The 72,089-nt window shown below is 39.8% G+C and overlaps 1 pseudogene; it reads right to left on the bottom strand.

The window, feature by feature from the left end:
* Window positions 1-30,315: 30,315 nt before the first annotated feature.
* Window positions 30,316-58,244, bottom strand: LOC119559040 (annotated as a pseudogene).
* Window positions 58,245-72,089: the final 13,845 nt, after the last annotated feature.

Here is a 72,089-nt window from a genome sequence, read left to right as displayed (position 1 = left end):
GTTTCTGTCGACACTGGGGTAAGCGAACCAACTGCGCCTAGGGATAAAGCTGATTCAGGTGGAGTCACTGTTTCTCGAAGTCTGGTACCTATAGGTACAGTAGGTACCGATTCTGGCTCTCAGCTTAGTGTGGTTCAATCTGCTGCTGGGGGACGTAAGAAACTGTCAGTTGTTCCTCATAGGAACATGTTTTGGAATTTATACGTGAAAAATTCCCATCCGAGAATATTTCAGTTGAACAATTTCGATTTTCATACGCTCGTAGTATATCCTCTTTTAAAATATTTGAACCGCCTGATGTGTTTAAGGTACTACTTTCTGAAAGCTTTTGGCTTAATGATGATTTAGTAATAAAAGAATTTGTTCCCAATAAACCGAGAACAAATAACAGACCTTCCACTGCGCCAAAAAACTAAAAAGTTTATTTTTGGCTTATCAAAATGTTAGGGGACTAAATATGAAGCTACCCAAGCTTTATGCTCACTCCTCTGCATTTACTGCAGATATTTTGGCTTTTACGGAAACTTGGCTGAATCCAGAGATATCTGACTCTGAAGTTCTGTTAAATAACTTTAATGCCTATAGGACCGATCGCTCCTCACGTAGGGGAGGCGGTGTGCTGATTGCCGTTACCACTAGCCTAACATCTGAAAAAATTTACTATGATACCCATAACGAAATTGAATTTGTTAGTGTGAAAGTTTCCTTGCAATCCTTATCTATTTTTGTTACATTTTCCTATATTCCACCTGGCTCTGATTTAATAATTTATAAGCACCATCTGTCTGCGATAAAATCTGTTCTATCCCTTCTTTCTAACAGAGACCTTTTGATTGTTTTGGGTGACTTTAATCTCTCTCATACCTCTTGGTCTTCTCCTACTGACTCACTTGTCGCTATACCCTTATCCGTCCATGATTTTGTAGATGGTCTTTTAGAATTATCGTTACAGCAAGTAAGCTTTATACGGAATTCATTAAATAGACAACTAGATCTTGTGTTTGTTTCAGACCCGTCTGAAGTCACGGTATCTAGAATTGACGCTCTTGTTGTACCTGAAGACCGATATCATCCAACAATGGAATTGACAATCTGCCTCCCATGCGTTGATACCCTCTCTCCTTTAGTTCCTCAAACTAATATGAGATGTTTTCGAAAATGTGACTATAAAAAACTTAACGATATGATTTCGCAATATAATTGGACAGACTTGTACAATTGTATGGATATTGAAAGTGCCACTGAACTATTCTATATAGTGTTAAATACTTTTTTAATGAATGCATTACTGATAGGCTTCCTTCAAAGCTAAACAGTCGTCGGCATTGCCTTCATCGGTACGTTTTAACTTAATGGAGGCATCGATGGATTCTGAAATTGCTGATTTATTTGCCGAGTTTTTCCAAACTACTTATAGTTCGGCTGCTTGGTCAAATTCTAACTACCCTAATCCCTTAAATAGGGCAAATTGTATTTTTACCCCTTTACGGAAAGTTCTCTCTTAAGAGACTTAGCAACAACAACGCCAGCTTATTCTCCCGGTCCAGATGGACTCCCCGGGTGTGTGCTTAAGTTTTGTGCGTCAACCATATGTAAACCAATTCTTAAACTTTTTAATTTGTCTATTTCATCATCAGTTTTTCCTACTATCTGGAAGGACTCTTTTATCATTCCATCATTATAGAGGTATTTCCAAATTGTCGGCAATTCCTAAAGCATTTGAACGTATTATTACTTCTCATTTGCAACATTTATGTTCCTCGCTAATATCACCGTGTCAGCATGGTCACCACCAACCTTCTTGAATTGTCATCTATTGTAATAAATGGATTTAAGAAAAAAATGCAGACTGACGTTATATATACAGATTTTAGTAGGGCCTTTGGCTCTGTCAACCACTCTCTTCTATTATTCAAATTAAATCAGCTTGGGTTTCCGTGTAAGCTATTAACTTGGATTTCAAGTTATTTGAATGGTAGGACTCAGAGGGTTATATTCAAGAACGCTGTTTCAAAATTGATCTACGTGACATCTGGAGTGCCTCAGGTAGTCATTTGGGTCCTTTGCTGTTTACTTTGTTTATTAACGATCTTCCCTCTGCCATAAAACATTCTCGTGTACTAATGTATGCTGATGATGTTAAGCTTTGTTTATCATATAACGATATAGCGTCAGGTTTCAACTTACAGTCAGATATTGATTGTTTTCAGGGATGGTGTGAGTATAAACTTTTAAATTTGAACTGCCTTAAATGCAACCTTATGACTTTTTATAGGGGTACTCCTACTTTTGTTAGTTACTCTCTTCAAAATACGTCACTCGACCGTATATATTCCGTTAATGACTTAGGCGTTCTTCTGGACCCAAAACTTAAATTTAACTGCCACATAATGTCCACTGTCAACAAGGCCATGAGTGTTCTTGGGTTTATAAAGCGTTGGTCAAAAGAATTTGATGACCCTTATACAACCAAATTATTATTTACCTCCGTTGTCCGTCCTATTTTGGAATATTGTTCTTCGGTTTGGAGTCCACAATATCAAGTGCACATTGACCGTATTGAGTCGGTACAAAAAAGATTTGTTCTTTTTGCCCTTCGTAGTTTGAACTGGGATCAAAACGTAAGGCTACCTTCCTATCAGAGTAGATTACTATTGCTTAATTTACCTACACTTGTAAATCGTAGAACAATGCTTGGTACTATTTTTATGCAAAATCTTATTAGAGGTGATATTGATTCTGTAGAACTTGTAAACCGCCTAACTTTCAATGTCCCTACTAGACTAACACGAAATTGTTATCCCCTAAATTTGCCACGATGTACATCAAATTTTTGTCTGCACTAGCCCTTTCGCGTTCTATGTAATAAGTATAACAATCTTTACCATTTAATTTGCACATCAACTTCTATCCCGGTATTAAAAACTAATATTTTAACTCATTTGCTTCATTCTTAGTTGCTTCTTTTGTTTTCATTTGTGTCCCGTCTTTATTTGTTTTTTGTATCTTCCTTGCGAACTCGCATTTTTGCCCTAATTGATAGAAGGGCCCTGCGCGTAACAAGCACGTGCTTGGTGTCGTTGGGCCACTTGTTTGTACTGCTCGTAGTGCATCAACGTCCATCATATATACTCGTAAATGTTTTTTGTTAGGATGTTGGGTTCCTCCCGTCCTGGATTTTTAATTTTATGTCGGTTTTATACTTAATTGCGTAATCGTGACCCGGTTACCTCGACTTAAAATAGAAAAAGAAGACGGGAAAGAAAAGCCAACAGGAGCCAAACCAGCCGATATTCTTAACTGGCGGCTATCACCACGATTGACGAACGGCTAGGCGGTGACGGGATAATAGGAGTTTTGGAGAAAGCGCAAGACAAGTTAGGTCGGAAGCCCACCGGCGGAGTCAGATCCATCTCCCCAGGTCCAGAGCAGTAAGGAGAAGAAAATAAAAATATAAGAATTTAAAATGTGTTTGAAATTGAGGAAGATTTGTTTGTTGTTATTTATTTTTATTTTTTTTTTGTTGTTGCTTATTATTTTATTTACTATTGAATTATTTATTATTGTTATTTATTTATCATATTATTAGTTATAAAGTATTTATTTAAAAGTTCTTGAAAGTCATGTCCGAGGGTAAGGACGTCAGGGATAGGCACGGCCACCAGCTCAGGTCGATGGGTCCTCCTGGCAACGACAAGGACGATGTCTGGTCCACGGATGTAGAGGTGCTGCTGGGTTGCCGCTGATATCGCTGGCTTTGGGTTTACCCAGAACGCCGGTAGGCGGTAGTGCGGTGGTTCGGATTAGGGATCAACCGGCGGACCTGGTGCACCATCGGTCGCCCAGGGTACTTGATTTTACAGCAATCGTGGAGGCGCAGGATCAACTTCTGGTTCCGGAACAGAAGAGTCCACAAAAGATGAACATGGAACGGGATTCAGCGGCGGAGTCGGCGATGAACGCAGCTCTGGCACAAGCGGCCCAAACATATCGTGCATCGCAGGAGTTGGGAGTTAGCCAGGCGTTGAGGGAGGAGATTAAGAACGGCTTCATGGACATGATGAAGTTGCTGAACGATGTCCTTGGGCCAGCCAAGAGCAAACCGCAGCCGCTCCAGGAGGGCGCGAGTCGCCAAGTATCAATGGTGCCCACTCCGTCGTGTCCAGAAGGCGGCGCAAATGGCCCAGCGGAAATTCAGCAGCGGCAGGAGAGAGGTGTGTCTCGGATCCCTCCGAACTTATTTAACGTGACGTGTTCCGCACTGAAGGGATTACTGCCACGGCATTCTAATATACCCACAAGTGAGGAAATAATGCACGGGTCTAGATTAAGCACCAAACAACGCCCTGGACTAGCATCTATAGCTATGTACATAGCAACCACCCCAGTACACACAAAAAAAATTGATCATAGAAACTAAACTATTCGTACAATAAAACTAAACTATTGAGTGTCAAAAATATCTTGATAAGATGCGTATTAACCTTATGACACCGAAAGTATTAAACTGAAACTTTCGAAGTTATCAAAGTTAAACTAACGAGTATACAATTTATACTCACTCAGTGTACTGAAATTTTTGCTGATAGTATACTTTTTATACTATTTAGTATAAAAGCTATGCTATGTAGTCTCCGTTTTATACTATTTCGTATACATATTATACTACTCTAGAGAGCCGTAGTATACTTTTTAAGCTATTTATCGAAATCGTTAGTATACATTTTATACTATTTCGTGTAAGACTTATACGATTTCCCCTTTGCCTGTAGTATAAAATTTATTTTGTTTTTTGTGGTATCCCAATAATCCCAAATCCAATAAAATCAGGTTGTATGTTGTTTTTCTTTTATTACTATTTCATATATTATGTCATAAATATTCATATTTTGCGCAACACACATAACATGTTTTTAGCTCTGTCGTGTTTTTTTATATTCCTTTACCTAACACGTATATACAGACTAAAATAAGTACAAGCAACAACAGGGGGCCGTGATTGCGCGGTATCACCGCAAGGTGGCTTAGCGCAATGGTAGCCACCTAGGCTGTAGCTTCTCTCCTCTTATTCTCGATGCGACGCAGCGTTCGCAGTACACTCGCTGCGTAGGCTGCCGTCGCTGGCCGAACTCTTGCCCCGGTGGTCTTCATCAGCATTTGGCGATCAGACCCGAAGCGTCGACATTAAAATAGGACATTCTGATCGTCCTTAACAATCCATCTGCCGCACTCTGGACAACCGTTCTCCGTGTCGTGTCTGAAGCGCTTAAGGAAGCTTCGGAAGCAACCATGTGCACTCAGCGCCTGCGTGAGGTAGAAATCTACCTGGCCGTGCTTCCTATTTACCCTTGCGTCCAGCGTCCCTTGCTGGAGTTGTCCAAGGCTGCCTGCCAGTTGTCGACGCTCTGCATCCTGGCACTCCTCTTCACCTCGGTTTTGGTTCTGTGGCCCGCCTGTTTGCCTGCTAGAGCCGCTTGTATGTCCTTGGCCTTCCGCACCAGTTCACATAGGGGAACTTGGCCTGTAATGACGAGCGCTTCGTCGTCCGAGATCGTCCGAAAGGCACTCGCTGTTCTGACAGCACAAAGGCGGTACGTCGAGTTCGTTAGCTCCTTCGCGGTATGCATCTGTACGCGTGCGCAGAGCACTTGCATCTGAAAATACACAATACACACAAAATTTACCAACAGGGACAAAATAATATCGATTTTTTTTAATTTTAGAAGAAATATTTTACTTACATGTTGACTCGGCACAAATTTCACAAAAATGCGGGACCAAACTCACCGATATAAATCGTCACAATAATCATTAACGCGTCAAAAAACTCAAAATCCAGTAGCATTTTCTGTGTTCGTATACTCACTATTGTCCTGGTTTCACACCAAAATATATGTTCGAATAATCGCTATTGTCCTAGTTTCACACCATGAAAAACTATTTAATGTCCAGTATACTATTTATGCTACTGAGTCTCACTCATATAATAATTAGTATAAGCTTAATACTATAAAGTGTTGGCATGAAACTATTTTACAATAACTTGAAACTACATTTTCTTTATACTACATCAAGTTTATGTTGAAACCAAAAGTATAAATAATAAACTAAATAGTCAAATATGACTAGTTTAAAAATAACATTACAGGTTTACGCTTTATACTCTTTGGTAGAGCACTTACACTACAAAGTATACAGTTGAAACTAATTAGTGTTGAGTTAATACTTACATTTGTATACTAACTTCAGTATACTTTTAACACAACGCTTATTAAGTGTATACTTTTGGTTTTTTTTTTTTTTGGGTGTAGCAATTCAAATACTTACTTGTCGGGCAAGCACTTTCCTTGCGTAGGGGCGAGATCTATCTATAATCTCTACTTTTCTGTGGCTTACAGCACCCGAGTTGGGTAACGCAACATCCACGTCGAGCCCGGAGACTCTACCCGCGAATTAGGTGTCCACCACAGCCACCACGATACTCCCAACAGGGGGCCCGACCTCAATGAGCAGTCTTGGAGCTGCTCAACCCGTGGTACCGAAATTACAGGCTCGGTAGGCCTCACCCCCTCAGCTCCGACAAGCTCGGATGGGGCAACCATTGCCATATTAGTCGCCTCCTACGACAAGCAATGACAGGCTGTGGCAGTATTCTTCGCCGCTACCACACGGCAAAGCGGCAGGAGACAGGAGGAGGCTACCGAAGGCCGCCGGAATTTCCAGCCAGGCAGCGTCATCGACCGCAGGTGATCGACTCTCCAGGGATCGACAGCAGCCTGAGCCAGGTACCGGAGTATCATCCGGCAGGTAGGAGTGATCGCCAGGCACGGCCGTGGCGCATAGAGGACCGAAGGACGGCGGATTTTCGGGACGAGCCGCGGTTGTACGCCAACGCGGGAGCCGGCAACGGGAACTGCTGCATCCGAGTGGACCGCTAGAACCTCTCCTTCGGCGGCGAGGACGATGGCCAGAGCGGCAGTTGGTGAAGGTGGTGAAAAAGTTCTTGAGGGACGGCATCGCTAGGTACGTTTACGCGATGGACGTACTCACGGTGGACGAACTTCGGGAGGAGTGCGTCGAAGTAGAGAGGAGTTTCGGTCGTCGAGGGCGTGCTGCTTACTTGCAGCAAGTTACAAGTTACGGGTGAGCGAGGCGCACGTACAGGACGAAGCCGACGAGCAGCGAAACCTGGAAGTGTATGAGCTCCGTGGACCCGTCCGAAACCCACTTAGGCCAGGTTGCTGGAATTGCGGGGCTGCGGAGCACGGATTCTAGGATTGCGAGGCTACGGAGTGGAGGAGATTATTTTTCCGGTGCGCAGACCGGCCGTAATTTTACCGAAATGTCCAGATTGCGCGGATAACGGTCGGCTGGGCAGTCCGAAGGCGGGAGGGACTCGCCCAGGTTGGAATCTCGCGAAGTAGTTCAGAAGGAAGAAGATGAAGATGAAGAATGTATATAGCCCATCTAATAGACATAAGTATTTGTTAAGATACCTACCGGAGTATGAAAGGCTTCGCTGGTATATGGAGGCACGTAACCGGACTTTTGAGGAACATCAGCTGAGCGGCATGCGTCTAGTCTCACGGAGAGTCCAGAAGGCAAGGGAGCACTTCAGGATGAGGAGATCCAGACGACGAGAGGTGGTGGCGGCCGTTAAACGCATAGATTCCGCCGATCCTAGACCCTTCGCCGACGTGGAGACCTTGGGCAATCAGCTCACCGGCTTGTTGGACACAGGCGCCAGCGTAAGTGTGCTGGGCAAAGGCTGTCGAGAGCTCTTGGAAACGCTGGGAGTTACCGTCCAACCGTATTTTTCGGTAGTCCGGACGGCTTCTGGCGAGGATCGATCCATCATCGGACGCTTGGAGCTGCCTGAGAAGTACAAAGGCGTAAGTAAGCCGGTCACGTTCTACCTTTGCCTATACCTGTAACAAACTGCGTACTTCGGAGTCGTCTTCTGGCGAGCCTTCGGGCTAGTTCCAGCCGTCGTGGGGAAGCCGGTGACGAGAGGCAAAGCAGAAGGTGGTCGAAAATGAAATCGACAAGATTTTGGAGCTGGGTGTCATCGAGGAGAAAGCCCGTTGAGCAATCGCACAACAGTGGTGTCGAAGCCAGGGAAAGACAGGTTCTGCCTGGATGCCCGGAAGTTGAACGCCTTGACTATTAAGGATGCATACCCTCTGCCCAGTATTGAAGGAATCCTCTCCAGGATAGATCAGACGCATTACATCTTCAGCGTAAACCTAAAGTTTGCGTTTTGGCAGATTGAACTGGATGAGAGAAGCAATGAGTATACTGCGTTCACGGTTCCAGGCAGGCCGTTGTACCAGTTTCGAATGATGACATTCGGGCTGTGCAACGCGGCACAACGCTTGGTCCGGCTCATGGATCGGGTGATACCAGCGGAGCGGAGATCCAACGTCTTCGTCTACTTGGACAACCTGCTAGTCCTCGCTCCAGATTTTCAGACGCACTTGAAATACTTGCGTCGAGTAGCCCACAGTCTGAAAGCAGCCGGATTGACTATAGGGTTAAAGAAGTCGAAGTTTTGCTTCAAATCTTTGACTTACCTAGGGTTTATAGTCGGAGGTGGATTGCTGCGGATGGATCCCGGACGTGTTTCGGCAATCCAGAAGATGCCTTACCCGAAATCCATGAAGGAAGTACGTGCCTTCCTTGGCACAGAGGGATGGTATCGACGGTTCGTCAAGAACTTCGCTACGCTAGCCGCACCACTCTCCGAGTCCTTAAAGAAGGCTGGAAACACAAAGTTTTCCTTAAGTCCCAGGGCCACCCAGGCAGTGGATGACCTGAAGTTGGCCTTGACGAGCGCGCCGGACCTGGTTCATGCGGATTTCAAGAAGCATTTCTGCATCCAGTGCAACGCATCCCACGTTGGCGTCGGCGCGGTATTATTTCAGCGGAACCAGGACGGAGAAGAGCAGCCCATCGCGTTCTTCTCGGCCAAGATGAACAAACACCAGGTTAATTACTCGGTCACGGAAAAGGAGTGTCTGGCGGCCATCCTAGCCATTCGGAAATTCAGACCGTATGTGGAAGGGATGCCCTTCACATGCATTACTGTTCACGCCAGCCTAAAGTGGTTGATGACAATAAGGGATCTGTCCGGAAGACTCGCAACGTGGTCTCTCCAGCTGCAGGGCTACGATTTCAGCATTGAACATCGCAAAGGCAGCGAGAACGTAGTCGCCGACACTCTATCCCGCATCATCGAGGAAGTCCAAATAGATCCAACGGAGTTACTGGTATTATACGGAGTTAGTGCAAGACGTGGAGTCCAACAGGGAGCACCTACCGGACCTCAAGGTGGATGGCGGACTCATCTTCAAGCGCATGAGTAAACCGAAGATGGACGAGGAATTGGAAGGATCCGAATGGAAGCTGTGGATTCCGCGAAACCTGATGCACTGCTTGATAGAGCGTGCTCATTCGGACCCCGAGGCTGGCCATGGCGGGATGACGAAGACCTTGGAGACACTGCGACGTCAGTTCTATTGGCCAGGGATGACTATGCAGGTGCGGGAATACGTCCGGGGTTGCGAGGTGTGCAAGGAGTCCAAAGCGCCAAACTTCCGGATGCAGGTCGGAATCGGAAGAAGGGTAGAGACGGAGAGACCATTCCAGAAACTGTACATCGATATTCTGGGCAAGTATCCGAGGTCCAGGAGTGGACACGCCTGGATATTCATCGTGGTGGACCACTTTTACAAGTACACCTTCTTAAGGGCGATGAAAGAGGCGACGGCGTCGAGCGTAGTAAATTTCCTGGTAAACGAGGTATTTTACAAGTTCGGGGTGCCTGAGACGATACAGTCGGACAACGGCAAACAGTTCACATATTAATCAACGGTTCCAGCTACAAGCTAGCCAGACGACTCAGTCGACCATGAAACGGCCGGAATGTAGACCAAGGACAAGCTTCGGGTAATCCACGCCAAGGTGCAGAAGCAAGTGGAGGGTGCATACCAGACGAGCCGGCAGCGATACGATAGGCGAGCCCGTACGCTGCTCGCCAAGCCAGGTGAAGAAGTCTTCCGCCGCAACTTCGTGCTGAGTGATTTCAGCAAATCCTTTAACGCCAAGTTTGCTCGCAAGTTCCTAAAAGCCAGGGTGGTCAAATCCGTCGGCAGCAATGCATACTTGCTGGAGGACCTCCAAGACCGCAGTCTGGGAGTGTATCACGCCAAAAACATCCGGTTGTGATCTGAAAGAAGGACAAAACAAAGTATACGAGCATCGCGATCACATCTGCTATATTTCCCGTCATGCGTGGGTATCAGTGCCGTGTTGAATCCCATCGTATCTCCAAAGCTACCAATTATATCGTCGTTCTGCTGAAACTCCGGGCAGCGCCTCTCGAAATCTTTGGTTGATGTTGCAATTGGAGTCGATAATGGGAGGGACTTTATCGATAGGTTAGGTCGATAGGGCGATAGTTGCAGCAGCGGGATAAATCTGGCGGGCGATCTGGCCATTTGACGATTATTCTGGGATTACCTTAAATGGACCCATGTATCCAATGACCCAATTTTGGGAGAGGCCATGTAAGATGGCGAGGAAAGGAACGATGATCAGCAGATATCATTATAGTCGCAGCCATATTGTCCAGCCAGGTAGATGCAGCTGGAAGTGCTAGGATAAATTTTTTTGTGCTTAAAATTAAATAATAGTGAGTGATTAGGAAGTTACATGGTTCAGTTCATTATTTATTAATAACCATTTATAAAGGCAGACGGGGTCCCAACAGAAAGGGCCACGGGATATTTACTTGGGAGTTCTACTGATATCTGCGCGACTTCGTACCATACGTACCAGCCCCGACTTGGCTGCCAGCAACCGGTGTCCGTTCGACCCACAGACGACCAGCCATAAACGTCTTTCGGAGTCGACGCCGACGACATCAAGAATTTCCCGGCAAGTCCGTTCCGGTCTACCACGTCCGCCTCATCTCGGGAACTTCCAGCCGTCGCATCGCGGCGTTGAGGAGTACCGCCATTTTGTCGGGCGGCCGAACTTCCGACTGCAGTGCGCAGTGCGCCAGTTTTCTTTCTTTGAGACCCGAATCGCTGCTGGCCTCCGGCGAGAAGTCTTCAGCCCGGGTTATCATCCCCTCCAGGCCCATCGTAATAGTGGCTGAAATTTAGGAAAATTTAATATACATTCTTACCTTGATTATTGATAGTGATATCTACTTCCCTGTTTGTGAATTTATCGTTTGCTTAGAATCAAAAAGGTCGCGAGCATTAGTAGATGGTATAGTGTCCCTTCTTTTCCCCTGGAGCTCCTTAGGATTAGGTGACTATACACACGCGCATCGCGTATGTCTTTTTTGAGGGCCGTGTTTCCATGCGAGCTCTACCAATACATGACTGGTGGAGCATAATTTTCCGCGGCGCCTGTACCCTTTTTCCAGCAAAACAATCCTCTGCTTTGACCGCGTAAATATTTAAGACGGCGGCCGAGTATTCGGTCTTAAAGGCTGAGGAAGGATAGATCAGTTAAGAGGAGCATGAATATAAATGATTGTACTTACCATATTCATTAAACATTTGTAAAACCCACATTGTGTGAGTAAGTTTTCCCAGTGGGGGAGATGGAACCGTCGTAGTCGCGAGGAGGGGGCTCCTGCCGACAGAGAATGGATGCATCGTCTTGAGGGCATCCATAGTTGGGTGGGAGCGCTTGGCTAGGTTATGGATAGGCACCAAATTTCATCAATTTTTCCGTCAATGCTTGTAGATATTTATCTTTGTTTACGTTTTTGTCCTTAGTGATGACCGATAGATTAGTAATGTGAAACAGCGGAGTTGTCGATATTTAAGTTGCGAGCTGTGTCATTAGGGGTTTCCTGCCCCTGAGATAAGACTGAGCTAGCGGCACTGCCACCGAAAATAAGCAGTTCGTAACACCCTTGTGAGTTTTGATTTATAGTGCAAACATGTCACCGACGGTGCATATAAAGCAGAATAGCCAAAACAGAAATACGCGAGAGCCGCAGCACATCAATAATATAATTAGCTCTGCTCTCATCCCGCTCTCAATTTTTGGCTATAGCTACGGCTACGCAAAGCACAGAACATCATTTTCTGCTGTTGCAGAAGCACATCCTTTTTCGTTGTTCTGCTATGGCTCTGCCAACTCTCGTCAAAGTGAGAGCGGTAGCAATAGCATAGCAATAGTTTTAAGAGTTTCTCTGCTATGGATGAGTAAATGCATACCCTGATTTTAACATCATATAGTACGCACAATCCAAAATACTGAGAATAATCATTGGGGCACCTTGGAATGTTCGAAACGAAAACACCCACTGGGATTATGGCATCCTACTTATAAAAAACATCAAATGTATAAACAAACTGTGTCCTATCTCACCAAGCTTACTCTCCTCCCAAATTATCTGGCAATGGATTTTGCTACACTTATTGTTAGTCTTCATAAAGAGATCCGAAAAATAAAGCAATAATTACAAAAATTAAGTGTGCCCAATGGCAAGGTATAATAACACATTTTTTAATGCATATATATATCTGTAATCTATCGATAATGTATTCTGCGCTCTTTTCGCATACGTACATAAAACGTGTTTAGTGCTAAAAAAAAAACAAACACCAAAAATGTAAACATTTCCAACGCGAGCACGTCGTGTAAGGATTCGTCTAACAATCACCGTGGTCCTCTGCTTATTTGGTTACAATGCATTTTACTATATATTTGTTCACTTTTTATCTTTATTTAATGGGTAGTGTGTGTTCGGGACTAGCTTTAAGGTGGTTCACCTATGTGAATATCTTCAAGAAAAAGGTACAAGGTGACCTCCCCAAAAGGTGTGCAATATGCTCCACGATTAAGTCGTCTTAAAAAAAAACGAAAACGAAAACTTTTTTAATTTTTTGCTAACGTGTTAAGGTGTGAGAAACAACTAAAAACAAGGAAGAACGATGAAGTCGTGGGCCCCGGCTATCATACACCAGTTACTCTTCCACCTGTAACACACTTTTCGGCGAATCTAATACACCCTTTTACTCTACGAGCAGCGGGCACAAAAATTAAAATAAGAAAATTCGCGAAAAAGGCCCGTTTTTAGGCTGCATCCAATCCACTCTTAATCATTCACTTTAATTGTAGTACTGGATTTATTGTTTTAAGTGCATTTTAGGTGTGGATATCGAAAAACCGCAATTTTTTGTTCCCTTTTTTTGTTTTTGGTTTCAATATGCGTTTTACAGCCATTAAGTTGTTTGATCAACGCTTAAAAAATAGTATAAAAAAATGTTTTTAATATGTCTTAAAAGTAAAGGTTTTTTCTGGAAATCTTTTTTAATTCTTCACGAATCGAGTTTTATAGGACTTAAACCTTGGACCGCCTAAAGGCGGCTTTGGGAAAGTAGGCCAAAAAATATTCAGTACAAAAATGTTGTTGCTTTCACGTTTTATTATAAAATAAAAATAGAAATCATCATAAAACAAAAGAAATAACCATCAAAATTAACGTAAGTTCGATTGGCTAAGCTCCATAATATTTTTGTAAAAAAAAGTTTGTGAAGAAAACTGTAGGAACAGTCTTTTTGCTGTGAAAGGCACATGTTAGTGTTGCATATACGGCATACAATTTGTGTTTCGGAAGTGCAACCAGGAAGTTGTTTTATTTCCTATGTAGCTCTTTGAATTTCCATTTTGTCTTGGGCGCCCTGGTCCATTTGGCAGAGAAGGAGTTTGTAGCTTGCAAACCACGTATGCGACTTCTGATCGGAAGTTTGGGAGTTGGTGTTTTGCTAAATCAAGCATATGTGTAAATGGTTGACTTGTTTACTTGTTGCTTTTTATTGGAATCTTATAACGACCAATAAGTTTCCAAAGAAAATATTCCCCGGAATTCGAGATATACAAGAAGCGGAAAAGAATTATAATAAATGTCGAAATAGATAATGTGGTTTTTAAAATTCGGAAAATTGCGTTATAGTCGAACAACTAGATTTGCCGCCGGACCAAAATTAGGTGAAACTTGTCTCCTGCGCCGCAATATATCTCAAAAATAAATCAAAAGCCAGAGGAGTCACACAAATTGAAAAATCTTCACTCCCCGTTTGTGTGGCTTATCTGGTAATTATTGTCGAAGAAAGGTTTTCATCATCGTAGCACACACACACGCATAAACGTTGGCTCATCGGAACTGGCTGAAACTTCTCATTGAAGTATAAAGCATCGTGGTCAGCAAAGTAATGCCAATTGCTTCGCAGATTTCTAAATCGATTTTTTGACATCGTGTTTTGAACTGTTTCAAACGCATACTCACCACAAAATGAACGAAATTTAAGGTTGGTGGATATATAAAAGTATTGACGTCTTTTTGGATAGCATACAATTTTGTTTGCTGGGTAATATGATCAATAATAGTATCATTTAAATAGTACTCAAAACACTTGATTGGAGTATCAAACTTTTTAAAAATTCCGAGGTCAGGCTCAGTGATGGAAATCGCATTTATTAATGAGAAAGTTCTTTTGGCGCCCAACATAATTTTGAAAAATGTCGATTTTGGATCTTTAGCCCAAAAAGATCCTACATGTTCGGCATTTGTGCTTTCTTCAGCAAGACCAATCGTATAGTCAGCAGGCGTTTTGCGTTGGAATACTTTAGGTGAATTCGATGCAATCGAAGTTGAGGGTGACATCAGGTTCGTCAACGGATGTTATACAAATCTCTGTAGCCAGCATAAAACCCTTGCAGAGGGTATAATGATTTCAGTCAGAAGTTTGCAACGCAGTGAAGGAGACGTTTCCGACCCCATAAAGTATATATATTCTTGATCAGCATCACTAAACGAGTCGATCTAGCCATGTCCGTCTGTCCGTCCGTTTCTACGCAAACTAGTCTCTCAGTTTTAAAGCTATCGGGCTGAAACTTTCCCAAAAGCCTTATATCTTTTGCAGGTAGTATAGAAGTCGGAACCAGCCGGATCGGATCACTATATCTTATAGCTCCCATGGGAATGTTTTTTAACATATAACCTCCTAAGTTTATATGTTAAAGCCATATGTTACCAAAGAAATAATTTAACAATTTTTTAATTTCGATTATTCCTATGGGAGCTACAAGATATTGTTGTCCGATCCAGCTTGTTCCGACTTATATACTATCTACAAAAGAAAGAAGACTTTAGGGAAAGTTTAAGCCCAATAGCTTTAAAACTGAGAGACTACTTTGCGTAGAAACGGACGGACAGACGGACAGACGGACATGGCTAGATCGACTCGTCTAGTGATGCTGATCAAGAAAATATATACTTTATGGGGTCGGAATCGTCTCCTTCAATGCGTTGCAAACTTCTGACTGAAATCATTATACCCCCTGCAAGGGTATAAAAAGTAGAGAATTAATTTTTCATTGGCATTAATTTTTTAAAAGTAGTTTATTATTTAGGATTTATTTTCTGATCTCAAAATGATACTTTCTTGAGAACCATTTGTTACCCAAAAGAAAATTTATCTGAAAATGTACTTTGAACCTTAAACTTTAACTGTAAACAATCAATATTCGGACACACAAAAGTTAGGCTATTACAGATAAAAACCCGGAGAGAAAGCTATATTCCAGTGTCTGGACTATCAGACACCCCTTACTCAGGATATAAATTGAAAATTTATAAATAATAATTTACGGTAAGATGACCGCATTAAAATTGGAAGACAATTTGAAAATTTGCATAAAATCGCACTTTTACCCGACTCACAAATTCCTCCTTCATTTAATAACCTGTCGCCTTCATTTAATACTGAGCCGATTCTACCGTTACAATTTGGTTCTGTAGGAACACCATCTACCGTACCAAAATCCCTATCAGTTGTAACGAACTTATTTTGTATGTCTGCTCGCTACGAGATGCGTGCGGCTAGCTCAGAAGATTGTGTGTTCGTCCCACCAAATTTATATGACGTGACTTCCCCGTAGATCAGTGAGAAAACAAAGGGTTCAAATGGTACAGTGGGATTTATTCTCGTGGTATTGGTACAGCGGGTGTGTGGCTGGGCTGTCTTCTGTATCTCCTTGCTCTGGTTCCGCCGGCTGCTGGTGCTCCTCCTTCTGGCTTGTCGACGCGTTGACTCGGCTTCCGCTTGGCTCCTGGGTCTCGGGACGCTCGTAGTGGTCGCCTCTGCTCGCTCGCCGACGCGCTGCCTCGGGGTCGCTTGTTGCGCCTTAGACTCGCAGATAGTTCGGTCTTGTGGGCTTAGGGAAGCGTCACCGTTCTCAGACTAGGGTGAACAAGCCTTGCTCTCCAGGCCGACGCCTTTCGAGGCAATACCTGTCCCTTGCTCTGTCCCGGACGGTCCCGCTAGGTTCTTGCTCAGATCGCGCTGACAGTCCAGGCTGTCGCCAGGAAGCTGCCTAGCAGTTCACTTTGCTTTACGCCTAGCGCAGACGAACGTTCCACCCGGCTTCACCCTAATGCTTATCGTCCGTGACGCGCCTGCGCTCCCCAATGAGCTCCGCGCGGCGATGGTAACGTGGCTGCCGGAAATGTCTGCTGGCGTCGCTGCCGATGTCCTCTGCGTCGTCTCCTGACCAGTAGCTTGTCGTTCTGGCACTCGGGGAGTTGGGCGGTTGCTGTTCAGGAACTTCGCCGGTAATCGCAGGGCTCTCCAGGCGAACGCCTCTTGAAACCGCCAATCAATATACCGCTCATCCGTCACGCCAGGTCCTGCTTGGTCGGGCAAGGTACGCTGGATCTCCGGCAACTTTCCTCCCCAAACTGACGGTTCTTCGTCGTAGGACTCTTCCGCTTATCTTTGACAGACCCGCCGGGCGACTCGCCAGGGTGTGGTCGTGACAAAGTTGGAAAACGAACGCCTTGACTTAGCCGTGTGATGCCTTCCGGAACTTAGCCACTTGTGTCTCAACTCGGAGATTCCTGATGTCCCAATCCCGAACGTCTCGACGTGGCAATCTTGCTCCTTGTGTGCTTCCCACGGCGCTGCTTCCGACGACTCGCTTGGTTGTAGCTCCCTCGTAGATTACTTGCTTGACTGATTGTTCACTTGGTACTTTGACTGATCTTGAAGGTCTGACTCCTTGTGATCGACTGATCCAGCTGCCAGCGCTCTGCGGCCTTATATAGGGCTTCCGGGAACCGTTACTCCCCTTTTGCGCACGGCACGCTGGATCTCTCCACTCCGGGTCCAAAGTCCGTGCCTCCTGGTTGACCCACTTGTCCTTCACGTACCGCTTCCAATCGATGCTTCGCCCACTGCTGCCGTCCCGCTGACTCCCGTGATGCTTGTGGCACGCCTGTGTGCCACTCCACTGCCGAGATGTGGCACTTCTTCTCCCGTTCCAAAGTTCACGGGAGAGTCCAAAGTCCGGTGCAGTTCCGTTATCCGCTTTTGCACACGGCACTCTTGCTCTGCCCGCCAAGTCTCCATTCTCTCATTCTCCGCTCCTTGGTCTCCAATCTCTCTCGCTCTCCTTCATTGGTCTCCAAACTCTCTCGATCTCCATCCTTGGTCTCCAAACTCTCTCGCTCTCCATCCAAGTCTCCAAACTCTCTTCGCCGCGCCGTTACTACGCGAATTCGCCGCGTATCTGGTAAGCGGCCGGCCCTCCGCTACTGCTTCTATTTGTGGGGAGTTATTCAACTCCTCACATTCCCCCCTTACTTCGGGAAACATTGTAAACTGGTTCCTACTCTCCGGCGTTTCCTTGGTTATCCTAGCCTTCGAGTCCTTGTGATTCCTGCGGCGCTCCCTCGTTGCTCCCTCGATGCTCGCACGACGCTCTTAACTCCGTTGAGTTTCTACAGCGCTGGTCATCCTCCTCGTAGCAACTTGAATCTCCCGCGCCGATATTTTCCCTGACTCCACTGGGACATCGATACTCGTGTGCTATCGATCCCCAGCTAGCTGCTCATTGCTGCGTTCTACTCCTTTTATTCGCTTCCTCCGGCTGGTCACACCATTCGTGCGTGATCGGTGTGCGTTATCGAATCGACGGTGAGGCGTTGCCACCTGCTCGTTGCGATATTTCCACCTTTGGCCGATATTACCATTTTTGTGTACCCATCGATCGCACTATCGTCTAATGCCAATCGATCGCCAATCGAGGCGCCCCCTTCCCTGGCTCGTGGTGATTTTGCAACTTTTGATCTGCCCGCACAGCTTCTGGCTGATCTGTCTTTTCCATTTTATTTTCTCAGCTCCTTCCAGCCTACGCCGTTCGTTGCCCTCAACCTCCAGTACAATGGCCCCAGCGGCCTTGAATAACGTTTGGCCTTCGTTTGTAGCAGAGCTTTTCTGCCCGTGGTGAGTTGCACTTTTGGTTGAACCGGCATTTACTTTCCTTTCCTTTCAGGGTTTGTTCGTGTTTTTTTCCTGTTAACTGTTGGTGCGATGCGTGTTTCTGTCTTTTGTTACAAGCTGGCTACGGTGTAGATCTGATTCTGCACCGTCCTCCCCCTTTCCTCGGGTAACAACTAGACGGGTTCGTCCGACGCCTTCCGTAAAGAATCTCCGGATGCTACGGTGTGCCTGGACTGCGCGCCTTGTGTTGCTTGTCTCCCTCCGTGCATACTCTCTTCTACGTGGCGTAAACCGTTGACTCTGGCTCGCGCCCGTCGCTGAAACCTGTTGCCTTGCCTGTCTGTTGCCGTTTTGTAAGTGTCCCTTCCGCCTGGCGTAATCGCGGATGACTCTGGCAACTGCCCGAAGCTGAATCCTGTTGCCTTGCGGTTGGGATCACCAACCATCCTTATCCACGTCTTTGTAACCTATCCTTATGGTTGACCTTTCTGCGTGGCGTGTGGATGACTCTCGGTTAGGCCTGACGCATAATCCTGTGGCCTCGTGGTCTGGATCAACGTGAAATCCTTATCCATGTCCTTGTGCTATCCTGATTGTCCTTTCCGTGTGGCGTATGGATGACTCTCGCTTCGGCCTGACGCCTAGTCTTGTCGCCTCGTACCTGTTGTTAGACATCTGACGTTTCTGCTGTCTGCTCGTTTTGTTGTTGCTTGAGCTCTCCAACGTGAACCGTCCTTTCTTTCTTCGACTGTGTGTGGCGAATTTTGCAGATCACTGGAGAGACGAAATCTACAACCTGGTAAGGGCCATCGTACCTTCGGACTAGTTTTGCAGCGAATCCTTCAGCCGCTTTGGACAGGTGATGCTCCTTGGCCCACACTATGTCGCCCACCGCTGGTGACCATTGCCTCCTTCTCAGATTGTAGTGTCTGGCTTGGTCCTGGGACGCCTTTTCCATATTTCGCCGTACGATCTCGAATACCTCCCTCAGTTTGTTGGCATTTTCCTCAGGGGTCTCCGTAGTTCGTCCAGTGCCTAGGGTTTCCTTATCATATAGGCTGCTGGGTAGACGTGGTTCCCTGCCCTGGGTAAGAAACCCCGGTGTATGGCCGGTGGATTCCGATGTGCTCGTGTTCACTGCTAGCATAATCTCCGGCCACTTCTCGTCCCAGTTTCTCTGGTCCTGCCCTGCGAATTGCGCAATCATGGTCTTGACCGTTCTGTTCGCTCGTTCGGTCGGATTTTCTTGTGGTGTGTATGGTGCGGTGAACTGTTGTCTGATACCCATCTCAGCCAGGAAATTTTTAAATATTCGGCTTGCAAACTGTACTCCATTGTCCGTTATGACCACCTTCGGGACCCCGTACCTTGCTATTATGCGCTCCCTAAACGCCTTCTTGAGCTACTCTGCTGTCGCACTGCGTAGGGGCACCAGTTCCGTCCATTTCAAAAACCTGTCTATCATGACCAGCAGCATTTGGTTCCCGTTCTTAGATCTTGGTAGGGGTCCAACGAAGTCTGCACATACCGTGGCCAATGGTTCCTCCGGCACTTGGGTCAACATCTTCCCGGCCGCCTGCATCTGATTGGGCTTAAACCGCATGCAAATCTCGCATTTTCGTACGTGGGCTCGGGCGTCTCTATGCATGCCTGGCCAGTAGTATCGGGCTGCCAACCGTGCAATTGTCCTCCGGCTTCCTACGTGTCCCGCAGACGGTGCGTCGTGGTTTTCCCTCAATACTGTTTCTCGTAGCGACTTTGGGACGGACATCTTCCATGACGCGACGTCTTCACTGCCTGCTCGGTGAAGTATGTTTCTGTACAGTGTCTCACCATCCATAACATAGTCCGGGTACTTCTGCGGTTGGGTCCTTATCTTTTCGCCCATGTCCTTGATCCAGCTGCACTCTCCTGAAGTTATTGTTGCCGATGCCCCTTTTAATCCTCGTAGCGTCTCTGGTAGTGGTTGTCTTGATAATGCGTCGGCCACCACGTTTAGCTGACCCTTTCTGTACGCTATCTCAAAGTCGTACTGTTGTAGCTCCAGGGCCCATCTGGCGATCCTTCCTGAAGGGCTTTCGATGCTGTTGAGCCACTTCAGGGCCATGTGGTCGGTTACTACCTTAAAGTGGTAACCTTCCAGATACGGCCTGAGCTTTCGGATCGCCCAGACGATCGCCAAGCACTCCTTCTCCGTTGTCGAGTAGTTCTTTTCCGCGCCGTTCAGTGTTCGGCTCGAGTAGATTACTCTTTCGCCCTTTTCGGTGTCCTGGGTCAGTATCGCTCCGATGCCGTAGTCGCTGGCGTCTGTTTGCAGGATGAAAGTTCTACTGAAGTCCGGGCATGCTAGCACTGGATCTGCCACGAGTCTTGCCTTAACCTCCTCAAACGCCATCTGGTGTTCTGGTGTCCACTCCCATTTACTGCCTTTGCGCAGCAGGTCGTTCAGGGGTTTGACGATTCTGGAAAAATCTGGTACAAATCGGCGGTACCACGACGCTACTCCTAGGTATTGCCGGAGCTCTTTGACAGTCGATGGCGGTTCTAGTTCGGCGATGGCGGCTACTTTTTCTGGATCTGTTCCTATTCCCTCGCTAGTCACTCGATGTCCCAGGTACAGCAGCTCCTTTTTGAAGAATTGGCATTTTTCTGGATTCAGCCTCAGGTTTGCCTCCTTTAGACGCCGGAACACTTCCCTCAGGTTTCTTTTGCGTTCTTCCAGCGTGCGACCGATCACTATTATGTCATCCTGGTAAGCGAATGCGTGAGGTGACATCTCGGGGCCAATTACTTGGTCCAAGACTCGCTGAAACGTTGCCGACGCCGAGTGAAGTCCGAACGGCATTACCCTCCACTGAAACAGACCTTTGCCTGGTACCGTAAACGCTGTATATTGCCTGCTACTTTCTTCCAGTGGGATCTGCCAGTATCCATCCTTCAGGTCCAAACTGCTGATGTACCGCGCTTTTCTTAGTTGATCTAGGATGTAGTTTATGCGGGGCATTGGGTAGGCATCCTTCACTGACTTCGCGTTGATCTGCCTGAAGTCGACACACAGTCTCCACTTGCCTGTCTTCTTTTTCACCATCACGATGGGGGAGCTGTATGGGCTCTTTGAATGCTCTATGAACCCCATTTGGAGAAGCTCGTCCACCTTTGCGTTGATTTCCCCTTGAATTTTTGGGTTCCTTGGGTAGTATCTCTGCTTGATTGGCTTGTCGTCCTTCATTTTGATGCCATGTTCTGCCATATTCGATGTTCCTGACATTCTGCTGAAGTCTGCCAGCTCTGTTTCAAGGAACGCTGTAGTATCGTCCAACTCGTTTACTTGTTGAACGACTGCTACTGATAGCTTCTCCTCGAGCCATCCATTGTGTCGGTTCCTGGCTGGTATTATTATTTCGTGTCCAGCACACCTTATCTCGGTTCCGACTTCTTTCAGGAAGTTCCATCCCAACACTAATGGATCCACTACCCCGGGTAAAATCAACAGGCTCATGGTCACTTGTTTGTTGCCGAATTTGACCTCCACCTCGAGCTGCGCATTAATTCCGCCGCACCTTCCATCTGCTAACCTAACTTGCCGTCTCGTCCTGGTAATCTTTCCTAGAGCAGCAATATTTTCCGCCAATTCTTCGCTAACGAAGCTTGCCGTTGCTCCGGTGTCGATTGTGGCTTTGTAGCTTTTCTCACCAATCGTCACAGCTGCGGACAACTGCTGCTCCTCCTCGATTAGCTTGGCCGTTAGTTTGGAGAGGTCGCATTGTGCGATCCCCGCTCGCCTCTCTGCGGCTGAGATCGCTGGCCATTTCCCGATCGTTGTCAGCAATCGACGCTCCTAACACCCACCTTGCCGCATATCCAGCAAAACAGCAGCCGCTGGTTTCGACATCCTCTAGCCCAGTGTCCGTTCCCACCGCATTTCAGACAAGCCTCCTGCGGGTCTGTGATATGGGTGGCATCTTGTGGCCTCTGTGTGTTGCTTGGCGGCCTCCACTAGGTATTGTTTGGCTGTCTCTGTTGCTGTGGGGGTGATGCCCAATGGCCTCCGCGTGGTGCGTCTGTCGCCTGCTGTCGTCTGGCTTGGCGTGGTGGTGACCATTGGTCGTTTCCTCGTGTGTCCTGGTTATCTACCTCCTCGCATCTCCTGCATGTCACCTGTGCTGGTGACGCCGACCTTGTCTTTGAGAACTTGTTCTCCTGTGCGAAGACTTCCCGTTCCTTTTCAAGTTCTTCGAACTCATCGGCTAGGATCATTAGCGTGTCCAGGTCCGACACTTTGTATGCTCTTAAGAACATCTTTCAGAGATCATGTGGTATCACAAGGGGCCCATTGTGGCCTAAGTGAGGGGACTAATATCTAGTCTCCAACCACTCCTACCTAACCTAACCTAAGAACATCCGTAGGCTTGGGGTGCAGTTATCTTTAATGACCCTTAACGTCTCTGTCGTAGAATAGTTAAGTGGCCTCACCAACGTCTGCATATCGATCATGTAGTCCATGAACGACTCGCTGAAGCCTTGCTTCCTTTGCGGGCCTGGTCCGCCAGCCTGGTGAAGGAATCTCTTGGCAGGAAATATGTGTGGAAACTTTCAATGAATTCTGCCCAAGTTCTCCACTGCTTATTGTTGGCGATGAACCATTTCAAAGCCCTTCCTTTTAGCAACTCCGGCATCGCTCGAGGGATCATATCGAGCTCCAAACCGTACGTGTTGGCGGACCATTCTACTTGCTCCAGGAACTCGAATGGTTTTTCCGCCCCGTCGAACCTGAACGACCATTCACGGACCTGTTTAGCGACCTTTGCATAGTCCGACTGGCTTGGTCTCGGGGTCAGCGCTGCTGCTTTCTTTTCTTGGCTTGATTCTCTCCTGTGGGCCTCTTTTTGCATGTTGTCAATGCTCAGGCTTGCCACCAGGTAGTCCCCTTCAGCGTTCGTTAACGTAATGCTTGGGCCGGCTCTGTCGTGGTATGTCGCCTCCAGCTCGGCCCAGATGTCGACGAGTTGTGGATCGTTCTCTGTTTCGGAGTAGTATTCCGATAGTGCCTTCCTCATGACGTCTAGCCTGCCCTCCAGGGCGACATTGAGCCTCTGTGCGACATGGGCGAAGTCCTCCTTCTTGAGGCGGTAAATCCACTTCTTTCCCATTTTTATTGTGCTGTTCTCACTGTTGGGACAATCACATTGGGCGCCAGATGTAACGAACTGATTTTGTATGTCTGCTCGCTACGATATTCGTGCGGCTAGCTCAGAAGATTGTGTGTTCGTCCCACCAAATTTATATGACGTGACTGCCCCGCAGATCAGTGAGAAAACAAAGGGTTCAAATGGTACAGTTGGATTTATTCTCGTGGTATTGGTACAGCGGGTGTGTGGCTGGGCTGGCTTCTGTATCCCTTGCTCTGGTGCCGCCGGCTGCTGGTGCTCCTCCTTCTGGCTTGTCGACGCGTTGACTCGGCTTCCGCTTGGCTCCTGGGTCTCGGGACGCTCGTAGTGGCCGCCTCTGCTCGCTCGCCGACGCGCTGCCTCGGGGTCGCTTGTTGCGCCTTAGACTCGCAGATAGTTCGGCCTTGTGGGCTTAGGGAAGCGTCACCGTTCTCAGACTAGGGTGAACAAGCCTTGCTCTCCAGGCCGACGCCTTTCGAGGCAATACCTGTCCCTTGCTCTGTCCCGGACGGTCCCGCTAGGTTCTTGCTCAGATCGCGCTGACAGTCCAGGCTGTCGCCAGGAAGCTGCCTAGCAGTTCACTTTGCTTTACGCCTAGCGCAGACGAACGTTCCACCCGGCTTCACCCTAATGCTTATCGTCCGTGACGCGCCTGCGCTCCCCAATGAGCTCCGCGCGGCGATGGTAACGTGGCTGCCGGAAATGTCTGCTGGCGTCGCTGCCGATGTCCTCTGCGTCGTCTCCTAACCAGTAGCTTGTCGTTCTGGCATTCGGGAAGTTGGGCGGTTGCTGTTCAGGAACTTCGCCGGTAATCGCAGGGCTCTCCAGGCGAACGCCTCTTGAAACCGCCAATCGATCTACCGCTCGTCCGTCACGCATGGTCCTGCTTGGTCGGGCAAGATACGCTGGATCTCCGGCAACTTTCCTCCCCAAACTGACGGTTCTTCGCGTAGGACTCTTCCGCTTATCTCTGACAGACCCGCCGGGCGACTCGCCAGGGTGTGGTCGTGACAAAGTTGGAAAACAAACGCCTTGACTTAGCCGTGTGATGCCTTCCGGAACTCAGCCACTTGTGTCTCAATTCGGAGATTCCTGATGTCCCAATCCCGAACGTCTCGACGTGGCGATCTTGCTCCTTGTGTGCTTCCCACGGCGCTGCTTCCGACGACTCGCTTGGTTGTAGCTCCCTCGTAGATTACTTGCTTGACTGATTGTTCACTTGGTACTTTGACTGATCTTGAAGGTTTGACTCCTCGTGATCGACTGATCCAATGCCAGCGCTCTGCGGCCTTATATAGGGCTTCCGGGAACCGTTATTCCCCTTTTGCGCACGGCACGCTGGATCTCTCCACTCCGGGTCCACAGTCCGTGCCTCCTGGTTGACCCACTTGTCCTTCACGTACCGCTTCCAATCGATGCTCCGCCCACTGCTGCCGTCCCGCTGACCCCCGTGATGCTTGTGGCACGCCTGTGTGCCACTCCACTGCCGAGATGTGGCACTTCTTCTCCCGTTCCAAAGTTCACGGGAGAGTCCAAAGTCCGGTGCAGTTCCGTTATCCGCTTTTGCACACGGCACTTTTGCTCTGCCCGCCAAGTCTCCATTCTCTCATTCTCCGCTCCTTGGTCTCCAATCTCTCTCGCTCTCCTTCATTGGTCTCCAAACTCTCTCGATCTCCATCCTTGGTCTCCAAACTCTCTCGCTCTCCATTTAAGTCTCCAAACTCTCTTCGCCGCGCCGTTACTACGCGAATTCGCCGCGTATCTGGTAAGCGGCCGGCCCTCCGCTACTGCTTCTATTTGTGGGGAGTTATTCAACTCCTCACACAGTGTTTCTGCCAAAAAAAAAATATTTGTCTCTCGGCTTTCCCCTGACCAAAGTCCAAAGTGTTGGACTCTGTACAACATAAAACGAAATCCAAAAATATTACCGTGGCAAAATATGTCTTTACCTATGCTAGGGATACTTCGTCTCTTAAGATCTCTGTTCCAACTGAGCTGTTTTCAACCATATGTTCTGCAAACTTCTGGCCGGCACTTATGGTGGTAAAGGAATTCAAAACTAGGAATAGAAATACAAGAAAAAGAAAAGTACTTGCAGAAACTAGGCTCTGCAGTCAAGGCCAGAGTACTAAAAACTAGCTTAACTCTTTCTTATCAGAACACCAGAGGCTTGTGTAGCAAGCTAACTAAATTTGTTCGGACAGTCTTTCTTGTGCATCTCATATTATTGTGTTCACTGAGACTTCTTTCGTACTTTTTCCTGGTATGTACACCGATTATATGCAAGATCGAACATCCAGTAGAGGAGGTGCAGTCTTAATTGCCAAGGAGTCTACCCTGAAGTTGGATGAGATACTTGTTAAGGAATTCAATAATATTAAGTTCATCTGTGTAAGGCTATCGTTTCCTGGTAGTCTTATATATCACCTGCTCGTACATTCCGCCAGCACCTGAATTTCCTGTGCATTTAAATCATCTTTTCGCTAAAAAGTCAGTCTCAAAAAAGCTGTCTAACAAAGACCACCTTGTAGTATTAGGATATTTACATACACTGGATCTTCGTGGTTCACAGATGAAAAGACGAATGTCCTACTTCCATTAGCTCATCATGACTTTATCATCCTAAGACACTGGTGCTATGTTAGTAGAAAAATCTGAGAAGTCAATTAAGCGATTACATCGTTTCCGCAAGGCTGACTCTCTGTGTGACAAAAAATTATTTAAATCGTGGTAAAGTTCAATTCTCTCAGAATCCGAACAAATATTATAATTTTGTTAGCACTTAGCGTAAATCCACCAATTATCCTTCCTCGATATCTTTTCAAAATATTACCGCAACAACTGATCCGGCAATAGTCGAAAACGTGGCAAATAGTGTTTTCAAACTACATATTCTACTTTACCTCATTCTTCACAGCCTTATTCTTACACTGTATCCAACTCGAATTAAATATTCTGCCCCACCTTAGATGAAAAGTCTCTGCTGGTTCTTAAGCCAAAATATTCGCCTGGTCCCGATGGAATTGCTGGGTGTGCGCTTAGGTATTGCGCGAAGGCCTTATGGAAGCCCCTTCCCAAATTGTTTACCTTATCTTTAGAATCTTCACAATTTCTCCATATGTGGAAGGAATCGTGTGTAAATTCAGTGCGCAAGAAGGTTAGCAAAGTGGAAACAAAGAATTATAGAGGTATTTCTAAATTGTAAACGATCGCAAAGCTATTAGAAAATATTATTACTCCATTAAGGTAATGACTTTTTGTCGAGTAAATACTCAATATGCGACATACATGCTGAGTTAGGGCTCGTAGAATAACTCTAGTAAACGATAATGGCGTTTATTTGGACCCAAGAAAAAAATTTGCTGATCATATTTCGTCCACGGTGAATAAAGCTAGGGGTGCGCTTGCCTCTATTAAAAGGTGGTCAAAGGAATTTCATGATCCTTATATTACTGAGATCTTATTTATTTCCCTTGTCCGCCCGACACTTGAGTATGGATTTCCCGTCTGGAGTCATTTAATGTTGATCGTATTGAATCTGTATAGAATAACTTTTTGCTATTTGCTTTAAGGCGCCTAAGCTGGGATGCAAACCTCATTTTACTTTCTTATTTTAGTAAATTACTTCTAATTAACTTACCCTCCGTGGCCAACCGCAGAATTATGCTTGGAACAGTCTTTATTTATAGCCTTACTAGAGGAGAAATTGATAGCGCCGACTTGGTTAGCCAGCTAAACTTTTCTGTTCCATGCAGAATAACAAGAAATTACATTCCCCTAATTTTAAATCATTGTAGATCTAACTATGACTTGCATAAACCTTTCAGTGTATTATGTTCTGACTATAATAGACTTTACTCTATTATCTCAAAAAATGACTCTCTGCCTCTGCCCTAAAACGAACAATATTACATCTTCTATCACAGAATTAGATGCTACTTTTTTCCTCGAATTATATCATTATTTTTCTATACGTCTATTATCTACGACACACGTCTCCGCCCTCTGTCGGTTGGGACACAAATGAATACGTCATTGCCTGACTCTGACGTAATTTGTTTTCTTAACTTCTTTATAAGGCGGTTTTTGGGTGCATGAGTTAGTTATTGATTAAACCAATACATATCTGTTAAAATTGTTATTCTAGCACTAAAACTGCAGGCACCGCAGTTTTTGGCGGTTTGTGGGCGTGGCACCCTGAGCAGCGCAGGAATCTCCCAAACCTGCATGCCTAATCCCAGCATGCTATCTTTAACAGTTTCCGCGATCACAGCTTTTATACTGACAAGCAGATGTACATAGCTAGATCGACTCCCGCTAGTGACCCTGATAAAGTAAATATATATTTTATTGGATTGGAATCGCTGCCTTTTACCTGTTACATATTTTCCGACGAATCTAGTATACCCTTTTACTCTACGAGTAACGTGTATAAAAAGTAACAAAATTTACGTTAGTCAAATGTATTTTATCTCAAGTAAAACTTGATTCAAAAGTTAAAGATTCAAAATGCAGGATAGCGTCGACCTTTGTTATTATCTTGTTGTCTTTACCAAAGTGTTATCTTGGAGTAGAAGCTATAAAATATTTTTGTATTGTTAGTGTATGAATTATATAATATGAATGCCATTTATGGCTGCAGCCAATGCATTTGAACAACTTGTTATACCCGATACTCGTAGAATAACGCCACGCCCACTCTAACGCCCACAAACTGCCCAAGCCTGTGGCGCCCACAATTTTTATGATAGGTAACAATTTTAACTGAAATGTATTAGTCTCGTCAATACCTATCGATTGATCCAAAAAAAAGTTTGCCACACCCACTCTAACACCCATAACGGCTAAATCTGTCTACCGCCCACATAACCATATATTGAGATCGCGGGTAGGTGGCGCATTTCAATCTCACATTGCTGCTTGCATATCTCCATTTACCTTTTGTCCCTTTAGCTGAGTAACGGGTATCTGATAGTCAAGGTACACGACTATAGCGTTTTTTCTTGCTTAAATTTGAAAAATGAGTTCTGATCAGCGAAATAAACAATATTTGAATGCCTCAGCTTTGATATACCCGTTACTCTCTTGACCAACTTAATACCTACACGACCAAATAAATATAAATTCAATCGAATTGTTTACACTTTTGTCAACACTTTTATCAACTGGCTATGTCGTTATTGACCATGTACTTGCCATATACGCTCTTTTAAAGGTAATAACTTTAAAAGATGCCGATAGAGAAATAAAATAAAAGCGAACGGTCGGATGTACAAAAAGACACACGAACATGTGATGTTCCTCTCGGCTAGTGATTATAATCTAGAATACGTATGTAGACTTTACAGGGTTTTATACCTGCATAACTTTCGTTTGCGATATCCATTTCATCATGGATAGATATATTATCCAACGAGACGAAATAATTAAAACTAACTACTGAAATTAAGAGTCAGTGGCCTCAACTTTATGGATAAGGCTAATTTTTGGCCGAATGGCAATGTTTTTGGTCAGGCAGCAATTTACACGTATTCCATGAGTCACCATTGCATCTCGCAAAAATTGCGGTTCGGCTCGAATTGGATGACACGGATGGACACGGGCAATGTGTGGTGCTAATAGGAAGGCGCCACAAGCCAATCAGCGATATCACGATAGATTTATAAAAAACCAAGTTTGGTGAACGTGTTATGTCAGGAAATGGCCCAGTAATTCGTCGCCTCGGTCTTGCGTCATGTCTATGGTGTATGCCAACAATCCAGCAACGATTGATGAACTTCTTACGAATATCAAACGTGAACTTTTGGGAGTATCGTCCGATTTATGCTTAAAAATTGTCGAAAATTTAGTACAGCGCCAGGACTTTTGCAAGCGTGCCCATGGTGGCCATGCAAAGGAAATCATACACAGTAGCATCGAATGTACTTCCACAGAAATAAGAAAAAACGTTTGTAGCATTTTATTTAAAAACCCATTACAATTCGTTAATTTAATTTACGAGTAATCAGGGAGTCAACCAGAAAAAAACCTTAAGCTTCAATCTCTGGAGCTAAATGTCGTTGACGTTTTAAAGTGGTGTTATGTAATTGCATAAAATATAGCAAAATCGTTTTCCTGTATAGGTATTTGGCTACTAAGGAGCATCGACGATTTCGTTTAAGCTAAGAGTACAGCTGAAAATGGGCTACGACTTACCCAAGAATTTAATTTTATATAAATTATTTTATGTCTTTATTTTTAAAAAGGATAAGAAACAGCAGCATATTTTTTAGAGCAAATTATATTTATTGTTTTAAAAAAGTTTGCAATTATGTTTGAAGTGTATCATCAAGTTCTTCTTCTTTTAAAGTGGATTGCGGAGATACACGTTTCAAAACTTTTGTTACAACATCAAATAACACCTGATTCTAAGATATCTGAATTTTTTGTATATGTCTAATCGTCAGTTCTTAACCTTAAAATAGAAATTTATGCTAGTTCTGAATTTGATTTAACGTATCCATTCTTTACCTTAGTACCGTTCACTAGCATGGGGACTAAATATTTAAAAACTTCGTTGCTAGAATGATTCATAGCTCTAGCTAATGCTATTACAACATTAAGAGAGAGTTCATAATTATTGATGAGATAGTGCTCCAAAAAATAAGTAGCAGCTCTTATTGCATTGCAAGCAATTGACACTTTGTCTGATGAAATATTGACCAAAACATAAGATATAATCTTTTCGTGCAGACTTGAAGAAAGTAATTCGTTGGGACATTCTTTTAAAGCGACAAACAAAACTATTGTGTATCCAAGCTTTACTAATAGATCATCCGTATTATCCGTAAGTATTAAATTATTGAATAAATCATTAACATCGCCCCCAAGCATCCGCCAACGGCATTGCGTGTGACATCTTCGTGATGGCCAATCATACTTAATAAGGTAATATAAGTTTTTTTTTATTGGTTCCGACATTTTATCTCCAGATCGACTCACAATACTGCTAAGAGCATGGAGCATTGTTTCTCTAACAGAAGAGTCAGTAGTATGGAAACTCGGATTCTGGGACAATTAGCATATTAATGGCCACCGCCCCCCTCCCCCCACTCATTAACGTATGAGGGTTCTGGGACAATTAGCATAATCCAATAAATTAAGTGATTTTAATGGACTTTGAACTCATAAAAATGTCACGATCATGTCTATAAAGAGTATACTTAATTGCCCCCATCGCCCCCACATCCCCATGTGACAATATTGATCATGTATCCTTCCCCTAATTATGTGCAATTAATTGTCAGGTGAGAAAGGGGCACGTGAGAAAGGTCGCACAACCATAGTATCCAAAGGTTGTTATCTTACAGGGACATATCCGATCATGTTGGGGAAAGGTGTGATCACGTACCCTTTTGCCTCATTATGACAGGTGTTGCTGTGCACGTGTGAAAGGTCGCACACCCAAAGTATTCAAAGATGGTTATCTTAGAGGAACATGTCCGATCATGTTGGGTAATAATGTTTCCTCTGATTGTAAAACTAATTTAGAAATCAAAAGAACCCCAATAAAATAAATTTCACAAGTTAATGATTCTCAGATGTGGAATATTTTCAAATACACATTTTTGTTTCCGCCCCAGAAGGTTTAACTGGTAAATTGTCTAAGATTCTCTCCTTTCCACAAATGGGTCATAAACATGTCATAAAAGGGATTCAAGCAAGAGCTACCCGAACATGCGCACCTGACCGCAATAAAAGGGGCACATGCACAAGCCTGAAGGCGCACGCTCATTGACAAGATCATGGGCCTCACGCCAACGACCTCACGGCTGACTGCTAGCTCTAATACGTTCCCATAATAGGGGTTGAAATCACGACCGCGCAACAACTCGCAAGTAGCCGACATATCTCAGTCAAGGAAATATTTTCCATTCTCCGTACCTGTAATTTTAACTCGAAATAAAAAGTCAGAAGTTTATTTTGTAGCATAATAATACCTTTATTCATTTATTTTGGTTTATTTTACGTTATTTGATCTTTTTCATTCTTTTTTCTAGATTATAGTATATATTCATAATGTTGAGTGCTTCCTTTTTATACCCTTGCAGAGGGTATATTGATTTCAGTCAGAAGCTTGCAACGCAGTGAAGGAGACGTTTCCGACCCCATAAAGTATATATATTCTTGATCAGCATGACTAGACGAGTCGATCTAGCCATGTCCGTCTGACCGTCTGGCCGTCTGTCCGTCTGTCCGTCCGTTTCTACGCAAACTAGTCTCTCAGTTTTAAAGCTATCGGGCTGAAACTTTCCCAAAAGTCTTATATCTTTTGCAGGTTGTATATAAGTCGGAACCAGCCGGATCGGACAATTATATCTTATAGCTCCCATAGGAATAATCGGGCAAAAAAATTTTAAAAAATTATATCTTTGGTGTTTTTTAGCATATAACCTCCTAAGCTTGGAAATAACATTTTTTTATTAGTTTTGAATTTTGAATTAAATTTTACCGAAATCGGACGACTATATCATATAGCTGCCATAGGAACGATCGGAAAATTTGTGGTAAAATAATATGAAACAAATTATAGCTTCGGTGTTTTTCAACATATAACCTCCAACGCTTGGAAATAACAATTTTTAATTAGTTCTGAATTTCGAATTTAATTTTATCAAAATCCGACGACTATATCATATAGCTGCCATAGGAACGATCGGAAAATTGGTAGGAAAATAATATGAAACAAACTATAGCTTCGGTGTTTTTTAACATATAACCTCCTACGCTTGGAAATAACATTTTTTAATTAGTTCTGAATTTCGAATTTAATTTTATCAAAATCGGACGACTATATCATATAGCTGCCATAGGAACGATCGGAAAATTGGTAGGAAAATAATATGAAACAAACTATAGCTTCGGTGTTTTTTGACATATTATCTTATACTATTGGGAATATCATTTTTTGTGTTTTTAAATTTAATAATTATAGCTGCAAGGGTATATAAGCTTCGGCTTGCCGAAGCTAACTTCCTTTCTTGTTTTAATCTGAAATTCGATGGCATACACAAGTATCAACTCCCTCGGTGGCTCCATCATGGCTCCACACGCAGGTGTTCATATGATTTCCATGAATAGATATTTTCATATTACCTCGTTCACATTCAAAGAGTTTTGATTGTATGAACTGGAGCCGTACATAGTGTGCATTGAACAGAATTCCGTCAAATACATTCAGAAAGTTATTTATTTTAAGTGAATGCATGTTGTCTATCTAAGTCAACAATCTCGTCTTACCCTTTTAAATATTCTTACACAATTTATAAGGAAATTTTATATAGTTTTTCCTCTTCTTCTTTTACCCAAAAATATGCATTCTCGAAATTCAACAAATGAAAATCTTTGATTTTTCCTCTTCTTTTACCCAAAAATGTGCATTCTCGAAATTCAACAAATGAAAATCTTTGATTTTTCCCAAACTCGAAATGATTTTTACCAAACTGTCCCCTATTGGCTACCTGAGTATGATTGTGTGTATAAATTGACAAGATCTTTCCTTTCCCACCTGCAGCAAAGTATGTGCGACCTCCTGACCGAAATAAAAGGGACACATGCACAACCCAGAAGGCGCACGCTCATTGACAAGATCATGGGCCTCACGCCAACGACCTCACGGCTGACTGCTAGCTCTAATACGTTCCCATAATAGGGGTTGAAATCACGTTATTTTGTAGCATAATAATACATTTAATAATTTATTTTGGTATTGTGAACATTTTTATTATATATAGAAATTAATTTTCTGCTTTGATTCCGGCGATTTGCATAGAAGAAGCAGGCGCACGTTTCCGACGTCATTTCTGGATTACAAAATGTAAAGTGTTCATCATAATTCGTAGTTTTGAGATCATGTCCAACTCCATTAATGAACATAGTTTTTGTGTTTAGAAGGTATTGAAAATGGTGACAAATATCTGTCCTTTAAATTGTTCAATAAATTGGTCAATTTCCTCATGAAATTTCATTTTTTAATTTTGTTTTCTTGTAGGTCCTTACACATCTAGTCTGAACTTTAAAATAATGTACAAAAATTATTTTATTGTTTTGGAGCTACTTTTAAAAAATGTCAAAATAATGTATGCATTGTTAAGAGCACAAGCCCCGCCCTTAAGGTGTGTTTCACAATAGGGAAACTGGTTTCCTTTAAACCTCTTTAATGACGGACAGCCCATTTCCTCGATATTAATGAGCTGACGACTCCCAAAAAACGTCTGTCGTTTCTTTTCCACACCTTTACAAATAATTTGTTTTCCGCTTGAAATTGTCCTTAGATACTTTCGAGTTTGTGAAAAACTGTTTTCTCCATCGTTCCAAAAAATTTTGTGATGTGTATTGGTTAACCAAATTGCAGTCTTTCGAGATTTTGTATTTAGCAAAGTAAAATCATATGGTGGTTCTATTAAAAAACTATTATTCAAGTTTGGATCTTTTTCGAATACAATTCCAATTTCCTTTAGAATAAAATTATTATTATTATCAAAGAAACCTTGAACATCAATCGAAACAGTATCTTTCAACATTTTTCTAATGTTAAACAACTCCTTGTACTAGTCCGTTTAATGGGTTATATTCAATTAAACGGTCATGTATGAGGAGACAGTAAGCTTGGGTATTTTCATGACTTGGTGTCTTTAGTTCTATTAAAATTCTCACATCAATAGGACCAATTTTTACTGATTTGTTTTGATATGAAAGCGTAACCACAATAATAGGGGTCTTCAATTTAAATTCATTTGGGGTCAAAAATGGTTGTGATTAACGATTATAGTAACTAGATTGAAATCTTGTATACATTTCATATAGGTGAGCATACTAATTCTTACTAAAATCAACATTCAGATTAGTTTTCATGACTTGGTGTCTTTAGTTCTAATAAAATTCTCACATCAATAGGACCAATTTTTACTGATTCGTTTTGATATGAAAGCTTAACCACAATAATAGGGGTCTTCAATTTAAATTAATTTGGGGTCAAAAATGGTTGTGATTAACGATTATAGTAACTAGATTGAAATTTTATATACATTTCATATAGGTGAGCATACTAATTCTTACTAAAATCAACATTCAGATTAGTTTTCATGACTTGGTGTCTTTAGTTCTATTAAAATTCTCACATCAATAGGACCAATTTTTACTAATTCGTTTTGATATGAAAGCTTAACCACAATAATAGGGGTCTTCAATTTAAATTAATTTGGGGTCAAAAATGGTTGTGATTAACGATTATAGTAACTAGATTGAAATCTTGTATACATTTCATATAGGTGAGCATACTTATTCTTACTAAAATCAACATTCAGATTAATTTTCATGACTTAGAGTCTTTAGTTCTATTGAAATTCTCACATCAATAGGACCAATTTTTACTGATTCGTTTTGATATGAAAGATCAACCACAATAATAGGGGTCTTCAGTTTAAATTCATTTGGGGTCAAAAATGGTTTTGATTCACGATTATAGTAACTAGATTGAAATCTTGTATACATTTCATATAGGTGAGCATACTAATTCTTACTAAAATCGACATTCAGATTATTATGGATATGACTCAGAATTCATGTGAACTTTCAAGTTTGATAAGTTATTTGTGATAAGTTCTCCATTTAGTGTCAATCCAATTATGGCAAATCTTGGTTTTTCAAGGTTAACCGACAATTTCACATTTCAACTCTGTTGATTCCCATACCCCAATTTGGGGTTAACATATAAGCCCCAACTCTGGAATGCGGTTGGTAGGTTTACACAACTTTTAATAATATCGTACATCTTAATTTTTGCAAAATCGCTCAGAGTTACATGGGGAACTTTCCAGGTTTTATTCGTAATTTCCAGTTTAAAAGTTTGTTCATTTCTGGTTTGTTCAAGATTCACAACGATTCTTAGTTAGCATCAACACTAGTTCATGTTTACAATTTAGCAAAACTTTTTTATAATCCTCAGCAAATCCCATAAAATTTTTTAATGGTACAGAAAAGTTAAAGTGGGGTCCCGTAGAAATTTCGTCTCCACTGCTCCATCCTGAATTTAATAGATTTTGACTTTGAAGATTATCCAGAGATATATAATTTTTTAGGGTAGTACTCATATTGACATGGACTTGACACGTTGAACACGTTGTATTTAGTTGTTACCTAGCAGTATTTTGATGGTTACTTTCTGTTTAGTCTTGTTTTTGGATGGTTACTTTTTGTATAGTACCTGTACAGTACTTGTTTTTGGATAGTTACTTTTTTTATAGTACCTGTACAGTATTTGGTTTTGGATGGTTACTATCTGTATAGTATCTGTAAAGTACTTGGTTTTAGATGGTTACTAAATGTTAACAAGTATTATGAGTTGCTATAGTCTCTTATTAAGAATTATCAAAGAACACAAGTTAAAGTTTCTAAGATGTGTTAGCCAAACACACTTGCAGTGAACTATCATTACCTGACCGTCATCAAAGTCACATGCCCAAGACCCAAGGACATTGAATAAAATACTTCCCCTTCATTTGTACCTGTAGTTTTAATTACAGTCAGAAACAAAATTTGTAGGATCATTCAATATTTTTGTATATATTTTATTATTGTAAACATATTTCATTAAATTCATAATTAATTATATTTTATGTATATTTGTATATAATTAATTTTCTTACTCAATCCCTCTGTAAGAAACATGTCGGTTATCCCAAACGCAGATTTTCGCTTGGTTCCCATAGATAGATGTAGAATAGGTCTCACAATGTAATCTTTCTCAGATGTTGGATTATTTTTAAAGCATTCATTTGTTCTAACCCATAATAATATTATAACATATTTCGAAAGCATCATTAGCTAGCATAGGAGCGTCTTTAAATTTAATTTCTGTTTCAAGTTTATGATAGAGGTGATGGGACCTGGTAATATCGGTTTTTGTTGTCAACTATTTTTCTAATTCTAGTTTTCTAGTTCTATTCTAATTGTATACTATTTGTATGAGTAAGGCATCATTGTCTAAGATTCTGAATAAGTTTAATAAACTCTTTTATTACAATACTCATCTGGTTTTCGTGATTCATGATGGCGGTTGAGCTGCTTGGACTTTGATTACTAGCTATTATTAGATGGTTACTATCTGCTTGGTAGATGTCTATTAGTTGCTTACTAGTTTTTATTAGCTGGTTACTATATGTTTAGTAGATATATACAAGTTGTTTAGTATCTGGTTTTTTATTATAACACTCTTACTCTTTCAGTGAACGGTCGTGTTTTTGTCTTGCGCTCCGAATTTTTGTTCTTTTTGTCCATAAACCATCGGGGCTTAATTCATATTTTCATACGTCTATATAACTTTTAATGTCCCTAACAACATCCGTTCGCTTCGCGAGTGCATAGTGATTGTTTTGTGCTTAAATTAACAAAATTAGTTTGCACGTCTAATCTCTGTGCAGTGTTTGTTGTTATTGTTTTTTTCTAATTGCCTTCTTCTTTACTTCCAAACGCTGTTTGGAGCGGTAAGTGTCTAAACGGTAGTTACAGCTCTCCCGCACTCCCGCTTATAACTTTGTTTTTGGAACATCTAAAACTTACGCTCCCCCAGCTTACTTACTCCCGCTCATTCTCTCCCGCTCTCTAACTCTCTCTTTTACTTGCGTAGCTTTATTCTCTTGGCACTGTGGTTCGGAATATATGGCTGTCTGCAATTTAAAGAAATGCAAGTCGTTAATTTCGGCTGGACAACAGAGCATTCCGTGCCATTCGTGTGAGAATATTTTTCATGCAAAATGCCTTGGCTATTCGGGCCTGGTACGCGATGCAATCGACATGAGAAGTGGCTTGCGCTACTATTGTGATGAATGCATTGCTTATGAAACCCAGGCACTCTCTATAAGGCGGCTTACGAAAAGCACTGTTACGGAATTAATCCGGAACAGCCGTAAAAATACGGATCTGCTTGTGGTGCTTGAGTCGCAGCTCACTAGCCGTATGCTATCTGAGCCCGATTCTCCTAAGCGTAAAAAGATCGCGGTCGATAGACAACCCACAGTAGCCGCTAGTGTAACTCTCTCTGGCGATCCGGGGTCTGCAGCACAGCAGTCGATCTCAGCCGCCGCACAAATGGTACTGAGATCGAAAGCTAAAAAAGATTCGGTTTCCGAATGCAAAGGACGCGAGATTTTGCCGCATGAGACGCCCGAAAAATCTGCTATAAACAATACTTTAATAATTCCAACGCCGCATGTTGACTTAACGTCCGGAGTACCGAATGAAACTGGTAGTGCAGCCGTAAATGCCGTAGTACCAAAACCTGTCACATGCGTGGTACCTAAAACAGTCACCTGTGTACCGCAGCGGAAACAAATTTTTGGTTTCTGGTTTCTATATGTTTAGTAGATGTATACAAGTTGTTTAGTAGATGTATACAAGTTGTTTAGTATCGGGTTTCTATATGTTTAGTATCTGTTTACTTGATGTTTACTAATTATTATTAGCTGGTTACTAGTTGTTATTAACGTCTACGAGCTTTTATAGTCTTTTGTTTAGAATGATCAACAATTCTTGATCACTAGACGACTTTCGGTGTGAAGTAAAACTTACACTCTGATTTTCAATGTGTTTGCTATGTACAAGAGAAAGAACGCAAAGCCAAAATATCTTAAGATTGATATATAAATCTTAGAGGAACATATCCGATTATGTTGGGGGAAGATGTATCCTGTGATTGTAAAACTAATTAAGAAATAAATTGTTCACAAGCTGTCTAAAAACTGTTTAGAAGCTCTTTTGATAAACAATTTTGATTCATCATGACAGATATTAAGAATATATAATAATATCATTCACTTTAACTAGTATATTGTTAAAATAAAACATTTCCATTTTTCACGTCCTTTCATCTTATGTAGGTATAATAAATGTAATCTTAACTACGATAGCTAGTCTTACACACCATAACTATAGTTATTAGCTACAATAAAATGTCTAGAAAGAACAAAATATATGAATGTCAAGAAACGATTTCAAACTAACTATAATTGGGAAAGTAATTGAAATCGCTCTGGCGTAATACAGTAAAAAAAAAAACACTGGGATTATCCCATTTTCTATCACCATAATAAATGTGTATTCCCACACCTATATGACCAATTGTATCCTTTGACCAAAAATGTCTGTGACTTTCACTTATAAATTTGTCACCAATAATTTAAATCCCATTAAGCAAACCACCCATTGCTAACCATACCATAACCCCAGAGTCAAGTTGGTTACCTACAATAAACATAGGTGATGGTGTAAAGGATTGCTAAAATGCCTCGACGGAGGCGCAAAGGTCATAAAAAAATGGTCATAAAAAATATAATTAGGAAAGTATTTTTTATTTGCGAACAAATTATAACTGGTACCAACAACACAAACAGTTATGATACAAAGGATTGCTAAAATACCTCGACGCAGGCTCGTTGGGACCTGGTAATATCTGTTTATTTTATTTATTTATTTATTTATTTTTTTGTACTTATTATATATATCTTAATTTATTACTATTATTATTATTATTATTTTTATTTTTTAATTTTTTTTTTTTTTTGTAGTTATTCCATGAATTTTTTCCATTACCAGGTCCCAACGCGCCTGCGTCGAGGTATTTTAGCAATCCTTTGTATCATAACTATTTGTGTTGTTGGTACCAGTTATAATTTGTTCGCAAATAAAAAATACTTTCCTAATTATATTTTTTATGATCATTTTTTTATGACCTTTGCGCCACCGTCGAGACATTTTAGCAATCCCTTACACCATCACCTATGTTTATTGTAGGTAACCAACTTGACTCTGGGGTTATGGTAAGGTTAGCAATGGGTGGTTTGCTTAATGGGAGTTAAATTATTGGTGACAAATTTATAAGTGAAAGTCACAGACATTTTTGGTCAAAGGATTCAATTGGTCATATAGGTGTGGGTATACACATTTATTATGGTGATAGAAAATAGGATATAGGACCGATCGCTCCTCACGTAGGGGAGGCGGTGTGCTGATTGCCGTTAGCACTAGCCTAACATCCGAGAGAATTCACTCTGATACTCCTAATGAAATTGAATTTGTTAGTGTGAAAGTTTCCTTGCAATCATTTTCAATATTTGTTACATGTTCCTATATTCCACCTGGCTCTGATAAAATAATTTATGGGCACCACCTGTCTGCGATAAAATCTGTTCTATCCCTTCTTTCTAACAGTGACCTTTTGATTGTTTTGGGTGACTTTAATCTCCCGGATATTTCTTGGTCTCCTCCTACTGACTCACTAGTCGCTATACCTCTATCCGCCCATGATTTTGTAGATGGTCTTCTAGAATTATTGTTACAGCAAGTAAGCTTTATACGGAATTCATTAAATAGACAACTAGATCTCGTGTTTGTTTCAGACCCGTCTGAAGTCACGGTATCTAGAATTGACGCTCTTGTTGTACCTGAAGACCGATATCATCCAACAATGGAATTGACAATCTGCCTCCCATGCGTTGATACCCTCTCTCCTTTAGTTTCTCAAACTAAAGTGAGATGTTTCCGAAAATGTAACTATAAAAAACTTAACGACATGATTTCTCAATATAATTGGACAGAATTGTACAATTGTATGGATATTGAAAGTGCCACTGAACACTTCTATATAGTGTTAAATACCTTTTTTAATGAATGCGTTCCTGATAGGTTTCCTTCAAAGACAAACAGGCCACCTTGGTTTACCAATGCGCTTCAAAGACTTAAAAACCTTAAGACAAACACTTATAAAAAGTATAAGAAATCGGGTAAGCCATCTGATTTTTCGAAATATGTGGTGGCTCGATCGGATTTTAATGTTCTCAATAGTCATTGCTATTCTACGTATTTAAGTCGATGTAAATTTGAATTTTCAAATGATCCGAAGCAGTTTTATAACTTTGTCAATGCCAAGCGTAAGTCGTCAGCATTGCCTTCATCGGTACGTTTTAACTCAATGGAGGCATCGACGGATTCTGAAATTGCTGATTTATTTGCCGAGTTTTTCCAAACTACTTATAGTTCGGCTGCTTGGTCAAATTCTAACTACCCTAATCCCTTAAATAAGGCAAATTGTATCTTTACCCCTGAAATTACGGAAATTTCTCTCGTAAGAGACTTAGAAAAAACAACGCCAACTTATTCTCCCGGTCCTGATGGACTCCCCGGGTGTGTGCTTAAGTTTTGTGCGTCAACCATATGTAAACCGATTCTTAAACTTTTTAATTTGTCTATTTCATCGTCAGTTTTTCCTACTATCTGGAAGGACTCTTTTATCATTCCACTTCACAAAAAGGGTGCGAAGGCGGATGCCCAGAATTACAGAGGTATTTCTAAATTGTCGGCAATTCCTAAAGCATTTGAACGTATTATTACTTCTCACTTGCAACATTTATGTTCCTCGCTAATATCACCGTGTCAGCATGGTTTTGTTAAGCGAAGATCGACCACCACCAATCTTCTGGAATTGTCATCTATTGTAATTAATGGATTTAAGAATAAAATGCAGACTGACGTTATATACACAGATTTTAGTAAGGCCTTTGACTCTGTCAACCACTCTCTTCTCTTATTTAAATTAAATCAGCTTGGGTTTCCATGTAATCTATTAACTTGGATTTCAAGTTATTTGAATGGTAGGACTCAGAGGGTTATATTCAAGAACTTTGCCTCAAAACTGATCTATGTGACATCTGGAGTGCCTCAGGGTAGTCATTTGGGCCCTTTGCTGTTTACTTTGTTTATTAACGATCTTCCCTCTATCATAACACACTCTCGTGTACTAATGTATGCTGATGATGTTAAGCTTTGTTTATCACATAATGATATAGCGTCGAGTTTCAACTTACAGTCAGATATTGATTGTTTTCAGGGATGGTGTGAGTATAACCTTTTAAATTTGAACTGCCTTAAATGCAACGTTATGACTTTTCATAGGGGTACTCCTACTTTTGTTAGTTACTCTCTTAAAAATACGCCACTCGACCGCATATATTCAGTTAATGACTTAGGCGTTCTTCTGGACCCAAAACTTAAATTTGACTGCCACATAATGTCCACTGTCAGCAAGGCCATGAGTGTTCTTGGGTTTATAAAGCGTTGGTCAAAAGAATTTGATGACCCTTATACAACCAAATTATTATTTACCTCCCTTGTCCGTCCTATTTTGGAATACTGTTCTTCAGTTTGGAGTCCACAATATCAAGTGCACATTGACCGTATTGAGTCGGTACAAAAAAAATTTCTTCTTTTTGCCCTTCGTAGTTTGAACTGGGATCAAAACGTAAGGCTACCTTCCTATCAGAGTAGATTACTATTGCTTAATTTACCTACACTTGTAAATCGTAGAACAATGCTTGGTACTATTTTTATGCAAAATCTTATTAGAGGTGATATTGATTCTGTAGAACTTGTAAACCGCCTAACTTTCAATGTCCCTGCTAGACTAACACGAAATTATTATCCCCTAAATTTGCCACGATGTACATCTAATTTTTGTCTGCACGAGCCCTTTCGCGTTCTATGTAATAATTATAATAACCTTTATCATTTACTTTGCACTTCAACTTCTATCCCGGTATTAAAAACTAATATTTTAACTCATTTGCTTCTTTCTTAGATGCTTCTTTTATTTTCATTTGTGTTCCGTCTCTATTTGTTTATTGTATCTTCCTCGCGAACTCGTATTTTTGCCCAAATTGATAAAAGGGCCCCGCGCGTAACAAGCACGTGCTTGGTGTCGTTGGGCCACTTGTTTGTACTGCTCGTAGTGCATCAACGTCCATCAATAATAATAATAATCCCAGTGTTTTTGTTTTTACTGTATTACGCCGGAGCGATTTCAATTACTTTCCCAATTATAGTTAGTTTGAAATCGTTTCTTGACATTCATATATTTTGTTCTTTCTAGACATTTTATTGTAGCTAATAACTATAGTTATGGTGTGTAAGACTAGCTATCGTAGTTAAGATTACATTTATTAGTAAACAACTTGTATACATCTACTAAACATATAAAAACCAGATACTAAACAACTTGTATACATCTACTAAACATGTAGTAACCAGCTAATAAAAACTAGTAAGCAACTAATAGACATCTACCAAGCAGATAGTAACCATCTAATAATAGCTAGTAATCAAAGTGCAAGCAGCTCAACTGCCATCATGAATCACGAAAACCAGATGAGTATTGTAATAAAAGAGTTTATTAAACTTATTCAGAATCTTAGACAATGATGCCTTACTCATACAAATAGTATACAATTAGAATAGAACTAGAAAACTAGAATTAGAAAAATAGTTGACAACAAAAACCGATATTACCAGGTCCCATCACCTCTATCATAAACTTGAAACAGAAATTAAATTTAAAGACGCTCCTATGCTAGCTAATGATGCTTTCGAAATATGTTATAATATTATTATGGGTTAGAACAAATGAATGCTTTAAAAATAATCCAACATCTGAGAAAGATTACATTGTGAGACCTATTCTACATCTATCTATGGGAACCAAGCGAAAATCTGCGTTTGGGATAACCGACATGTTTCTTACAGAGGGATTGAGTAAGAAAATTAATTATATACAAATATACATAAAATATAATTAATTATGAATTTAATGAAATATGTTTACAATAATAAAATATATAAAAAAATATTGAATGATCTTACAAATTTTGTTTCTGACTGTAATTAAAACTACAGGTACAAATGAAGGGGAAGTATTTTATTCAATGTCCTTGGGTCTTGGGCATGTGACTTTGATGACGGTCAGGTAATGATAGTTCACTGCAAGTGTGTTTGGCTAACACATCTTAGAAACTTTAACTTGTGTTCTTTGATAATTCTTAATAAGAGACTATAGCAACTCATAATACTTGTTAACATTTAGTAACCATCTGAAACCAAGTACTTTACAGATACTATACAGATAGTAACCATCCAAAACCAAGTACTGTACAGGTACTATAAAAAAAGTAATTATCCAAAAACAAGTACTGTACAGGTACTATACAAAAAGTAACCATCCAAAAACAAGACTAAACAGAAAGTAACCATCAAAATACTGCTAGGTAACAACTAAATACAACGTGTTCAACGTGTCAAGTCCATGTCAATATGAGTACTACCCTAAAAAATTATATATCTCTGAATAATCTTCAAAGTCAAAATCTATTAAATTCAGGATGAAGCAGTGGAGACGAAATTTCTATGGGACCCCACTTTAACTTTTCTGTATCATTAAAAAATTTGATGGGATTTGCTGAGGATTATAAAAAAGTTTTGCTAAATTGTAAACATGAACTAGTGTTGATGCTAACTAAGAATCGTGGTGAATCTTGAACAAACCAGAAATGAACAAACTTTTAAACTGGAAATTACGAATAAAACCTGGAAAGTTCCCCATGTAACTCTGAGCGATTTTGCAAAAATTAAGATGCACGATATTATTAAAAGTTGTGTAAACCTACCAATCGCATTCCAGAGTTGGGGCTTATATGTTAACCCCAAATTGGGGTATGGGAATCAACAGAGTTGAAATGTGAAATTGTCGGTTAACCTTGAAAAACCAAGATTTGCCATAATTGGATTGACACTAAATAGAGAACTTATCACAAATAACTTATCAAACTTGAAAGTTCACATGAATTCTGGTCATATCCATAATAATCTGAATGTCGATTTTAGTAAGAATTAGTATGCTCACCTATATGAAATGTATACAAGATTTCAATCTAGTTACTATAATCGTGAATCAAAACCATTTTTGACCCCAAATGAATTTAAACTGAAGACCCCTATTATTGTGGTTGATCTTTCATATCAAAACGAATCAGTAAAAATTGGTCTTATTGATGGGAGAATTTCAATAGAACTGAAGACACCAAGTCATGAAAATTAATCTGAATGTTGATTTTAGTAAGAATTAGTAAGCTCACCTATATGAAATGTATACAAGATTTCAATCTAGTTACTATAATCGTTAATCACAACCATTTTTGACCCCAAATTAATTTAAATTGAAGACCCCTATTATTGTGGTTAAGCTTTCATATCAAAACGAATTAGTAAAAATTGGTCCTATTGATGTGAGAATTTTAATAGAACTAAAGACACCAAGTCATGAAAACTAATCTGAATGTTGATTTTAGTAAGAATTAGTATGCTCACCTATATGAAATGTATACAAGATTTCAATCTAGTTACTATAATCGTTAATCACAACCATTTTTGACCCCAAGTGAATTTAAATTGAAGACCCCTATTATTGTGGTTACGCTTTCATATCAAAACAAATCAGTAAAAATTGGTCCTATTGATGTGAGAATTTTAATAGAACTAAATACACCAAGTCATGAAAATACCCAAGCTTACTGTCTCCTCATACATGACCGTTTAATTGAATATAACCCATTAAACGGACTAGTACAAGGAGTTGTTTAACATTAGAAAAATGTTGAAAGATACTGTTTCGATTGATGTTCAAGGTTTCTTTGATAATAATAATAATTTTATTTTAAAGGAAATTGGAATTGTATTCGAAAAAGATCCAAACTTGAATAATAGTTTTTTAATAGAACCACCATATGATTTTACTTTGCTAAATACAAAATCTCGAAAGACTGCAATTTGGTTAACCAATACACATCACAAAATTTTTTGGAACGATGAAGAAAACAATTTTTCACAAACTCGAAAGTATCTAAGGACAATTTCAAGCGGAAAACAAATTATTTGTAAAGGTGTGGAAAAGAAACGACAGACGTTTTTTGGGAGTCGTCAGCTCATTAATATCGAGGAAATGGGCTGTCCGTCATTAAAGAGGTTTAAAGGAAACCAGTTTCCCTATTGTGAAACACACCTTAAGGGCGGGGCTTGTGCTCTTAACAATGCATACATTATTTTGACATTTTTTAAAAGTAGCTCCAAAACAATAAAATAATTTTTGTACATTATTTTAAAGTTCAGACTAGATGTGTAAGGACCTACAAGAAAACAAAATTAAAAAATGAAATTTCATGAGGAAATTGACCAATTTATTGAACAATTTAAAGGACAGATATTTGTCACCATTTTCAATACCTTCTAAACACAAAAACGATGTTCATTAATGGAGTTGGACATGATCTCAAAACTACGAATTATGATGAACACTTTACATTTTGTAATCCAGAAATGACGTCGGAAACGTGCGCCTGCTTCTTCTATGCAAATCGCCGGAATCAAAGCAGAAAATTAATTTCTATATATAATAAAAATGTTCACAATACCAAAATAAATTATTAAATGTATTATTATGCTACAAAATAACGTGATTTCAACCCCTATTATGGGAACGTATTAGAGCTAGCAGTCAGCCGTGAGGTCGTTGGCGTGAGGCCCATGATCTTGTCAATGAGCGTGCGCCTTCTGGGTTGTGCATGTGTCCCTTTTATTTCGGTCAGGAGGTCGCACATACTTTGCTGCAGGTGGGAAAGGAAAGATCTTGTCAATTTATACACACAATCATACTCAGGTAGCCAATAGGGGACAGTTTGGTAAAAATCATTTCGAGTTTGGGAAAAATCAAAGATTTTCATTTGTTGAATTTCGAGAATGCACATTTTTGGGTAAAAGAAGAGGAAAAATCAAAGATTTTCATTTGTTGAATTTCGAGAATGCATATTTTTGGGTAAAAGAAGAAGAGGAAAAACTATATAAAATTTCCTTATAAATTGTGTAAGAATATTTAAAAGGGTAAGACGAGATTGTTGACTTAGATAGACAACATGCAAATTAATAACTTCACTAGTGAATTATTTAAAAAAATTTATTTTTATTTTTTATTCACTAAGTTTAAACTTCACAACATTTCCTTAGTATCGACTTTTATTCTTGGCGGTTCACAATTAACTTCTTATACAACCGATCTTCTCGGATGCAAAAACGGACTGCCTGGCCAAGGGCCGCTTATCTGATAATCAAACCTCGGTTTAAGAGAATTGGGGAACTCATTAAGAGTTGGACAAGGGTTGGACTCAAGAGAGTCGGGAAATCGGATGATCTAATTCTCTGCTCAATTGCCAAACGGATTACGCTGCAGTTTTGGGGCTCGCCGGGTGTTGACCGGATGCTTGTGTTTACATTAGCTGGACCCAGCTTAGTTTATGTTAGGAGGACTGCGGCGCAATTGAATCTTAATAATGAACTTCGATTGAAGTGGGGGAGCTAATTGGGATTCTGTGGGAACGCTGAGTAAGGGGATCCCAGCTAAGAATTGTTTATAAGAAATTGTTTACGACTTGGGTAAGGCGGCTGGGCGCTCGAGCTGGAAGTCGTTCTCAGCTAAGAAACTGTATATGAAGAGTTTGTTTATAAATTGGGTAAAGAAGCTGGGATCATGAGCTGGATAACTCTCCCCCTTCTAAATTGAATCGTCCCGATTCATTGGAAGTGTCGGATAAACTGAATTTAGATGATTTGTCAATTCGACTATAATTTGATCCTCAGTGGTACTTTCATTTTCGGACAGATTATTTTCGGGGGTTATTTCAATATGAATTTGCCGTGGTTTGAATATTAGATATTTTTTGAATTTAAATACAAGCGTGATAATTACATATATTAAAATTAACATGATCAGTATAAATGTTATTGGGATTTGAGTTTGTTTAATTTGAATAAATGGGTTTAATATATTAATGTTATCGAATGAAAGTTCCGAATCATTTGACATAAGATATTCGGATACTAAAAAATCATTATACTGTTTAGCAGTGACATATTCTATTATCTTATGGTCCAGATTAGAGTAGGGTATATTATTTATTGTAGTAGTACTATTAAAAGTAATTAAAAATGACCCATTTAAATGAGTATCATTAACAGTATTATAACCATTTATAAAAATAGCTCCTTCTTGGATTACATCAATTTTTTTATTATATTCCCTGATTTTATTACAAAGGGATTTTTCTCCATTTAGTAGCCTAGTAAAACAAGTACTTTCTGGGCTTAAAGTGCCATAATTATTAAATATTTCTGTCTTAAAATTAGAAATTACGTAGTACCTATTGTTACATTTGGCGACATGATTATCAATTAATAGTTTTCCATCATTGTGTGAGATGGATCTTGCGTTATACACTTCGCAACGGTTTGTTATGATGGGGTATTTTATATATATTACAATTAATTCTTGGTGTATGGCGATTTTAAATTTTGATATATCTAATATGTCAGTAATTACTACAGGTTTCTGTTCGTGTTTATATATTTCTTGGATTTCTTCAGCGTTCAAAATTTTAGTGTTGAAAACATCTATTTTTGCTAATGTAATTGTATCCATTAAATTCATCAGATCGTAAGTGAGCAAGCGAAGGCGGTGTTTTCTGAATGGAAATTCTTGATTTGAAATAACTGTTTGAAGATTCTCAGATAGGGTTTTTATTTCTTTAAATAATTTAGAGTTAATAACAAATTGATTGTTATTATTTTGGATTAAATCATCAATTTTATTTTGCACCGTTATCAAATCATCGTGATCGGGAGTCCCTGCTATCCATTTCCAAAGGGTGCCTAATTCATTAATTCCTCTTTTTGCCCTACTTGGTAAAATTTGTGAGAGGAGCATTTTAATAATATCTAAATCATAGGAAATTTCCCACTGTAAATTATTATTTTTGTTTATGTGTGCTGATTCGAGTTTGATTATGTCTTTATATAAACTTAAATTAGTTATATGAAATAGGTCAGCGTATGAATCATAAATAAGAATGTCTTTTGTATCCTTGTAGAGGAAAAAATCATGGTTCGTGTAATCCATTATTTCGGAATTGGTGGCCGCTACTATCAATAATACAAATATTATTGAATTCATTTTCTGTAATTTAAGACAAACTGTGTTTAAGATTTGATGTTATCTTTATGAATCGTGCGATTTCTATTGTTTATGATAACCTTATTATGTAAATTCTCCTTAACTACTTGTTTTTTATATCTAGAGTTAAGCTTATTCCTTTCCCCGTGTTTTTTCTCATATATGACTTCTCCTACGAGATAGTCCTTTTCCTTTCTACCTTTGTTGTGAGAACTTAACATTTTCTCCTGTGCCTGTTTTAATAACTGTGGAATAGTATCATGTTCGATTTTATTGTATAATATATCGTACGGTCGTTGGTTGGTAATGGAATGTATTGTCATGTTATATTTCTGAGCTGCTCTAATTATAACTTCAGAATAATCAACTAAGTTAAGTTCATCTTTGATGCAACGAGCGATTTCAGTAAGGGTTGAATGAGCTCTTTCTATTTGTCCATTGGACGTACTATGGCGAGGATCTGCGAAATATAAATTAATACCGCATCTTTGTGCGAAGGATTTAAATTGTGTTGATGAAAAACTAGGCTCGTTATCCATCATTAAAGTTTTAGCAAGTGGAAAATGTTGCAATATTTCTGAAATTTTGGTTTCTATGTTGAGTTTATTTTGAATCTCCTTTACAACTAAGTATTTTGAATATGAATCAATACAAGTAATGAACATTAAATTTTGAGCGTAAAAAATGTCGATATGCAAATTTTCTCCTTCTTTATTTGGGATGGGTGCTTGACCAATAGGAATTAGTACAGGGTGTCTATTATATTTGTTACTATTACAAATTGTACAGTTCTTTATGTACTCCTGGAGTTTTTTGTTCAAATTTGGCCAATAGTATAGCCTGTTGATTTGCTTGTAATTTTCGTCCAGTCCCCTGTGTGCTCTACAATGAGTTTCTTCTATTATTAATGCTCTGTCTTCAGGGTTTTCTACATCTTGGACGAATATTTTTGTATAAAGGAATTTATTCGTGAAATTTTCTTTAAGTGAGTTTTGAATTTTGTATAAGTCTTCTAAAGTACAGTGAATACCTATTGTTATGTTAGGAGGGATATATTCCCTTAAGATTGATACCAAATTTTCAGGGGTATCAAATTCTATTATATGTCTGGTATTTCCGAATATATTGACCATCTCATGTATTGTATACCTCCCCGTTGCTATTAGCAATTGTTGCTTAAACTGGTTTAAGGGTTTGCGGGTTTCTTGTATAACATTCTCAAAACTACTCTCTGCAGAATGCTGAGTGTTTTGATCTGAGACCGACTCGTTACTGTCCGTTAGGTTGTTAATTTGAATTCTTGATAGGGCATCAGCAACTACATTGGTAGATCCTGGTTTATAAATTATTTTGGGAGAGTAACTCTCAATGAATGAGTACCATCTTTTCATCTCGATGTTTGGATTTTTTTGAGATATCGAGAAAGACAGTGGTTGGTGATCTGTATAGATTTCTATGTTGTTAACGCCGTATAAATAGTTTCGCAAATTTTTAAATGCCCAAACTATTGCTAAAAGTTCTTTCTTATTGGTGGCATATACTTGTTCGGCTTTTGTTAGAGTTTTTGAAATGAAGGTTATTGGTTTTCCTTCCTGAGAAAGAACAGCACCGATGGCTAGATCGGACGCATCGGTCGTTAAAGTGAATTTTTTATTATAATCAGGTTGTACCAATTCGATTTGTGCAATTAAATTATCTTTGAGCTCGTTGAAAGCTCTTACAGCTGAATCGTACAACTGTATGGAAGTTTTACGAGACATTTTTTTGGATACTTTACCATTTTGACCTTCCAAGTACTTTGTTAGCGGTTTTGCAATTTTTGCGTAGTTTTGTACAAATTTTCTGTAATAGCCGGTAAGGCCTAGGAAGCTTCTAAGCTCTCGAATGTTTTTTGGAATTGGATACTTTAATATTGTAGATATTTTTTCGGGGTCTGTTTTGATTACATTGTGGGAAACAACGTAGCCAAGAAATGTGGTTTCTAATTTAAAGAACTTTGATTTTTCAATTGAAATTTTCATATTTGCGTTCAGCAATATATTAATTATGACGATTAAGTCCTTGTAGTGTTGTTCTATTGTTTTAGAAAATATAATAATGTCATCCATATATACGTGACATGTTTTACCTACTTGTTCTCTCAAAATATCATCCATTGCTCGTTGGAATATTCTGGGAGCGTTCGTTAGCCCAAATGGCATTCTCAAGAATTCATATTTTCCGTTATTTATAGAAAATGAGGTTTTTTTAATGTCTGTTTCTTTCATTAGAATCTGGTGAAACCCAGACTCCAAGTCGATCGTGGAAAAGTATTTAGCCTTTCCAAGATTTGACAAAATCACTGAAGGATCTTGCATTGGATATCTGTCGGGAATGGTGTTTTCATTTAGTTTCTTATAGTCTATAACTAATCTTAGTTTTTCATTAAATCCCTTTTTTGGTACCACTAAAACTGGAGAATTATAAGGGCTTTTGCTTGGTCTTATAATTCCTTCTTTTAACATGCGATTAACTTCAGAGTTTACGAAATCTGAAGCCGATAGAGCATAGGGATACTGTTTGCTATAAATAGCTCTATCGTTTTCGGTGTTTATTTCACCGCGAATATCAGTCCTGAATGGGACTTGCATGTTTATCTTCGAGTGCTCTTTATTGATAATATTTATTATCTCATTTTCCAAATCCATTCTTTGGTCTGGAGTTGATTTACTCATATTGTTTATTTCATTGTTGTCGGATAAATCAACGACGGCTTGATCAGGACTTTTTAATCCCAAACTAGAATTTTTGTCGGATACTTCAACGACGGCGTGTTCAGGATATTTTAATCCCAAACTAGAATTTTTGTCGGATACTTCAACGACGGCGTGTTCAGGATATTTTAATCCCAAACTTGTTTCGCTTTGATTTGCCTCTTCAGACTCAGTTCTGATTTTGGCCTTTTCATCAAAGTATTTTTGTATAATAAATTTCTTTAATGGAAGAATTGTTTTATCTTCAGATAAGGAAAGTTGGTTAAAAGAACTGTCATTATCATAAATTAATTTTTCTTCTTTTCCCCCATATTTTATTACTCCTTTTTCTGTGTCTATTACAGCTCCTATTTTTTTTAATAGGTTGTGACCTATTAGAAAATCTGATTTTAACCCGTCTATTTCATAAAATGTGTAACGCGTGTCAAAGATCGTTACCATGTGATAATATTTAATTATAGAATATCCATTAACCGTAGATACTCTTTTATATATAGGAAGCTCGTTTTTGTTTTTATAAATTCCTGTTTTGATATAGCAGGAGGTTGCTCCTGTGTCAATTAAGATTTTAAGCCTTTTATTTATTTTGGTATCATATCGAATTAGGTAGGGTAATCCTACTCCGGATTCTGGCCTAAAAAATGGTCCTCTTCGATATTATTTAATCGCATAGTTTTGTTTGCCGGTTGGTTAACCGTACCTGTTGGTTCTCTTTTGTTCTGAGGATTATTTTGCTGAGTTGTTTGTGTCTCTGGCTTTTTATTCTGATTCCATTTATTCTGATTATAGTTGTTGTTACTATAATTGTTATAACCCTGATTGTATTTTGGCCTATTCTGAATCTGTAAGGATTCATCTACGTCCATCGGTTCTGGCTTGCTTTGCTGAGCTTTATTGGAATTCCATTGATTATGGGAATTATATTGTGGATTATACTGTCTGCCCTGATTCCAATTATGATTTTTATTTTGGTTATAATTGTTTCTATTCTGGCTATCGGGTTGATTAAACCTCAAGTTGTTAGTATTCCTTTGGTTACTATTAAGGTTATTATTGTTACCTTGCTTGGGTCTATTATTTGAGTTTTGGTACCCGAATAAATTTGACTCATAACTCCTGCGCTGTGATGATGTGAAATTGTTAGCGAATTGGGCCCTCAAATTATTGCTTTCTAGTTCTTGTACTATTACCATAGCGTTCGGTAAGTCTGGCGGATTCATAGAAAATATGACGTCTGAGATATGGCCGTTGAGGCCAGTTATGAATACTCTTAGAGCTGTCTTTTTGTGTTTTTCGTTCATTTCAGCAGTTAAAGGCTTATTTCTGCCGTACGTCATAATGGTTTTATTTATTAGAAGAGTTAATTTTTTATTAACTAACCCATAATATTCCATTATGGACAGTTTCCCTTGACTTAGTACTCCTAAGTCTTGCTCAATTATATGGATTGGACGTTTGTCGCTAAAAACAAAGTCCAACCTTGCCATTATGGCGTCAAAATTTAGTACCGTTCCATTGTGTGTTAGGGCATCGTTTCCTGTGCCAGTTATTTTGTTCCTCAAGATTGATAATGCAGAAAAGAACCTTTCGCTACTTCTAGCATACTGTCCCATGGCTATTTCTGCTGATTCCCTCCAACTCACATATTTGTCTTCTTCTCCTTTAAATTCCCTGACTGATTTGATAATTTCAAAGGAAGTTTCACATTTAATATTTGGGTCAATGACTTCTACTTGAAAATCTTCAACCTTTTTTATATTTTGATTTAGTTGTGCTTTTAAACTCACGATCTCATTCCTTAAGGGATTCAATTCATTATTTACAATATGTGCAATTAATTCGCTCACTTGGTTATTAGCTTGGCTGCTAGAAGCCATTGCAGGTTGTGGTAGGGGCATGGTGAGAATTCTTTCAAAATCGTAAATGAGGTCTTCCACCTTGTTTGATTTTATTTAAATTTGTCTGCTTATAGTACTTAAATAGAATATAAAAAATAAACAGTATACGCTCACTAATTGTTTTCTTTTCTTCTGGATTTAGTGTGATATCGTCTGTTTTCCTTTGATGATCCTGCTGGGGTCGTCCTTCTTGGTTGTTTTTAGCGAGGGATGGCCCTCAGCTCTTCCTTCAGTTTATTTTTCGGTCGTTAATTTTTAGCGAGGGATTGCCCTCAGCTCTTCCTTCAATTTGATTTCTGGTCGTCGTTGTTTAGCGAGGGATTGCCCTCAGCTCTTCCTTCTTGTTGGATTTGATATTTGAATTTTTAATTGTTTTTGAATTTTGTTTCTCAGTTGTTTTTTGTATCAGCTTTCACTTTCACAGTTTTTTAAAAATTTTTTGTATCAGCTTTGTAAATTGTTTGGTTTTATTTTTTGAGACCGTTTAGTTTTTTGTTAAACCGAAGGTTTATTATGTCGATTACTAATTAGCAGATTGTTGTAAGTAAAAGGGGATTATTTCATTTATTAATTTCCTCCTTTTATTTTTAACACAAACTTTTTTGTCGGTTGGGTTTTTATTAGACCACGCAAGTTCCTTTTCACTTTAAAACCGTTGGTTATTTATTTTAAAGCTTTATTTAGAACAAATTAGGCGTGGCCCCACGTTGGGCGCCAATTAATAACTTCACTAGTGAATTATTTAAAAAAATTTATTTTTATTTTTTATTCACTAAGTTTAAACTTCACAACATTTCCTTAGTATCGACTTTTATTCTTGGCGGTTCACAATTAACTTCTTATACAACCGATCTTCTCGGATGCAAAAACGGACTGCCTGGCCAAGGGCCGCTTATCTGATAATCAAACCTCGGTTTAAGAGAATTGGGGAACTCATTAAGAGTTGGACAAGGGTTGGACTCAAGAGAGTCGGGAAATCGGATGATCTAATTCTCTGCTCAATTGCCAAACGGATTACGCTGCAGTTTTGGGGCTCGCCGGGTGTTGACCGGATGCTTGTGTTTACATTAGCTGGACCCAGCTTAGTTTTTGTTAGGAGGACTGCGGCGCAATTGAATCTTAATAATGAACTTCGATTGAAGTGGGGGAGCTAATTGGGATTCTGTGGGAACGCTGAGTAAGGGGATCCCAGCTAAGAATTGTTTATAAGAAATTGTTTACGACTTGGGTAAGGCGGCTGGGCGCTCGAGCTGGAAGTCGTTCTCAGCTAAGAAACTGTATATGAAGAGTTTGTTTATAAATTGGGTAAAGAAGCTGGGATCATGAGCTGGATAACTTGCATTCACTTAAAATAAATAACTTTCTGAATGTATTTGACGGAATTCTGTTCAATGCACACTATGTACGGCTCCAGTTCATACAATCAAAACTCTTTGAATCTGAACGAGGTAATATGAAAATATCTATTCATGGAAATCATATGAAGACCTGCGTGTGGAGCAATGATGGAGCCACCGAGGGAGTTGATACTTGTATATGCCATCGAATTTCAGATTACAAAAAGGAAGCACTCAACATTATGAATATATACTATAATCTAGAAAAAAGAATGAAAAAGATTAAATAACGTAAAATAAACCAAAATAAATGAATAAATGTATTATTACGCTACAAAGTAAACTTCTGACTTTTTATTTTGAGTTAAAATTACAGGTACGGAGAATGGAAAATATTTCCTTGACTGAGATATGTCGGCTACTTGCGAGTTGTTGCGCGGTCGTGATTTCAACCCCTATTATGGGAACGTATTAGAGCTAGCAGTCAGCCGTGAGGTCGTTGGCGTGAGGCCCATGATCTTGTCAATGAGCGTGCGCCTTTAGGCTTGTGCATGTGCCCCTTTTATTGCGGTCAGGTAATTGACAGGTGCGCATGTGCGGGTAGCTCTTGCTTGAATCCCTTTTATGACATGTTTATGACCCATTTGTGGAAAGGAGAGAATCTTAGACAATTTACCAGTTAAACCTTCTGGGGCGGAAACAAAAATGTGTATTTGAAAATATTCCACATCTGAGAATCATTAACTTGTGAAATTTATTTTATTGGGGTTCTTTTGATTTCTAAATTAGTTTTACAATCAGAGGAAACATTATTACCGAACATGATCGGACATGTTCCTCTAAGATAACCACCTTTGAATACTTTGGGTGTGCGACCTTTCACACGTGCACAGCAACACCTGTGATAATGAGGCAAAAGGGTACGCGATCACACCTTTCCCCAACATGATCGGATATGTTCCTGTAAGATAACAACCTTTGGATACTATGGTTGTGCGACCTTTCTCACGTGCACCTTTCTCACCTGACTATTAATTGCACATAATTAGGGGAAGGATACATGATCAATATTGTCACATGGGGATGTGGGGGCGATGGAACCTCATACGTTAATGAGTGGGGGGAGGGGGGCGGGGGCCATTAACATGCTAATTGTCCCAGAATCCGCGTTTCCATACTACTAGAGTCATCTGAATTTTTTGTACCGTTATGAATTTCATTAAATAAGGAATCTGCTCTAGAGTGAATTGCTACTAACTCAGATAAAGCTTTTCCGGCTTTCATCCTTACGCTGGTGTGGTCTGAAGTTGTGGTAAGAACTGCTTCAATAGGACACCCACTTTATGAAGCAAAATTGACAAAGTTTCCAATGCAGCGGCCTTAACGGCTGCATTAAAACGGTCACCTAGTATTCGAATTAATGGACCAGTTATATGTAATACAGAAGGCTGCAATGATTGTGCGTTGGTTAAGAAAATAATTTCTCCTAGTCCTTGTGCAGCGTTTTCTTTTTCCTCAGGTAATTCATTTAAAATTGCTTCTCGAAAAACTGGTAACAGCGGAGTAATTCCTTTTGGCAAACAAAATCCAGGAAGCTCCGGTCCCTTTAGTTCGCTTGCCGCAAACCTAACTGGTTGGCGCACATCAGACACGTAGGAGATTTGCTGTGCGGCATTCAGACCTTTAATTACAGCATTGAGAGCTTCCCAAGATTCTTGTAATATTTCTTTATCATTAGCAACCAACAGTTTAAGCAAGCATCTTAAAAGTTGAGGAATGTATTGCGAGTAATTTCCTGGTGAGTGAATGCAAAATGCAGATAGTAAACTTGCTGATGATTTACGAGTGCATAGGTCTGAAGAATTTGCTGATAGAAGTAATGTATTCATTATTGTTCGAATTCCAATTCCGTCTGTTACCGACAATATAACCGTTTGACAATAATCGATCTCCTGCTGTTCATTCGGAGATCCGTAGGCTTCTGATACGGCCTCTAATAAAGCTGACAATATTTTTGGCAGGTATTTTGTTAACGCTTCACCAGCGACAGATACAAGAATAGATAAGGCTTTTGTATTTACTAGTGGAGAAGTCAGTTGGGGCACTAGATATGGCAAAACTACTCTTGATTTAATGGACATTACCTGCCTAATGCCATCCAAAGTATTCTCAGCAACAGAGGGTTCCGGGTCTGAGAGACCTTGTAGCATAATTGGCAGGATATCATCCAACGCCCGAGAGCCAACTGTGATATGTAACGATTCAAATGTTTTAGCTGCTGCTTGTCGAACTTCAGGCAATGGATCGCAAAAAGCCTTGCGGACAGTAGGAACTAGACTATGCACAAATGTAAGTACCATTTCTTTTGATGTAGATCCCATTTTTTCAGATAAGCCAATGCAGACTCCTTGGCGTTGATCAGGGTGATCGGAGTTTAAACCATTTTCAAGAATAGGGATAATTTCTGGTAAAACTCGTTCCCCTATTTTCTTACCAAGTCACCTAAAGCTCGAGCAGCCACTTGTCTTTTATCATAACTAGTACTAGCCAAACATCCTAGAAGTAAACCAAATAATGTTGGAAGAATCTCGCGCAAAGTTCTCGGAGTATTTGTAACAACAATTTTCTATACATGCAAAGCAGCTTGCCGTACCATTAACGAAACATCACTTCGTCCCATGTAAAGTCCTGATAATACTCTATTTCTACGTTCATCTCCTAAAAAGCGAATAATAGCAGTGTGAGAATGTTCGGTGCCAAAATGATCATCTTCTTTTGCTGTTTCTGTAGTCATTTTTCCAGATACTCCAGATATATGATACAATAAATCTCCTAGTAGTTGAACTGAACTATATCTAATCCGCCAGTTGTCATTAAATAATCCTTTTTCAAGCTCGGGAAGTAAAAGTGCCACAGCAGTTTCTGCATATAAATTAACAATTCGCTGTCCTGCCTTGAGAGCAGCATCGCGAACATATTCACTTTCGTCCGCCAAAGCTTTTAAGGTTGGATTAATAATTTGCCCTATATATGGCGTAAATGCTTCTGGAAATGCTCCAGGCATGTATATAAACATCATCATCCATCCTTCACATGTAGAGCAATGTCTAATCGTTCTGCAGTCGAAATTATATCTGGCATGTTTATGCATTTTCTCGACACCAAGTCCTCAAACTACCTCGGATAGGCCTTGTGCTGCTCCACTGCGATCCACACTGCTTGACTCGGAAGTTAATGTTTCCATAAGCCACGGTGTAGCGAACTGATTTTTGTGGTCTGCTCGCTACGAGATTCGTGCGGCTAGCTTAGTAGATTGTGTGTTCGTCCCACCAAATGAATATAAACGTGACCGCCCAGTAGCTCAGTGAGAAAGCACAGAATTTATGGATTCGTAGTGGGCTTATTGTGGCTATATTGCACTCTCTCATTCTCCGCACCTTGGTCTCCAAACTCTATCATTCTCCATCCTTGGTCTCCAAACTCTCTCATTCTCCATCCTTGGTCTCCAAACTCTCTCTTTCTCTCCAACCGCTCCTCGCCGGGCCGTTACGATGCGAATTCGCCGCGCATCTGGTAAGCGACCGGCCATCTGTTGTTGCTGCTGCTGGGATTTGTGTTGAGTTATTCAACTCCTCACAACGGTAATAAATTTTCAAATGAACTTTCACCCATGCCCTTCACCATAGCACCGAGTGCTCGAGCTGAAACAGCACGCACTTCAGGGACTGGGTCTAATAAGGGTGATTTAAGGCCAGGAATTATACTTGGTAAGTACGGTGCTAGATCTGTTTGGTCCGTTAGAAAATACATATTTCCTATTATTTTTGCCACCAGACACGTAGGAGATTTGCTGTGCGGCATTCAGACCTTTAATTACAGCATTGAGAGCTTCCCAAGATTCTTGTAATATTTCTTTATCATTAGCAACCAACAGTTTAAGCAAGCATCTTAAAAGTTGAGGAATGTATTGCGAGTAATTTCCTGGTGAGTGAATGCAAAATGCAGATAGTAAACTTGCTGATGATTTACGAGTGCATAGGCCTGAAGAATTTGCTGATAGAAGTAATGTATCCATTATTGTTTGAATTCCAATTTCGTCTGTTACCGACAATATAACCGTTTGACAATAATCGATCTCCTGCTGTTCATTCGGAGATCCGTAGGCTTCTGATACGGCCTCTAATAAAGCTGACAATATTTTTGGCAGGTATTTTGTTAACGCTTCACCAGCGACAGATACAAGAATAGATTAGGCTTTTGTATTTACTAGTGGAGAAGTCAGTTGGGGCACTAGATATGGCAAAACTACTCTTGATTTAATGGACATTACCTGCCTAAGGCCATCCAAAGTATTCTCAGCAACAGAGGGGTCCGGGTCTGAGAGACCTTCTAGCATAAACGGCAGGATATCATCCAACGCCCGAGAGCCAACTGTGATATGTAACGATTCAAATGTTTTAGCTGCTGCTTGTCGAACTTCAGGCAATGGATCGCAAAAAGCCTTGCGGACAGTAGGAACTAGACTATGCACAAATGTAAGTACAATTTCTTTTGATGTAGATCCCATTTTTTCAGATAAGCCAAAGCAGACTCCTTGGCGTTGATCAGGGTGATCGGAGCTTAAACCGTTTTCAAGAATAGGGATAATTTCTGGTAAAACTCGTTCCCCTATTTTCTTACCAAGTCACCTAAAGTTCGAGCAGCCACTTGTCTTTTATCATAACTTGTACTAGCCAAACATCCTAGAAGTAAACCAAATAATGTTGGAAGAATCTCGCGCAAAGTTCTCGGAGTATTTGTAACAACAATTTTCTATACATGCAAAGCAGCTTGCCGTACCATTAACGAAACATCACTTCGTCCCATGTAAAGTCCTGATAATACTCTATTTCTACGTTCATCTCCTAAAAAGCGAATAATAGCAGTGTGAGAATGTTCGGTGCCAAAATTATCATCTTCACTTGCTGTTTCTGTAGTCATTTTTCCAGATACTCCAGATATATGATACAATAAATCTCCTAGTAGTTGAACTGAACTATATCTAATCCGCCAGTTGTCATTAAATAATCCTTTTTCAAGCTCGGGAAGTAAAAGTGCCACAGCAGTTTCTGCATATAAATTAACAATTCGCTGTCCTGCCTTGAGAGCAGCATCGCGAACATATTCACTTTCGTCCGCCAAAGCTTTTAAGGTTGGATTAAAAATTTGCCCTATATATGGCGTAAATGCTTCTGGAAATGCTCCAGGCATGTACATAGTCTGTCATCTCATAATAAACAAAATACACCTGCAACAACTTACCAACAACTTTTCAGGTCCTCATACCCACAGCACAATTTTGTATATACTGACGGTTCTAAGGCTGATGGTATATCTGGATTCAGTATTACTGATGAAAATAACCTTTTCAAATCCGGTCTACTACCAATGTACTCTTCCTCCTACACGAGCGAGATCATTGCCATCCTAGAAGCCACAAAACTTTGCCAAGGAAAGTCTGGAAAACACGCAATCTGCACCGACTCCCTCTCCTCCCTTAACTCGATTAAAAACCACAATAAACACTCCTACTATATAACATCAATAAGAAACATCATAACCAAAAAGCATTGTTTGGATTCCTACCCATATAGGAATAAAAGGCAACGAAACTGCAGACTCATTTGCCAAACTTAGCCTTCAATCCCCCCTTATATACACCCCTAACTACAACTTTACCGACTCAATATAATTTTTATCCGTAACTTTAGCTTCGTCTCTGATTTTGCCAAAAATGTCTTCAATTGTTTCCCTGCTGTCGCTAATTCCATCATTAACATCATTAACAAAAGTTCTGATATCAACTTTTGTGACGAAAATGTATTATACGATCTACTAAATAAATACATTTTCTTAATTTTTATACCCGTTACTCGTAGAGTAAAAGGGTATACTAAATTCGTCGGAAAGTATGTAGCAGGCAGAAGGAAGCGTTTCCGACCCCATAAAGTATATATATTCTTGATCAGGATCACTAGCCGAGTCGATCTAGCCTTGTCCGTATGTCCATCCGTCCGGATGAACGCTGAGATCTCGGAAATTATAGGAGCTAGGCTATTGAGATTCGGCATGCAGATTCCTGGGTTTCTTACGCAGCGCAATTTTGTTTCAGCAGCGTGCCACACCCACTCTAACGCCCAAAAAATGCCCAAAACTGTGGCTTATACAGTTTTGATGCTAGAATAAAAATTTTAACTGAAATAAATCATTCTCATCAATACCTATCGATTGACCCAAAAAAAAGATTGCCACGCCCACTTTAACGCCCACAAACCGCCCAAAAACTTCAAAAAATCGTAACTATGAACGCGAATATCTCGGAAACTATCAAAGATAGAGAATTGGGATTTTAGATTTAGATTCCGTAGCTTTGAGCGGAGCGACGCCGACTCTAACGCCCACAAACCGCCCAAACCTGTGGCGCCCACAAGTTTTATGCTAGATAAACAATATTAACTGAAACGTATTAGTCTAGTTAGCCACTCCCACTCTAACGCCCACAACGCTTAAATCTGTCTACCGCCCACATAACCATACAGTGAGATCAGGGGTAGGTGGCGCATTTCAGTCTCGCTTTGCTGCTTGCATATCTCCATTTCCCTTTTGTCCCTTTAGCTGAGTACCGGGTATCTGATTGTCGAGGTACTTAAATATTGCGTTCTTCCTTGTTTTGACCTCTAATCTTAGCTGATCGCCGCTTCGTAGTGTGCAAGCACTGTAGCGTCATTTCCAGTCGGCACCCTCGAGGAGGGTTCAGTATGAGGATTTTTGCCAACCAAAAATTACATTTCTTACTGCTCAATTAATACAAACCTTAAATATTATAAGTTCCATTCGGCACCCTTGACAAGAGTTTAGTATGAGAAACAAAAAATTTTTTAATTATAATATTCAAACTACTTTTTAACATAAAACAGAATATATACATCTTTGCTGTTACGTGGGCAAGAACATTTAGAGATTTTTGTGTTATTGGCTTTATAAAATTCTCTATCTTTTTTAAAACTGATGTATAGTATCCTTCATCAAATACATTCCCATGGTGAAATATTGCACTTGATAAACTGTATCTTTTATTTTCAAACCTAAGCTCAGTTTATGAAGCGTTTGTTTAATTAAAATTGCTTATTTGTCTATTGGCCGAATCGAATAAGCTAAGTGAGAACACAAGTACGCGTCCTGTATCCTGTATAAAAGACTGATCTTTTAAATAGTTCCCGCAATGTGCACACTCGCTATCTTCACCATTTTTTTCAATTTTCGTAATTAAATGATATTAATTCATTTATTGAGAGTTTTCTATCTTCGGGAATACAAAGTTGAGCAATTACGTTTTCTGTTCTTTGTATATTTGGCCTATAATCGCAGTTAGAGCATTTTATAGACCCCACAAGCTTATGTACAAATACTTTTTTTATTCCTGCTAGGGAACGACACTCTAATAGATGTCGCAAAAAATCCCCGCTGTCCTGCTGTTCTATGTTATCAAAAATACTTGACCGTAAATCTGTAATATTAATATTTGTCCCCATCTTTAAAGGGTTTGTATAATTCAAAAATGATGCCTTAAAAATGTTACTATTTTCATCATTTAATACAGATTCCTTTATAAATCCCATATTTATAAGGCAATGAAAGGCATAAGCATTATTTGGGTTTTCCATACCACATATATTATGTAAAACATTTTTATTTTTATTTTTTTTTTTATGGTAACAATTCTTTCTAAAACAGACAGCTCAAAAAAAACCGTTGTTTGCCGCTTCAAATATATGTTTTTATCAGAAACATTTATATTTTTTTTTTTTATTACCAACCAAGTGTTGTAGATTTTTTCTATATTTACTTCTTAACCGATTGTACTTTATAATTGCATCAAAATTTATCTTAATGCTTTTCGGATTAGAGTTGAGCATATGTAAGCCGGAGAGGGTTTTTAAACGTGATAAAGCAACATAAGTTTGACAGTTTGCAAATATACTATCACCAATATCAACAACTCCGGATGTGATTGTTAGCCCTTGGCTTTTAAGAATAGTAATTGCATAAGCTAAACTTATTGGAAATTGTTTTCGAATTATAAAAACATTATTATTCAGCTGAAACTTTGATTCGATACGTTCAATCTCAAATTCATTTTCTTCGAATTGGACAGACAATTTTACAACATTTTTACAAGTGCGCGCGTCAACAATATCCTGAAGCAACATCTATATTTCGAAGTAACATTATTTTTGCACCCTTTTTATACCCGTTACTCGTAGAGTAAAAGGGTATACTAGATTCGTCGGAAAGTATGTAACAGGGAGAAGGAAGCGTTTCCGACCCCATAAAGTATATATATTCTTGATCAGGATCACTAGCCGAGTCGATCCAGCCATGTCCGTCTGTCCGTCTGTCTGTCTGTCCGGATGAACGCTGAGATCTTGGAAACTATGAGAGCTAGGCTATTGAGATTTGGCGTGCAGATTCAGGAGCTTCTTACGCAGCGCAAGTTTGTTGTCAGTAGAGTGCCACGCCCACTTTTACGCCCACAAACCGCCCAAAACTGTGGCTCCTACGGTTTTTATGCTAGAATAACAATTTTAACTAAAGTGTATTGTTCTCATCAATACCTATCGATTGACCCAAAAAAAAGTTTGCTACGCCCACTTTATCGCCCACAAACCGCCCCCAAACTTCAAAAAATCGTAAGTATGAACGTGGATATCTCGAAAACTATCAAAGATAGAGAATCGGGATCTCAGATTTAGATTCCGTAGCCTTGTACGCAGCCCAATTTTGTTAAGCGAATATGCCACTCCCACTCTAACGCCCACAAACCGCCTAAACCTGTGGCGCCCACAATTTTCATGCTAGATACAAAATTTTTTTGGTCTCGTCAATACCTATCTGTTGACCCAAAAAAAAAATTGCCACGCCCACCCTAACGCCCATAACGCTTAAATCTGTCTACCGCCAGTTGGTGGCGCATTTCAGTCTCGCTTTGCTGCTTGCCTTTCTCCATTTCCCTTTGGTCCCTTTAGCTGAGTAACGGGTATCTGATAGTCGAGGCACTCGACTATAGCGTTCTTCCTTGTTTTTAATGGAATTTGTTCTAAAATTCTTAAGTTCAACTTTTAACATTGTTCCCTTGTCGGACATAAACAACATAGTTAGGGTATTCCCTAAACTGTTGAATTGCTGAATTGTTGAATTTTGATCAGCTGTTAATCAGCTGTTTCATACAAAGTCAACTGTCAGAAATTTCAGCAATTCAACAGCCCGGGGCTGTTGAAAATGTTGTTTAATTGCTGAAAACCAGAGTTGTCGCTGTTCTCGACTAAAAGTAAGAGTGTAACTCTGGTCAATTGTAAACTTGTAGGAATTGCAATCGTATAAAATATGCAAGTAAAGGATATCTAATAGGATGCTGACTTTTATCAGTTTTAATAGTTTATTATTTTGGCTTATTTTCGGCATTTTCCTCAATTTTAAACATAATCTTTGGTAAACACAGCAGGCAATTTGACAATCTGAAAAACAGCTGAAATTCAACAGGGAACTTTTAGGTTCGTTCCCTTAATTGCTTAAATTTTCTGTTGAATTTTCAACAATTCAGCAATTCAACCGTTTAGGGAATACCCAGAGTATAAACATAAACATATAGTATTTGCAGGCAACTTCCTTATATATTCAATGAGTTCGGAAAGACACGTTTCAATTGTATTGCTGTTTAATTTAATTTCTCTTTTATGCCTAGTCTTACATGTGCTAGAGTCGGTTCAAAATCTTGATCTCATTGTTTTCATAAGAAAACAAGGGAGAACGCTATAGTCGAGTACCTCGACTATCAGATACCCGTTACTCAGCTTAAGCGACCAAAGGGAAATGGAGATATGCAAGCAGCAAAGCGAGATTTAAATGCGCCACCTACCGGCGGAAGACAGATTTAAGCGTTGTGTGCGTTAGGGTAGGCGTGACAAATTCATTGTTCAATAGAATAAGTTAGCCGCGCACTTTGCTCTCTCTGAGCGCCGGCAGTGCTTTTCTCTTTGCCGCTAAGTTCGGCCGGCAACTATTTACATACACACACATACACGCGTAAAAACATTTCGCACTGTCTGGCTCTGACGTCATAGCTTTTTTTCTTGGGAGGTTTGTGGGCGTTAGAGTGGGCGTAGAAAAATTTTTTTTGGGTCAATCGATAGGTATGGACAAGACTAATACATTTCAGTTAAAATTTTCTATCTAACATCAAAACTGTAGGAGCCACAGTTTTGGGCGGTTTGTGGGCGTTAGAGTGGGCGTGGCACTCTACTGAAACAAACTTGCGCTGCGTAAGAAGCTCAGGAATCTGCTCGCCAAATCTCAATAGCCTAGCTCTCATAGTTTCCGAGATCTCAGCGTTCATCCGGACAGACGGACAGACGGACAGACGGACAGACGGACAGACGGACATGGCTAGATCGACTCGGCTAGTGATCCTGATCAAGAATATATATACTTTATGGGGTCGGAAACGCTTCCTTCTGCCTGTTACATACTTTCCGACGAATCTAGTATACCCTTTTACTCTACGAGTAACGGGTATAACAAGGAAGAACGCTAAGTCGAGTACCTCGACTATCAGATACCCGTTACTCAGCTAAAGGGACCAAAGGGAAATGGAGATAGGCAAGCAGCAAAGCGTGATGGAAATGCGCCACCTACCGGCGGTAGACAGGTTTAAGCGTTATGGGCGCTAGAGTGGGCGTGATCAATCGATAGGTATTAACGGGACCAATATATTTCAGTTAAAATTTTCTATCTAGCATGAAAATTGTGGGCGCCACAGGTTTAGGCAACTTGTGGGCGTTAGAGTGGGCGTGGTATATTCGCGTAACAAACTTGCGCTGCGTACAAGGCTACGGAATCTAAATCTGAGATCCCAATTCTCTATCTTTAATAGTTTCCGAGATATCCACGTTCAGTTAAAATTTGTATTTAGCATTAAAACTGTAGGAGCCACAGTTTTGGGAAATTTGTGGACGTTAGAGTGGGCGTGGCACTCTGCTCAGGAATCTGCACGCCAAATCTCAATAGCCTAGCTCTTATAGTTTCTGAGATCTCAGCGTTCATCCGGACAGACAGACGGAAAGACGGACATGGCTAGATCGACTCGGCTAGTGATCCTGATCAAGAATATATATACTTTATGGGGTCGGAAACGCTTCCTACTGCCTGTTACATACTTTCCGACGAATCTAGTATACCCTTTTACTCTACGAGAAACGGGTATAACTATGATACTTTTCTTCGTCTTTTGTTGTTGCTATCGAAAAATAATATATAGGATGAAGCCTTTTATCCTCTTTTCTTTGCAGCAAAACTGAACTAAGACCTTGTGCGTTGGCATCTGTATGCAACTGTACCTCGACCCTTTAATAATATAATCCTAACACTGGAGCTTCCACCAACTTTTTCTTAAGCATTTAAAAACATTGCAATTCATTTTCATCAAATTCGAGTTCTATATCATTTTATAACAAATCATATAGAGGTTTAGCGATCATCGAAATATCTTTAATGAACCTTCTAAAATACGACCACAAACCCAGAAAGCTTCTAACACCGTGTACTTAATCTGGAACGGGAAAATCTCGAACAGCTTCTATTCCTTTGTCATTAGCCTGTATTCCTTGGCTAGTTACCAAAAATCCTAAGTATTGTACGCTTGCTTGTAGAAACTCTTAGCACTTATCCATTCTTAATTCTAGTTTGTTTCTTGCCAATCAATCAAAAACTTCCCTAAGAACATTTTAATGTACTTCCATCTCTTTACTCGCAATCATGATATCGTCCATGTACAAACTACCTTACCATCCCTTATCATGTCTGCAAAAATCTTATTGATAAAGCGTTGGAACACCGCTGGTCCATTCTTCAGCCCCATTGACAGCCGCATAAACTCAAATTGTTCTAATGGAGTCACAAATGAGGTATATCGATTCGCTATCCACAAACACATGAAAGTAGCCATGATTTAAATTTAATTTCGAAAATATTGTTTTCTTTTCCAATGTATCTAATAAATCGTCAATCAAAGGTAACGGATAATTATCTTTAATCATTGTCTTGTTAAGCTTTCGCTATAGTCGTAAGTCGCCTGATTTTTGTCGGAAAGTATGTAACACGCAGAAGGAAGCGTTTCCGACCCCATAAAGTATATATTTTCTTGATCGGGACCACTAGCCGAGTCGATCTAGCCATGTCCGTCAGTCCATCTGTCCATCTGTCCGTATGAACGCCGAGATCTCGGAAACTATAAGAGCTATGTTATTTTGATTTGGTATGCACAAACCGCAGTTTTAATGCTAGAAAATGTATTGTTCTCATCAATACCTATCGATTGACCCAAAAAAATGTTTGCCAAAAAATCGTAAGTGTGAACGCGGATATCTCGGAAAATATCAAAGATAGAGAATTGGGATTTCAGATTTATATTCCGTAGCTTTGTACGCAGCGCAAGTTTGTTACGCGAATATGCCACGCCCACAAACCAACCAAACTTGTGGTGCCCAAAATTATAACTGAAATGTATTAGTCTCGTCAATACCTATCAATTGATCGAAAAAAAAGTTTGCCATGCCCACTCTAACGCCCATAACGCTTAAACCGCCCACATACCCATATATTGAGATCGCGGGTAGGTGGCGCATTCAATCTCGCATTGCTGCTTGCATATCTCCATTTCCCTTTGGTTCCTTTAGCTGAGTAACGGGTATCTGATAGTCGAGGTACTCGACTATAGCGTTTTTCCTTGTTTTCTGTTGATTTGGTTGAATCCTTTCTTTTTGCGTTTTTTCTTTAGCCCATTTTCATCAGTTTCACAACACTTATTAAATAAAGTCCTTGCTGAGGCTTTTTTCAATCTTTTATGTTTCTCCTCGTTACTTTCCATTGATCTAATTGTCTCCTTCTTTTTGCGTTCTGTTTTAATCATAAAATGTGCTTTCCAGCAGTCTCCAAATATTTATTTAATGTCATTTTGGCTGCAACTCAGTTAAGCTTTTTGAGTCGTATTTATTTGGTCTCCTCTAACATTTTAGCGGACTTTCTATTTGCATTGTTTTTTAGTCTGTCAGTCATTTTTTTGTAATTTCTGCGGTTTCTTTGATTTTCTCAAGTCCCTCTCCTAGGTATCTCTCTATTTGAGCACTGTCTGTATTTTTCGAATTTCTTTTAAACTTTTTTTTTGTGGTTCTTTATTTGCATTATCAAACTTTTTTTGATAATTAAAAGTTTTTTTTTATAACGCCCAACCATTTTAACTAAAACTAGATTTATACTAGAATATATATATATATTACTTAATACTTGTATTGTTTTTTAAGAGTTTGCAGTTTTTAAAAGATGGTTTGGTTTCTTCCTTTTAATCCTTTAGTTTTTTTTATATGCAAGAAATGTTTTAAGGTGCTTTAAATCCATTTTTTTTTATATACCCTATACCATTTGTTTTGTACTTAATCTGGAACGGGAAAATCTCGAACAGCTTCTATTCCTTTGTCATTAGCCTGTATTCCTTGGCTAGTTACCAAAAATCCTAAGTATTGTACGCTTGCTTGTAGAAACTCTTAGCACTTATCCATTCTTAATTCTAGTTTGTTTCTTGCCAATCAATCAAAAACTTCCCTAAGAACATTTTAATGTACTTCCATCTCTTTACTCGCAATCATGATATCGTCCATGTACAAACTACCTTACCATCCCTTATCATGTCTGCAAAAATCTTATTGATAAAGCGTTGGAACACCGCTGGTCCATTCTTCAGCCCCATTGACAGCCGCATAAACTCAAATTGTTCTAATGGAGTCACAAATGAGGTATATCGATTCGCTATCCACAAACACATGAAAGTAGCCATGATTTAAATTTAATTTCGAAAATATTGTTTTCTTTTCCAATGTATCTAATAAATCGTCAATCAAAGGTAACGGATAATTATCTTTAATCATTGTCTTGTTAAGCTTTCGCTATAGTCGTAAGTCGCCTGATTTTTGTCGGAAAGTATGTAACACGCAGAAGGAAGCGTTTCCGACCCCATAAAGTATATATTTTCTTGATCGGGACCACTAGCCGAGTCGATCTAGCCATGTCCGTCAGTCCATCTGTCCATCTGTCCGTATGAACGCCGAGATCTCGGAAACTATAAGAGCTATGTTATTTTGATTTGGTATGCACAAACCGCAGTTTTAATGCTAGAAAATGTATTGTTCTCATCAATACCTATCGATTGACCCAAAAAAATGTTTGCCAAAAAATCGTAAGTGTGAACGCGGATATCTCGGAAAATATCAAAGATAGAGAATTGGGATTTCAGATTTATATTCCGTAGCTTTGTACGCAGCGCAAGTTTGTTACGCGAATATGCCACGCCCACAAACCAACCAAACTTGTGGTGCCCAAAATTATAACTGAAATGTATTAGTCTCGTCAATACCTATCAATTGATCGAAAAAAAAGTTTGCCATGCCCACTCTAACGCCCATAACGCTTAAACCGCCCACATACCCATATATTGAGATCGCGGGTAGGTGGCGCATTCAATCTCGCATTGCTGCTTGCATATCTCCATTTCCCTTTGGTTCCTTTAGCTGAGTAACGGGTATCTGATAGTCGAGGTACTCGACTATAGCGTTTTTCCTTGTTTTCTGTTGATTTGGTTGAATCCTTTCTTTTTGCGTTTTTTCTTTAGCCCATTTTCATCAGTTTCACAACACTTATTAAATAAAGTCCTTGCTGAGGCTTTTTTCAATCTTTTATGTTTCTCCTCGTTACTTTCCATTGATCTAATTGTCTCCTTCTTTTTGCGTTCTGTTTTAATCATAAAATGTGCTTTCCAGCAGTCTCCAAATATTTATTTAATGTCATTTTGGCTGCAACTCAGTTAAGCTTTTTGAGTCGTATTTATTTGGTCTCCTCTAACATTTTAGCGGACTTTCTATTTGCATTGTTTTTTAGTCTGTCAGTCATTTTTTTGTAATTTCTGCGGTTTCTTTGATTTTCTCAAGTCCCTCTCCTAGGTATCTCTCTATTTGAGCACTGTCTGTATTTTTCGAATTTCTTTTAAACTTTTTTTTTGTGGTTCTTTATTTGCATTATCAAACTTTTTTTGATAATTAAAAGTTTTTTTTTATAACGCCCAACCATTTTAACTAAAACTAGATTTATACTAGAATATATATATATATTACTTAATACTTGTATTGTTTTTTAAGAGTTTGCAGTTTTTAAAAGATGGTTTGGTTTCTTCCTTTTAATCCTTTAGTTTTTTTTATATGCAAGAAATGTTTTAAGGTGCTTTAAATCCATTTTTTTTTATATACCCTATACCATTTGTTTTTTTTTTATAATAAACTGTAGAGAAGCATTTTAATTTTATTTTATTTAGTTCTTTTTTAAATTGTTTTTTTTTTGTTCTGAATGATTTTATATTTTTTAATTATAATTGAATTTTAAACACCTTTTTTGAGTTTTTCTTCTTTTCTGTTTCTTTTCTTCTTGTGCTTTTAAAATAGGTATACAATTTTTTTTTAATTTAGTGTTGAGATCTCTTTTGAGTTTCCTTTTTGTGTTTTTTCATTAATGCTTCTATTTTTATACACTTGCAGAGTTTATATTGATTTCAGTCAGAAGTTTGCAACGCAGTGAAGGAGACGTTTCCGACCCCATAAAGTATATATATTCTTAATCAGCGTGACTAGACGAGTCTAGCCATGTCCGTCTGTCCGTCCGTTTCTCCGCAAACTAGTCTCTCTCTCTCTATTGGGAATACCATTTTTTGTATATTTAAATTTAATAATTGTAGCTGCTAGGGTATACAAACTTCGGCTTGCCGAAGTTAACTTCCTTTCTTGTTTGACATAATATCTTATACTATTGGGAATATCATTTTTTGTATTTTTAAATTTAATATTTATAACTGCAAGGGTATACAAACTTCGGCTTGCCGAAGTTAACTTCCTTTCTTGTCTTGACATATTATCTTATACTATTGGAAATATCATTTTATGTATTTATACCCGTTACTCGTAGAGAAAACGGTATACTAGATTCGTCGGAAAGTATGTAACAGGGAGAAGGAAGCTTTTCCGACCCCATAAAGTATATATATTCTTGATAAGGATCATTAGCCGAGTCGATCTAGCCATGTCCGTCTGTCCGTCTGTCTGTCCGTCCGGATGAACGCTGAGATTTCGATAACTATAAGAGCTAGGCTATTGAGATTTGGCGTGCAGATTCTTGAGCTTAGGCACCGCAAGTTTGTTTCAGCAGAGTGCCACGCCCACTCTAACGCCCACAAACCGCCCAAAACTGTGGCTCCTGCAGTTTTGATGCTAGAATAAAAATTTTAACTTAAAGGTATTGTTCTCATCAATATCTATCGATTGACCCAAAAAAAAGTTTGCCACGCCCACTTTAACGCCCACAAACCGCCCACAAACTTCAAAAAATCGTAAGTATGAACGTGGATATCTCGGAAAGTATCAAAGATAGAGAATTGGGATCTCAGATTTAGATTCCGTAGCCATGTACGGAGCGCAACTTTGTTACTTCGGCAAGCCGAAGTTTGTATACCCTTGCAGCTTTAATTATTAAATTTAACAAGGAAGAACCCTATAGTCGAGTACCTCGTCTATCAGATGCCCGTTACTCAGCTAAAGGGACCAAAGGGAAATGGAGATATGCAAGCAGCAAAGCGAGATTGAAATGCGGGCATGAACATATTTATTATTTATTTTCGATAGGTATTGACGAGACCCATACATTTCAGTTAAAATTTTTTATCTAGCCACAGGTTTGGGCGGTTTGTTGGCGTTAGAGTGGGCGTGGCATATTCACCTAACAAACCTGCGCTGCGTACAAGGCTACGGAATCTAAATCTGAGATCCACATTCTCTACATTTCAGTTAAAATTTTTATTCTAGCATCTAAACTGTAGGAGCCACAGTTTTGAGCGGATTGTGGGCGTTAGAGTGGGCGTGACACTCTGCTGAAACAAACTTGCGCTGCGTAAGAAGCTTAGGAATCTGCACGCCAAATCTCATTAGCCTAGCTCTTATAGTTTCCGAGATCTCAGCGTTTATCCGGACGGACAGACAGACGGACAGACGGACATGGCTAGATCGACTCGGCTAGTGATCCTGATCAAGAATATATATACTTTATGGGGTCGGAAACGCTTCCTTCTGCCTGTTACATACTTTCCGACGAATAACTTGACCCATACGTTTGTGGGGTGCAGACTAGAAAAATGTTTTTAAAATCTTTCCTTCGTCATATTAATAAATTGAGAAGGCTTGTTGACTGGGTCTAATTGCAATAAATCTCCAAGAAATAAAATATTTACTCTTCCAAACCAGCCATCTGGGTGTTCTAAAGTATCAAATATTTCACAAAATCGTAAATTTATATATTGTAATGTTACATTCGAAACCATTGAAACTTCATCAATTATAATTAGGCAGACATTTTTAAGGTTATTCCGCAATAACTTTAATTTTGAATTGTTTAATTGTGTATATTTGGCTATGCCTCCATGCTCGTCAGGCAAATTCAACAATCGATGAATAGTTAAGCCATTTACATTGCGAGATGCCATTCCAGTAGGATCAGCCACAACTACTTGTTAGCACATTAATCAGA

Source organism: Drosophila subpulchrella, unplaced genomic scaffold (assembly GCF_014743375.2).
Source record: "Drosophila subpulchrella strain 33 F10 #4 breed RU33 unplaced genomic scaffold, RU_Dsub_v1.1 Primary Assembly Seq16, whole genome shotgun sequence".
NCBI classification, from domain to species: Eukaryota; Metazoa; Arthropoda; class Insecta; order Diptera; family Drosophilidae; genus Drosophila; species Drosophila subpulchrella.
The sequence above is the reverse complement of the archived record's forward strand: the minus strand, read 5'-3'. Positions and strand labels throughout refer to the sequence as shown.